Below are 72,089 nucleotides of genomic sequence, written 5' to 3'. Positions count from 1 at the left end.
ATCCATCTCCTGAATTGACATCACGTACTTCCGGGTTCGTCACAAGCAGAAGTGACCAACCACACGAGGTTTCTCGGCTTCAGAATGTTGGAGGTGCATTCTATTAAATAGGATTGGTCAGTTCCTTGAAGCACAGCCAGAGCTCAGCGTCCTGCACAGTAACATCAGACACCAGAGAGAGAGAGAGGGGGGGGGGGGGCTGACACCAGAGAAAGGGAGGGAGGGGGGGCCTGACACCAGAGAGAGGGAGGGAGGGAGGGAGGGGGGGAGGTATCTCTGTCATACACACACTCTCTCTCTCACAGTCAATGTCTTTCTCTCACTCTCACACACTGTCTCTCACACACTCTATGTCTCACACTGTATCACATTCACTCTCTATGTGTCACACAGTCACTCACACACTCTCTTGGTCTCATACACTCAGTCTCACAGAGAGTCTGTGTCTCACACACACTCTCTCTCTCACACTGTGTCTCACATACGCACTTGCACACACTCTCATTCTCACACACACACTCTCTCACAGACACACTCACACCCAGACTCACTCTCTCTCGCACACACACACACACTCGCACATTCACTCTCTCTCTCACACACAGTCACTCTCACATACACTCTCTCAAACATACACACTCCGAGAAAAACCTTGCTAACGCCCGTTTCATTTGTGTCAGAAACGGGCCTTTTTTACTAGTATATGTATAAGACCGACACAGCCATGTTTCGCCCTGTCAAAGGGCTGCGTCAGTGGCTTGAAACAACCCAATAGTGTTGGCAGAACGCTTCACCTACTGGTTTTAAACTACTGTCTTCTCAGAAGCAGCAGCAGCAATGGTGGTGAATAAGTTGAAAATTTTATACATCTTGGAGTTTTTTTTTTTTTTTAGATGTACTACTTCTTTTTTCCTAACATTGATACAGGCAAAGTTAAGATCTCGAGATCTGCACTAATATTTTATAAATACACACAGGCCCCCATATGTCTTTATGAAATAGGGCTAAAAATAGATGCCTTCCAGGCCTATTAACCAAGGTGCTTTTTTTATTAACTGGTACTCTGAGAGAATAGTTTTATAAACTTAAAATGTTGATTGATGTGACCATGTTCCCTTTTTATCAGAATTTATGCTCTACGAGCCTTCTGCTGTTGGTTCATTTCTGTGTGTTCTCATGAGGCCTAATTGTGGAGCATGCTCCCAGAGAAGATTTTTTTATTACATTTGTACCCCGTGCTTTCCTACTCATGGCAGGCTCAATGTGGCTTACATGGGGCAATGGAGGGTTAAGTGACTTGCCCAGAGTCACAAGGAGCTGCATGTGCCTGAAGTGGGAATTGAACTCAGTTCCTCAGGACCAAAGTCCACCACACTAACCACTAGGCCACTCCTCCACTGTTGCTTCTATTTGAGATTCTACATGGAATGTTGCTATTCCACTAACAACATTCCATGTAGAAGCAGATCACCAATGTGACCGTGCAGGCTTCTGCTTCTGTGAGTCTGACGTCCTGCACATACGTTATGTTAAATAGTACAGCGCTGCGTAACCCTAGTAGCGTTTTAGAAATGTCAAGCAGTAGTAGTAGTATGGCTATTCTTTTGTTCTTACGCTAAGTAAGTATGGACAATGAATGTGACTATGCTGCAACAAAAATTGTAAAACCACTCTTCCATGATTGTTTGACTGCCCTATTTGTGATGCTAGTATTTGATAATGACAAAGTATAACCTGCATGGAGTGGCCTAGTGGTTAGGGTGGTGGACTTTGGTCCTGAGCAACTGAGTTCCATTCCCACTTCAGGCACAGGCAGCTCCTTGTGACTCTGGGCAAGTCACTTAACCCTCCATTGCCCCATGTAAGCCACATTGAGCCTGCCATGAGTGGGAAAGCGTGGGGTACAAATGTAACAAAAAAAAAAATAGACTGGCAGATGTGGCTCTGGCCACCTTATTGAGTGGATTACACAGACCAGGTCTTTATTTGCTGTCATATGGTATGTTAGTATGATATTTTCCCAAGTCCACCTTAAGAATGGTCCAAATCTTTTTAAAACCATTCAAAGCTAATCACTTTGACCACATTACTTAGCAATGAATTCCAGAGCTTTAATTATATGCTGAGTGCATAAATATTTTCTCCAATTTCTTTTAAATGTACTACTTAGTAAATTTATTACATGCCTCCTAGTCTTTTTGCTTTTTGAAAGAGTAAACAAGCGATTCACATCTACTCATTCCACTCCACTCCACTCCACTCATCATCTCTCAGCTGTCTGTTCTCCAATCTGTTCCTATACTTTAATCCAACACTCAGTCCCCTTTCTCCATTTCTTAGCACCCGACTTTGTGATAATGTAAACAGCTGCCCAAAGCAGTGGAGGGTGTTGCGCAAACATCTGGCTTCCTCGGTCTCAGTGATTTTCCTGGATGGTTCCAGGCCATCACCAGCTGTCATTGTCAGTAAAATCAGAAGACACTAGCAGTTTTCTCTGAGTTATTTAGAGCTATAGTTGAACTTGTCTATTGAGTGGGCCCGTGCCACCAGAAAATGAATCCATAATATCAACTGACAAATATAAATAATGGAAAAATATTTTAGGACCAACAATCATCCTCTCAATACTACTACTACTAAGAATCATTTCTATAGCGCTACCAGTCGTACGCAGCGCTTCACAATTTAACATGAAGAAAAGACAGATCCCGCTCAAAAGAGCTTACAATCTAAATCAGGACAGACAGACAGGACAAATAAGGAATAAGGGTAGGACAGACAGAAGGACACATAGGAATGATTCTAAATGGAATGTTGCTACTATTGGAGATTCTGTTGCTACTATTTGAGATTCTACATGGAATGTTGCTATTCCACTAGCAACATTCCATGTAGAAGCCTGCCCTTGCAGATCAGCAATGCGGCCGCGCAGGCTTCTGTTTCTGTGAGTCTGACGTCCTGCACGTACATGCAGGACGTCAGACTCACAGAAACAGAAGCCTGCGCGGCCACGTTGCTGATCTGCAAGGGCAGGCTTCTACTACTACTACTATAAATCATTTCTATAGCGCTACCAGTCGTACGCAGCGCTTCACAATTTAACATGAAGAAAAGACAGACCCCACTCAAAAGAGCTTACAATCTAAATCAGGACAGACAGACAGGACAAATAAGGGATAAGGGTAGGACAGACAGAAGGACACATAGGAATGATTCTAAATGGAATGTTGCTACTATTGGAGATTCTGTTGCTACTATTTGAGATTCTACATGGAATGTTGCTATTCCACTAGCAACATTCCATGTAGAAGCCTGCCCTTGCAGATCAGCAATGTGGCCACGCAGGCTTCTGTTTCTGTGAGTCTGACGTCCTGCACGTACATGCAGGACGTCAGACTCACAGAAACAGAAGCCTGCGCGGCCACGTTGCTGATCTGCAAGGGCAGGCTTCTACTACTACTACTATAAATCATTTCTATAGCGCTACCAGTCGTACGCAGCGCTTCACAATTTAACATGAAGAAAAGACAGACCCCACTCAAAGAGCTTACAATCTAAATCAGGACAGACAGACAGGACAAATAAGGGATAAGGGTAGGACAGACAGAAGGACACATAGGAATGATTCTAAATGGAATGTTGCTACTATTGGAGATTCTGTTGCTACTATTTGAGATTCTACATGGAATGTTGCTATTCCACTAGCAACATTCCATGTAGAAGCCTGCCCTTGCAGATCAGCAATGCGGCCACGCAGGCTTCTGTTTCTGTGAGTCTGACGTCCTGCACGTACATGCAGGACGTCAGACTCACAGAAACAGAAGCCTGCGCGGCCACGTTGCTGATCTGCAAGGGCAGGCTTCTACTACTACTACTATAAATCATTTCTATAGCGCTACCAGTCGTACGCAGCGCTTCACAATTTAACATGAAGAAAAGACAGACCCCACTCAAAAGAACTTACAATCTAAATCAGGACAGACAGACAGGACAAATAAGGAATAAGGGTAGGACAGACAGAAGGACACATAGGAATGATTCTAAATGGAATGTTGCTACTATTGGAGATTCTGTTGCTACTATTTGAGATTCTACATGGAATGTTGCTATTCCACTAGCAACATTCCATGTAGAAGCCTGCCCTTGCAGATCAGCAATGCGGCCGCGCAGGCTTCTGTTTCTGTGAGTCTGACGTCCTGCACGTACGTGCAGGACGTCAGACTCACAGAAACAGAAGCCTGCGCGGCCACGTTGCTGATCTGCAAGGGCAGGCTTCTACTACTACTACTATAAATCATTTCTATAGCGCTACCAGTCGTACGCAGCGCTTCACAATTTAACATGAAGAAAAGACAGACCCCACTCAAAAGAGCTTACAATCTAAATCAGGACAGACAGACAGGACAAATAAGGGATAAGGGTAGGACAGACAGAAGGACACATAGGAATGATTCTAAATGGAATGTTGCTACTATTGGAGATTCTGTTGCTACTATTTGAGATTCTACATGGAATGTTAATGTTGCTATTCCACTAGCAACATTCCATGTAGAAGCCTGCCCTTGCAGATCAGCAACGCGGCCGCGCAGGCTTGTGCGGCCGCATTGCTGATCTGCAAGGGCAGGCTTCTACTACTACTACTATAAATCATTTCTATAGTGCTACCAGTCGTACGCAGCGTTTCACAATTTAACATGATGAAAAGACAGACCCCACTGAAAAGAGCTTACAATCTAAATTAGGACAGACAGACAGGACAAATAAGGGAAAATGGTAGGACAGACATAATGAACAAACACTACCTCTCTAATCCTTATGTCGAATCCAATCCTATATAATAAAACTCACCCTCAACGTTCTGAGGACACTGACGTCACTGTCAGTTCCTCCGGGCACTTCCTTCCGGTTCGAACGGTTCGTGGTGGTGAAGCCACTGAAAACACTGTGTTGGGGCCCCGCCCTCGCGTCAAACGTGATGACGCCGAGGGCGGAGCTATGGTGTCAGTGGCTTCACAACCAATGACTCAGCACATTGAAGGTGGCGTTCGCGTGCGTTGACGAGGCCCGCAACAATGGCGGTCAGTGCCTTCACAACGCCGAAGGGGTGAGCGGGGGGGGGGGGGGGGGGTTCGGGAGGAAAACCTTGCTAGCGCCCGTTTCATTTGCGCCAGAAATGGGCATGTTTTACTAGTCTTTCCATAATTGACAACCTAATGTATGTTAGAATCCAATTTATTACTCAGGAACCTTCATGCATTACCATAATGTATTCTTCCTTATCATGGATATATGCACATGATACATATTTATACCATGAACTGTTCCATGGATGTTATGATTCCAAGTATGTTACCATATATGTATGCACCTTAATGCAATACCACTTGTAATTCCATGACCCGGAAATGGCAACCGCCATTACGGCAAATGTAAGCCACATTGAGCCTGCAAATAGGTGGGGAAATGTGGGATACAAATGCTACAAATAAATAAATAAATAAATAAATATAGGACACATAGGAAAGGGACTATTGAAGAGAAGACAAGATAAAGGTTACGAGCAGGTGACAAGTTAGGAATTAAAAGCAGCATCAAACAGGTAGGCTTTTAGCCCGGATTTGAAGGCGGCCAGGGATGGAGCTTGCATTGCCCTAATTTGTCTTCCATTAAATGCCTTTAACAAGCTGGCCAAAAACAAATCACAGAAAGTATTTTTTCAAGTCACACGTAATTAAGGTATGGAATCTTTTGCTGGAGGACGTGGCGTTGCAAAAAAAGGTTTGGACAAGTTCCTGGAGGAAAAATCCGTAAAGCATATTAGTCAAATAGATTTCAGAGAGCCATTGCCAATCCCTGAAAATGAGCTATAAAAAATGGGCCTACTTGTTGGGACCATCCGGGTATTTTTGATCTGGACAGGCCTCTCTTGGAGACAGGATGCTGGGCTCAATAGATCTTGGTCTGGTTCAGCATTATTTTGTTTTTAAGTAACATTTAGAATGTATCCAAGTTTGAATGTAAGACAAAAGCAAGCTATTAATAACTTAGAGGCTCATTTTTTGAAACAGAAAAACATCCAAAAAGCGGCATTTGGATGTATTTGTTTCCCCCAAGAAAATCCAAATCGCTACTTTTGAAACACATTTTTTTAAGGACATTTTTCTATGCACTTCATCTACAATGTATCCAAATTACAAGGGGGCATATCGGGGGCATGTTGGAGGCGGGATTTGGGCATTCCTAACACTTGGAACAAAGCAAAACGTCCTGGGCTAAAACCTAGAAGTTTTGGGCTAGACCTGTTTTTAATAATGACTAAATGAATCTCTTAACACAGGCTCACACTCCCCGTGCAATTATAGTGTGGAACCCCCACTCAGTTAACAGCTTAATCCAATGTTTTTAAATAGTGGAGAAAAAAAAGCTTCAGAGTCGCCACCCAGCCAGTCCAACTAAGCAGACTGTAAGGCTTGAGCTCGGCGTGCCATCATATAGCTTAAAAAAAAAAACCTCCACTCCTACATGTGTGTTAAATTTCAAATCTCCAAATCCACTTTGTGCATAGCTGTCTACTTTGTGCGTCCACTATGACGTATATCAATGTACTGTATGCTATTAGTGGAATTCTTAAATCAATCAATAGTCTGTAGAATGCAAATAAATAACAAAGTCTATCGAGAAGGTGTCACCCGAAACCACTTAGCTCGGTACTATCGCTCTAGTGTTCCTCTCCAGGCGGCGCTCTCCACTTCGAAACCCGACAGGGAGCCCCCGTTTCGCTGGTGCTACGTCGGGGGTTGTTTCCAAAATCTTCCACTCCAAATTACATTCACAGTTGTTCCACTCCGATTCCTGCTCAAAGCTCCTACAGGTGTATTAATATTCGTTAGACGATTTAAGCAATTAGTCACATATATTGAGCTTGCATGTATTAATATTCGTTAATAATGACTAAATCACAAAAAGGTGCCCCAAATGACTAATGACCACTGGAAGGATTAAAGCATTGCTCCCCCAGTGGACCCCCTCCCACCCTCCTCCAAAGATGTAAAAGAAACAGTAGTACCAGGCCCTATGACAACTTCAGATACTTTGGCCAGCGCTATTAGAGAAGCAATCAGGTCCCTGGAGTAGCCTAGTGGTCAGTGAAGTGCACTGTAGAGAAGGGGGACCCAGGCCCATAACCCACTCTAACTGTTACACTTGTGGTAGAAAGTGTGAGCCCTCCAAAACCCACCAGAAACCTACTGTACCCACATATAGGTGACACCTGCAACCGTAAGGGCTATTGTCGTGGTGTATAGTTGGGAACAGTAAGTGTTTGGTAGCTTTTGGAGGGCTGACTATACAATATAAGGAGGTAACGGTGAGATATGTATCTGGAACCTTTTATGTGACATCCACTGCAGTGCCCTCCAGGGTGCCCCACTGCTCTGCTGGGATGTCTAGCAGGCTTATTTTGAAAGTGATCGCCGGCCATTTCCCGACATAAATCGGGAGATGGCCGGCGATCTCTCAAAAGCGGCGCAATCGGTATAATCGAAAGCGGCTTTTTTGACAGCATCACAATAGCCAGGCCCCCTGCAACCAGTCACTGAATCTATGGCAAGGCAGAATTGGTGTGTAGAGCCTAAGCTCTTTCATTAAAACTTGAGGTTCATGGGTCAATTTTAGAAGACAATGGAAAAGGTGCCAGTACTCAGTACCCCCAAGTACCCCCTCAAAAAAAGCCCTGATTTAAAAGCAGAGATGAAGTATGACATATCAACTCAGGAAGTCTATTCCAAGTGCATGGTACAGCAAGGTGAAAAGTGCGGAGTTGGGCTTTGGCAGTGGAGGTGTTGTGTTGTGTTGTGTTGACATTGCAAGTCATATACTATGCCATACTTTGTATTGTTCTTTGAATATTTTTACTGCTGTTCTCGCCTGTTGCTCATGTTTGATCTATTCTTACTGTACACCGCCTTGAGTGAATTCTTTCAAAAAGGCGGTAAATAAATCCTAATAAATAAATAAATAAATAATAGGAATGTTCCAGTAGGATCAGTTGGGTGGTTTCTCCAGGTGACCTGGATTGGCTTCTCTCGGAGACCGGATGGTGATCCTGCTGGACCATTGGTCTGTCATTTCTATGTTCTGATGTCATGCGCCCTCCCTGCCCATTTTCAAGTCCTTACTCAAAGCCCATCTCTTCTCCCTTGCTTTTGGCGCCTAACCACCTTCCCCATTCATGATACCTACACTGACTACATAGTTCGTAACCTTTAGATTGTAAGCTCTCCTGAGCAGGGACTGTCCTTCCCCTTGTTTAAACTTGTACAGCGCTGCGTAACCCTAGCAGCGCTATAGAAATGCTAAGTAGTAGTAGTAGTAATGTCATTTATTACAGGCAAATTAATATACTACAGTACCATAATAGTTGCTTGCCTCAGCTTGTGGTCAGGCTCCCTTCAGCTCACTCTTAAACTCTTTGCTTCTTATATTTTATCTCTGCAAATTGCTTCTCTTTGGAATAAATCAGGGCTCCTCTCTCTACCCGAAGGCATACTGTTTCACAGAGGTATTTCATTAGTCTGCTTGAAACTCACTGTCTCCTCTGGGACAATCCTACCCCCCCCCCCCCCCCCCCCCCACAACCCCACTGTTCCTACATCTGTTTCATTATTATAGCTGTTAGGCACATCTCATTTTACAAAAACCTCTGTTCTGTAAATTTCAAAGACGTGCCAAAAAACCCCCTAAAGATCTTCCATACCACCAACCCGGCGAGCTATTTTGCAGTATGAGAAAACAAAATACTGCAAATGTAGCCTAGAAATTGAACAGAATAGAGACCTTAAGGTTGTAAATTGTGGACTGAGAATCCCTCCCTTATTGTACCCCAATGGCTTCTACATTGTCAGTGCTGCATGAGATGAGCTTTTTAAAGACTGACGATCTTTGTTCAGAATGCTAAAAAAAAAAACCAGAAAAATTCTAACGCTGACATTTTACGCTTTTCATTTTTAGGATCAGAAGATTTCCAAAGGCCTGTCAGGGGATAATGTGCAAGATTTATTTCTGCTTTTTGCCTTAGGAACCTGTTCTTTCTGAGCTGGGAAATGCAGAAAATACTGCACATCTGTTTACTTCACCCAACAGACACTGGTAATAACAGAGGACGCCTCAACTGAATGATGGTCATGTACCGACTCTTAGGACCATGACGATTAGGGACTGATGCCCCTATCCAGCAGTGACCAGTGGATTAGTCACCCTTGTGATTATACTTCTATTTTTATAACGATGAGTTGTCTGTGTGTTACCCAAGTGCACTATGTAGAAGGGACCAATTTACACCTACCGTTTGTGTGCAATATTGTCTGAGTGGGCAGACAGGAGTGAAACAGGTAAACTGTTTTGCACAATGATCTGTCCCTTTGACACCCCCCCCCCCCCCCACAATTGTGATACATCCAGTTACAAAAGCTGCTAATACCTTTGTGTGTTTATCTGAGTGTTGATTGTATTTGTAAAAAGTCAGATGCTATCACTGTACTGTGTGAGTTGTATTTATTGATGAGTTACATTCCAGGTTTCATGCCATTTTGCAAAAGAACAAAACAAACAAACAAACAAACAGAAAAGATTGTTACATTTGTAAATGTTTATACTGTGGATGTGTATATGGTTCTTTTTTTTCCCTGTAGTTTGCACAAGCCAAAGGTGAGAATGAAGGGATTTGGTCATCTCACGTTGAGCTGGTACGTCCTGCTTAATTTACTTGAAAGAGAAAAGCAGAGAGAGAGCCCACATACTGGAGAAAGGATGTGTGGATGTTAGCTTGGCCTGGGAGCGACAACATTTTAGAATGACAAACGTAGAGATGTGGTAATGCAGATGACCTCTGTATTTTTTTCCCCCAAGAAAAGGGGCATGCATTATTTCCATCAGCTAAATGAGAGAAAATGGTACCAACCAACCAGGATTTCTATTTTAATATGATGTAATTCTTAGTTTGCATCAAAATTCTCAGTGTGCTGTATCAGCTCTCCTGGAAAATAATGTCTTATGTGTGGTCGGGGCTGTACCCGAGAGCTGTGCGGCTGCAAAGAAAGGTGGGGGCACCAAGATGGCTGCCCAGTTGCGTTCTCATCTTGGCTGTGGCACTGTGGTCAGGGCCAGGGTACGTGGGGTGTGTCATACAGGGTGCGTTTCCAGCTCAGTGTGTGCGGTCCTGTGTGTGGTAAATTGTCTTCTACACACTTTCACTGCGTGACGATGCATGTAGAGAATTATTTTCTAAGCCATTTCTGTGGGTAAAACCAGTGTTTCACTCATAGAAAACAGTTTTTAAGAAACTGCCCACCTTGTATGTGAATAAACTGAAGTGCGTAGTGCCACATCACAGGTACGTTTGCCAGCACTGATTCTGGAGGGGGTGGGGCTTGTGCTTATGCACGTATTTTTGAATTTTCAAAGTGTGTACATATGTTTCCTCAGAAAAACCAGCTGCAAGGATCAGTGTCAATGTGGGCAGTTTGAAAATTATCCCAGAAAGTTTCTTCTCATTGAAATCCATCGAGTAGATTTCAACTAGATGATGGACTTGCTCTACAGTGCGCATTTGACTGCGCTCCGTTGCCACCATCTTGCGTGCAAATGGGGTGGGGGGGGGGGGGGGACTGTGGATTTAGCCCCAGCCTTTTTCAGTTGTAACTCAAGGTGAGTTACATTCAGGTACCACAGGTAAATTTGATCTGCAGAGGGTTAAGCGTCTAAGTGCCTGATATTCAAAAACAGCTGAGTTCCCAAGTCAGGCTCCTGAATTTGTTGCCTATTTTCAGCTGAGACATCTTAATTTAGGAGTCTAACAGTTATATTTATAAAGTTAGACCTGTCATAATCTCCTTCTTTTCCCTATCCCAAATCTGCCCCTGTTGCCACCCACTTTGTAAGTTCCTAAATTTATGACTTTACACTTTAGTAACATTTTGAGTACAAATTTAGGCACTCAGCTCTAGTAGATTTTCAAAGAGGCTAATTTAAGAATATAACTGCTTTGAATATAGGGCCCTACCTTTATGCCTACTTTGCTCAAATTCACACGGAGCTGTAGGGGGATTTGAACCACAATCTCCTGAGTTCCTAACCCACAGCTCTAACCATTAGGCTGCTTTGTCATAAGACCTTTTTGTTGGACTAGCAGAACACATTTAGTTCTAGCTTTTGAGCCAGTGCAGCATGAGAGAAAGATGATGGCGCCTGAATAAGGGAAGACACGAACAAACTCACCAAATATTCAGATCTGATTGTGTTTGGCATATTTTGTATGGTCCTCATTGCGGAGGGAAGCTTAACTCTCAAAAGCCAGTCGAAAATATTTCAAGATAGCTCAGTGAAAAGGTCATGCCTGTAGCTTGTTGGTTTAACCGTTATTTTAATGTATCTGTATGCAAATAATGATAAATTTGAATCACTAGATTTTAGATCATTCCCTTATTCCGACCAAATAAAAAAGTGGTTCTTGTCTGCAGGGCGAACTGAGGGTACTCCGGGTCCCCGGGCACCGAGGGTGCTCCGGGCTCCCCCCGGCCACCGCCCATGCCCACTGCCGCTATTCCTCCGCCCCCCACCACTACCACCCTTGAGGGTTTAGATCACCAATAAACATTTCCAAAAAGACAGAGGGGCCGATGCTCAGAGCAGATGGGCCCACAATGCAACCGTAATGCAAAGAAACTAGCTCAGCGATGCTCAAAGTGAATTATATTTAAATTTTATGCATGGTTAAATTGCGCTATTAAACAGGAAGCGGAGGGAGGAACAGGCTTGACACATGCACACCAAGGTTTTGTGGTAAGTGTGGTTCTTGTGCGCGTACCCAGACAAAAGCAGGCGCGCCTGCACACATCAGAGCTTTTTCTTCAGCGTCTCTGAGCCTCACAAATATTACCAGCACGTGGAATTTTTGCAAGGCTGATATTTAGGCGCAAAAGAAGCGGTGCAGATGTGCGTAGTGGCGTAGCTAGGTGGGATGCCAGGGGAGCGAATGCTCCCCCAAACGGACTTCTGCTGGCGCCTATTTTGTATGCGGTCCCGCCGGTCCATCGCACATGCGCAGTCCGTTCTCCGCTCCCCCCGATGTGTGCTTTTTACTTTTGGTTTTGCTCCATCACGCACACGTTTGTCCCTTCCCGTCTATCGTTAAAACTATTAGGAGCCTCCTTTCGTTTGTTAAAGAAGATAAAACCGGCAGGCCAATGTGCAAATTGACAAGACATCGTCTCCTCAAAACCTTCTACGCTGCCCTTGACCTGGCGAAAACCTGTCGGTGTTATAGGCCATTGTTTCCTTCTGTAAATTCTAGCAGGCTCATCTGTGCATCGCAAAGGAATACTTACTGACCTCATTACCATATGTTTCTATACAATTTGCGGCCATCTTTACCGCATACGTTAACACCGGTGCTTGAGCCCCGTGAGCATTCAGTGCAAGCAAACCTGGCGTTAATCGCACGCTAACACTGGTGGTACATTTGAGGATCGGCCCTAGAATGGGTGAAAACCTATGGCTAACATGCCACAGATAGAGAAAAGGTTAATTCTTGCTGACTGCCACGTGGGAGGGCAAGGAGTTCCCCTAATCCGTGCCACCTTTAAAAGCCGATTTTTAACAATGTCAGTCAGGGGCTTCCAGTTCCTTGTCCATCTGAGCAGATCACTTCCTAGTATCTGCATGAGGTCTATGCCTGGAATAGACTTCCTGAGCCGGTACGTCAAGCTCCATCTCTGGCCATCTTCAAATCTAAGCTAAAAGCTCACCTTTTTGATGCTGCTTTTAACTCCTAACCCTTATTCACTTATTCAGAACCCTTATTTTATCATCCTCACCTTAATATTCCCTTATCTCTTGTTTGTCCTGTTTGTCTGTCCTAATTAGATTGTAAGCTCTGTCGAGCAGGGACTGTCTCTTCATGTTCAAGTGTACAGCGCTGCGTACGTCTAGTAGCACTTTAGAAATGATAAGTAGTAGTAGTAGTAGTAGTAGTCTTTGGGATTCCGGAATCTTGCTACTCTTTGGGATTCCAGAATCTTGCTAATTACTGGGATTCCGGAATCTTGCTGATCACTGGGATTCCGGAATCTTGCTACTCTTTGTCCTTATCCCTGTTTGTCCTGATTAGATTGTAGCTCTGTCGAGCAGGGACTGTCTCTTCATGTTCAAGTGTACAGCGCTGTGTACGTCTAGTAGCGCTACAGAAATGATAAGTAGTAGTAGAAAGTCATCCAGTTGTGTTCTGCTTTCTGTAAAATGTGTGTCTTGCACTATTACAGTGAAGCATTATTTCCCGTTGCCAAAGGTAAACAGGAATTGTGCATTAAGAGGTTTTCTTGCAGCTCTGTCCTTTACCTTTTGCATAGAAATATTGCCTGCAGAATCATGACCTAAGGTTACCTTCCTAGTCATCTTTAATTATATTCGGAATCCTCGCAATATTCCGGGAGTTAGTTATTATAAATGGAAAAAGATTGTCACAAGATGGAGAAAATAATAAGGGCATTGCCTAATACTGAGATGAGTCAGGCCATAAGTAATGTTCAGCTGTTCAATGATCTTGAATCCTGCTCCTGCATTCACCCTCTGCTTTCCAACGTCCAGTACACGGTACGTTGAATACAGAACTGGTGTAAGGGTGGTGGGCACCCTAGGTAAACCTTCATACTTACCCCCTCCCCTCACCATTAACTTTCATGCCCTTAGCCTGCAACCCCCTCACCAAGATTTTAGTAAACCCAAGTATCATCATAACAAAAAAATAATTTAAAAAATCATCAAAATGCTATTTAAAGTATGTGTCAGTAGTTCTTTGAGTGGCCCATTTAGAAAGTGGCAGTAGGGTGCGTCAAATCGACACGACCGCCTGGTTAGTGTGCCCACCTGGCGGTAATTTCGAAGTTGGCGCGCACTGTTTCCCGCTGTAGAAAATATTTGTCTACTTTCTACTGTGGGGGGTGGGGCGTTCCTGGTGGTAATCGGCAGCGTGGCCACATCGGTGTGCGCTGCATCAGTAACATGCGTGTAGCGTGTGAGCCTTCAATGAGTGGCAGTAAGGGCTCAGGCAGTAAATAACCACGCCTACTTGTAATTTTAACACACGGCCACTTACTGCCCCCTTTTTATTTTAAAAAAGCATTTTTTTCCCAGCCGCATTAAAAAAAATGGCCCAGCGCACGCCAAAAAAAGCAAACCAAGCTACCCCAGGCCACTTTTTTACTGTGGCTTAGTAAAAGGACCCCTGAGTTTGTGTAGCTGTCAGGACCTATTGTTTTGCATTAGCTGCTGCTACCTTAGGCAACTGCCTAGTCTTGCCTAGTGGTTGCACAAGCCCTGAATGAATACCGTCCTCATCCAGACACCTGGCATCTTGCTACATAAACAACCAGGGCCGGTCTTAGGCAGGGATGAGAGGAGCAGTCGCACGGGGCCCCGCGGCGCTCCCTCCTGCTCCCCACCACTGCCGCGATCTGACTCCCTGCCTCCCCTCCCCCGAGCCGCAGGGTGCCCTCCCGGCACATACCCGAGGCCGCCCTGGTGGTGTAGTGGAGTCTTTAGGGCAGGAAAGATCCCCAGTCTTTCCTGCCCACTGCCGGCGCTGATGCCTTGTTGCCGCATCGCTCTTTAAAAATGGCTGCCGAGACTGTTGGCTTAGGCAGCCATGTGAGTATTCAATTACTGTTTCACTATTGCTACCAAGTATTACATATTAAGAGGATTTGTTTTAATTAATTTATCTAGTCCTTACATGCACATGCTTTTGCTTTTTAAACTCAAAGGTTTCCTATGCTAGCATTGTGCATGCTTTAACTAGTTTTTCTGTACAAGTTTTGCTTGATTTGTCTTTATTTGAAATAAAAAAAAATGTTTAAAATGCATTTTGTCAACAAAGGGTGGGGCTAGGTGGAGCAGGGGGCCCCACCTAACCGGTCTGCACAGGGCCTCGCAATTGCTAAGACCGGCCTGTAAACAGGAGACATGATAGAAACGTTTAAATATCTCAAGGGCATTTATGTACAGGAAGAGAGCCTTTTTCAAATGAAGGAGAGCTCTGGAATGAGGGGGCATACGACAAAGTTAAGAGGGAATAGGCTTAGGAGTAACCTAAGGAAGTATTATTTCACAGAAAGGGTGGTGGAGGTGGTGGAGTCGAGGACTGTTCCAGAATTTAAAAAGGCATGGGATAAGCATGTGGGATCGCTTAGGAACAGGAAGAATTAGGGGTTAGAGGATGGGCAGACTGGATGGGTCATACTGCCTTTATCTGCCGTCATGTTTCTATGTTTCTATTCCACCAATGCCTAAGAGCCAACCTCATCAGTGATGTCACAATGGCTCAATTGTCCTATTATTGCCTTACTTTCCCCCCTTAGTGTGTTTCAGTCTCTGGTAACCAGAGCTGAGATTGTGATGTCATAATGCCTCATTCCACCAATGCCTAAGAGCCAACCTCATCAGTGATGTCACAATGGCTCAATTGGCTTACTTTCCCCCCTTAGTGTGAAGAGTTTCAGTGTCTGGTAACCAGAGCTCATATTGTGATGTCATAATGGGAATAGGCTTAGGAGTAACCTAAGGAAGTACTATTTCACAGAAAGGGTGGTGGAGGCGTGGAATGGCCTCCCGGTGGAGGTGGTGGAGTCGAGGACTGTTCCAGAATTTAAAAAGGCATGGGATAAGCATGTGGGGTCGCTTAGGAACAGGAAGAATTAGGGGTTACAGAGGATGGGCAGACTGGATGGGTCATGTGGCCTTTATCTGCCGACATGTTTCTGTGCCCTACTGAATGCTCACAAAACTGTCAGAGTCACTGGTCTAAGAGATGTGATGACGATTCGTGCATCTCTCTTCAACACCCAGATGCACAGTCTCTTTTTCTCGTCTCCCTTGCTGCCGCTGGATACTTTAACTCACTCCTGGTGCTGCGCTTCAGGTTTCTGTGTATACTAGTTTCTCCTCTTCTGTGTGTGCACGACTTGAAATTGAAATTATTTTTACAACTTTTGGTGCTTGACTTATGGTTCTATGCAGTAGAGAAGTTTGTGTATGAGTTTATCCCTCTGCAGCGCTTTCCTTTATGTCTTGCCAAAAATTAATGTAAATTCCGTAGTGTTATGTGCATTATAAGTGATCAGTCCAAGGTTTCAGTTTGTGGAAGTAGTTTAGATGGACTTTTGCAAAATCGCCTGCCCTAAATTTAGGTTCCTAAAAAGTAGGTGGGATACAGGGATGATGTTGAGGGGTACATTGCTCATTTCATTTTCTGAAATCAGGTGAAAGAAATAGACTTAAATCTCAGCGCCTTCCAGTTGTAGGAAGGTGTTGGTTTGCTGAATTTTCAGTCCGGCACTTTGATATCTTTAGGCTTCTAAATTTGAGGCGCTCGGCAGGTGCTCGGTGGCCTTTGAATATCGGCCCCCGTGTTGCCAATATAGCTTGCTTGTTTTCATGAACTGTGATCCAACCTTGCTTTATTAAATCATACCTTAATCCACTCTGACCATTTTGCCTTCCTATTATTAGGATGAAATATTACCACCCCCACCCCCACAGACCTGGACGGAGATTGCTTGGTGACAGGCAGCTGCATTCAAAGCAGTGTGGAAGGACGGGTCCATTTGTGGATATATTTAAGTTGTTCCCATCAGCTGTCAGAGCCTGGTCACGCAAAACAGAGAGGGGTGATATTTTTGAATAATTGTCCCTCTTAATAAAGCACAATTGTTCATTTTGAATTTTATGAAGTATTTGGTTTAAGGCCTTGACTGCTGATGTCTGATTCCAGATAATGCTTGAATCAGGCAATATGCATTTATCAGTTTTCTAGTTCTTATTTTGGATTTTTTTCATTGCTTCTCCAGTAGCATTTTATCTAACAACCCGTGCTGTGTTTTAAGTATTAATGTGTAGCGTAATGTCACACAGAATTAAGAATGGAGAACAGTCTTTTCCTTGAATTGCTAGATGGGCGTTTGTTCTGTGAAAGTTTGATGTCTGTATAGATGTTAGTTTATGGACGGGGGTCTTCTGAAACAGACTGATACCCTGCTTCTCACTCGCTCATTACTGCTTCCCAAATTTCCTGCTTGTAAAAACTCCTCATACCAAAACCTGTTTTCATCACCAGTTGCCAACATAGGGGCCTGATTTGCTAAACATTGGCCAATAAGGGTGTGCTGGTAAATTGTTAACAGGGGGCTCTCTCTCGCCAGCAAAGTAAAAGAGAATTCAGGAGGGGCCCAAGCCCACATTTTGGGATCCATTTGTTAAAGTAGCCATGGAGAACCGGCTCCCAAAATTCTTAAAAACTTAACAAACGGCTCTCGAGAGCCTGTGAGAGGCTGCTCCAGCACACCACTGCCAATAACACGTGTATGAATGGCCAATGTTAATGAGATGCAAGTGAGGCATGGGCAGGGCCGGTGTTAGACACAGGGGCCCAGGGCAGAAACTGGGGAGGGGGCTCCAAAGACGATCTGAAGGCTATGCCTCCTTCAGTTTGAGGGAATCATGGGGGCCCAGGGCAGGCACCCTGCTTGCCGTCCCCTAAAACAGTCCTGGGCATTTTATTTATTTATTTATTTATTGCATTTGTACCCCATATTTTTCCACCTCTTTGCAGGCTCAATGTGGCTTACAATACATGCATTTCTGCAGACAGTAAAGTACTTGCCTTACAGTGGACAGTGATGCAAAACCTTACCTACACCCCTCCCAGGTGTAGTTAGGTTTTTGGCATTAATATAGTTTTGTTACATTTTGAGCATTTCAACGTGCGGACTTTTTCAGGAGTTAATGAGCTAATTTTCCATATTTTTGCATCTTATTACCTCATTAGCATATATTTTCCATTACACATGTCAAAGGCCGCTGGAAGAATAAAACTCATATACCATATGGAGCAGAGAAACTCTTTTAGAAGTGAAAAATCGATTGTGCTACGAGTGAAAAGGTGGCCATAATAAGCTAACACCATTCAAACAACCGGCTCCGATTAACAGGAATTCACTCTAATCTGAGCATCTTTCCCAGAAAAATAAGAGGACATTTTCAGGAAAAAAAAAAAAAGAATTTTAGCATGAAATCCATTGCAATAGAACTCCATATCAGGCCTCAATATTTTTTTTTGTCAGAGAAGTCTAATTTAGGAAAAGGATTTTGTTACAAAAGCACAGTATGATTGAGAATGTTTGTCTGTAAACTGGCACCTTGAAATCCTCCTGAGATTAACGCAGATCCACCTGGCATTCATTACTTAAGCACAAACAGCCAGTCCCTGCATCCTCTGAGGATAGGAGTAACTCAGATAGCACAATAATCACATCAGACACAAGAAGGTGTTTAGGACAACAGAATGTAAAAACTATTGGGGGGGGGAGGGGCAATTCTACAAAGAACACTAAAAGTTAGACCCTCAAAATCTAGGCGCTAAGCTAGTATTTTATAATGGCAAATTTGTGTGCCTAATCCATTATAGATCACTAGCACAAGTCAGCAATTACGTTCCTAAATTTAGACACCATCACATTCGCCATCTCTATGGCAGGTGTACGTATGAGCAACTAAATGAAGCAGTTGAGCCTCTGACAGGATTCAATAAAGCCTTCGCTGAAATAGTGACAGTGCCCATGACCTGCCCGTGTCCCTCCCATGTGAACTCTCCTTTTTGCAGTTGCACAACAGAACACTATAGACCCCCCTCCCCCTAAGTTCTAGAAGAGCACCTAAATTCACCCCTGCTTTGGTGTTTAACTTCTGTTAGCTACAGTTTGAGCACCAAACGTTAGGTGCCTAATTGCATACAATCTAGAATTACCCAAACGTTTGCTTTGTTTCATTCCGGTGCCATTTACAGGAATTTTCATTTTGCTCAGGATTTTAAAAACAGGGTTTTTTTTTTTTTGTTTAATCAGGAACAATATTGTTAATCGTGCTAAGGCTTTCAGGTTTTTTTTCCTGTGCCATACATGCTCTTCTGAAAGACTGCCCATGCTTCTGAATAATGCTCTATTTCCCTCACTCTTTCACAAAAGTGTGCACATTTTATGGCACCAGGAAAATGAAGCTTTGGGGGGGGGGGGGGGGGGGGTTATTTCAGGCAAAACAAAAAAAGACATAAAATGAGATGGGAAATGCCATTTCAACATTGCTGATATTTCTCTTGGGGGGTATTTTTTTTCCATAGCCCAGCACAAACGCCATGTTGTGCTCAGTCTGGGAAGAGAGGGGGCAGTACAGGATGTCAGATTTACACAAGGACACTGATTTCTGAGCAGGAACCTGGAAGACTGTGAGTAAAAATGTGCAACTGATCGGGCAGCATTTGATTAGAAGTGTTGCTTTGTTCCTAAAGAGAGAGCTCCTGAGGTGTTTTCCATGCCAAGACCCCCCCCCCCCCACCTACTTGCAAAAGCCAAGCTGCCCCCACTTTCTTCCCATGGTCATTGTACTTTCTGGCAACCCCTCCCCCCTTCCTCATTCCACCACTGTGCCTCATACAAATGATCCTCAATAAACCAACCTTCAGATCTTTCAGAAACCTGGAATTAATGTGGCATATTATAGCTAAGGACGTCGGACATCTTGGATGTCCTGAATATATTGATAATCTGAATCACTCCTTCACTGTACAATTCATTTGGAAGTATCCCACTTGTGGTTTAGGATTTTAAATGTTTTAAAGTACTGTCTTTTTCCATTTTCTGTGTGTAAATGAAGTGAATTAATGCAATTAGAATCATTATTGCTAATTGACTATCTCGTAAAACAATGACAGTTTACACTGGGGTGTTCAGTCTCTTTGATCGCGTTCATTATTTCCATTTCTGGCACTGAATTATATGAAACTGTTATAGTCCAATATGAGTACTGAATAAATCTGTTACTGTCCTTTAATGTAACTGTAAATGATGTCTTAATATGAGTCGTGTCGTGTACAGGCAAGCACAAGTATATTTTGATTGTTTTTGTTTTTAAATTGTACCCAATGTTGAATTTATTTTTGTAATGTTTTTTGCATTAGAATTGAAAATGTCAAATGACTTTGTACACAGAATGTAATAAAACATTAAACCGCACCCAGCCTGCTGTATCATGCTTGTTGAAGATTTATAGGAAGGATGTGCATAGCTGGCCAATCACAAACTTTTATATTATCGCCACAGAACCGGCTTCAAATATTAATGGCATTTTAATCACTTCCTGAATAGGAAAGGGAAATGATATACCTGCCTTTCTGAGGTTTTTGCAACTACATTCAAAGCAGTTTACATATATTCAGATACTTATTTTGTACCAGGGGCAATGGAGGGTTAAGTGACTTGCCCAGAGTCACAAGGAGCTGTAGTAGGCATTGAACTCAGTTCCCCAGGATCAAAGTCCACTGCACTAACCACTAGGCTACTCCTCCACTAGCAACATTCCATGTAGAATCTCAAATAGGCTGGGATTCTGGAATCTTGCTATTCTTTGGGGATCTACATGGAATGTTGCTACTTTTTAAGGTTCTGCATGGAATCTTGTTAATGGGACTTGATATACCACCTTTCTATGGTTTTTGCAACTAGTGGAATAGCAACATTCCATGTAGAATCTCAAATAGTAGCAACAGAATCTCTATAGTAGCAACATTCCATCTAGAATCTCCAATAGTAGCAACATTCCATGTAGAATCTCAAATAGGAAAAGGGAACTGGGACTTGATATACCGGCTTTTATGAGATTTTTGCAACTACATTCAAAGCGGTTTACATATATTCAGGTACTCCCCCAGTGGTCACCAACACCCTCCCACCCTAAACAAAAAAAATTAAAAAAAAACCTCAGACATTCAGATTCTTTTTTTTTCTTTTTGCCTGTACTCTTTCTCATATATGTGCAGCCACCAAATGGATCACTCTCTGTAGCTTAGAGAACAAACTGCACCTCTGTAAAAGCTACTTCCGGTGTTACCTTTAACTGACCACAAGGTGTCAGTGTAAAGAGAAGTGCAGTACAAGTCCAAAACTCCGTATGCCAGAAATCCAGACCATCTTTTGAAACTGAGAAATCTAGACCACCTGAGAATCTGGACCACCCAAGAATCTGAACTCTTTGAAACCCAAAGCTTTTCAGGTAAACAAAGCTGTAAAAACGCAGGCGTGGGCCCATTTTCCCGTGCGCATCGCTCCTAGATCTGCCAGTCTCACTCCCTCTGATGCAGGAAGTTTACGTCATGGGGGGCAGGACCAGCAAACCTAGCAGCGCCACACACAGGAAAATCGTCGCGCGCCTGCATCTTTAGAGCTGTGTTTATGAAGCTGATTGAGGACAACAGCAAGAGGTTAAATGGAAGGGAGGAAATATACTGTAGAGAGGACATTGAAATTGGGATGCAGAAAAGTACAGTGAATCTGTGCTATTAAGGCCGGGAACGCTTGGAATCTTGAGTGGAGGTTGAACATACAGACTCTAGAGGGTTCATGAAATGGCTGTCGTATAGCGGACTCAGGAGCCATTGCCGCAGCGGACCGTTGCCTGGCTGTGAACGGACCTGATCTTTTCGGAAGTTGCTTCGTTGGCAGCCGCTGTGCTCCGATCTTCACCTGATTTAAAGGGGAATTAGTAGCTCCCAAATTTAAATTTAACAAGTCTGCTGGGGCGCCTGCTGGCAGTGGTGATGGGTTGGAGGATGCAAGGTTGATGGGGGTGGGGGGAGGGAGGCACAGGATTGATTGGCGGTGCAAGATTAATGGTTTGCTAGGCCCTGGCCATCGGGTGGGCTCCAAAGGAGGGAAGGTTTTAAAGCAGAAGCGGAGCCAGGTTGACGGCGCGGGGGGAGCGAGAGCGGACTTCTGCCGGCGCCAGTGCACATTTTCAGTGCAACACGAAGAAAAAAAAATAGGCACCGGCAGAACTCCGTTTGGGGGAGCGGCCCACCTAGCTATGCCACTGTTTTAAAGGTTTTTCAGTTATTCATTGGAAAGTTTTATCAGGATTTTCTAATTATAACTGAAAACCACAAGTCCTATATTATGTAATGCTTCTATTATTTATCTGTTGTAACGAACACATGTGAAAATAAATAAGTAAAGAAAAAAAAAACAACAACGGAGGACCATGTGTAAGATGGAGGAGAACCACAGGGTGGTGCTAGACCTGGCTGGGGTTACAGTAGTCAAATGACTCAGTCTGGAGGGGCCTCTGCTCTGTGGAAAGAGCTCTGCAGTTACACAAAAAGAACCGGCAACCTCAAGTAAGCCCTTACCTTTCTTATGACAAAACACATCAAAGGCAGCAATGACCTTCAGGCCGCAAATAGGTGCACGCTACTTTTCATTTCAGCGCACGGCCGTGGTAAAAAATGGCCCAGCATGCACCTAAAAGCCACAGGCCAGTTTTTACCACGGCTTAGTAAAAGGACCCCTCAGTCCTTTGTGTAAAGCACTGGTTGAAATGAGCTGGACTTTCTGGGAAGAGGGGGGGCTACAGGGAAAAGGAGACCTATGTGGCTGGGGGGGGGGGGTATGTGGAGACCTATGTGGCTGGGGGGTTGGAGACCCATGTGGCCGGGGGGAGGTGCAAAGACCCATGTGACCAGGGGGGGTGCAGAGACCCATGTGGCCGGAGGGGAGGTGCAAAGACCCATGTGACCAGGGGGGCTGTGGAGACCCATGTGGCCAGGGTGGGAGGTGCAGAGACCCATGTGGCTGGGGGGTTTGCCATGAAAAATTGCTCAGACACGGTGCTGTGAACTGAAAAAGGTTGGGAACTCCTGCAATAACTGGATAATATGGATTTAACACAGGAGCACGTGTCCCCAAATCCTGTAAAGGGCACCCAAAGATGGGCACCTATTTTTACTAAGGCATGCTAGCGTTTTTAGCATGCACTAAATGCTAGAGACGCCCATATATTCCTATATAACCGGCTATCCGCTAAGCGTTAACCGGCAATATTCAGCTCAAACTGAATGCTCCTGGTTAGCCAGTTAAGTGCCATTTAACTGGCCAGGATCCGTTCCCGGCTAGTTAAATGGTTTTAAAAATTGGCTGGATTAAGCCCAGACTTCTGCACACTTTAGTAAAAGGGCCTTTTAGTTTATAAGGGGCGATGAGCCAAGCTTGTAATGCTTAAAATGCTGCTGGAGAAAAGCAGACACACAGTTCTCTGAGATCCAGCCCACTTAACAACACTGAGCCAAGACCCAGGGGAGCAAGTTGGTTGTTAAGAGCTATTGACAAAAGCCAGCAAATTACTTTCTATGTTTCAAACATTTCTGCCTTAAAAATGATTTGTCACTGTTCCTCCACCGCTTTAAATAACAAACTACAACGGAGCATTTATTATTTCCGAATTTCAATCAATAAAATCAACATTGCATTTCTACCTACAAAAATCCCAACACTCCCCCACTACTAATGAAATAATTTGAGTTGAAGTGAAATTCTTCGCTGCACCCTGACCTGTGGAATCTGTTTGCCTCTGTGCCTCTGGAATTCGTTGCCAGAGAATGTGGTAAAGGTGGTTAGCTTAGCGGGGTTTAAAAAAAGGTCTGGATGGCTTCCTAAAGGAAAAGTCCATAGAACATTATTAAATTGACTTGGGGAAAATCCACTGGTTATTTCTGGGATAAGAAGCATAAAATGTATTGAACTTTTTCGGGATCTTGCCTGGTATTTGTGACCTTTTGGTCTGTCCCAGTGTGGCAATACTTATGTACTTATGCCTCTGTGCCAGAGAAGAATGGAAAGAATTCTCTATAGGGTCCTTTTACTAAGCTACGGAAAAAAGTGTGCCCTTGCACAGGTTTTTCTTGTGTGGGTACCGGATCAAAATAGCCCCGTCAAAACAGCCTCAACACAAAATAGCCCCAAGAACAACAGCAACAACAAAACTAACAAAAAAATCACCCGTCATAATAGTCTATGACAAAATGGCCCGCCCACATAATAGCCTAACATATGACCCCTCCCCTGACAAAATGGCCCACTTACCTATTTTTAATCTGTCCTTTCTGCTACTTTTCACGCATGCACTTTGTTTTGGTGTCGATGCTGGAGAAGGAAAACAAGTTTGAACGTAGGATGACGCAGGAGAGGCTGCGAGGTGGCTCAAGACAGGAACGCGGTCAGCTTAGCGTTAGGCAGCTGCAGACGTGTGTGCAACGGAGGTAGCTGCTGCATCTGCCGGACGTTGAGCGTGAGCGTGCTCGGAATAAGCTGGCGGGTTGAGCAGGGACTGTTTTTTTTTAAAAATAAGTGCACGTCCAGACTTTTCTCCATTCACCTGCTCTCGTCTGAGCGATGGAAGGGCAGAGCAATCATGAAATAGTAGGATATTAAACAGCCATGCTAAAGCAGCAACATGATTCTTGGATATCAATTTAGCTGTATTTTCATGTAATCTTCTTATCTAGTTCTGTTCCTAATTAGCCCTTCCTCTCATCTCCATCGTGCATGTGCTTTTTGTGAAAACAAGCACAATGTGTAATGCATCTGTTTGTCTCTCTTGGAATTATGACTACCACAGCAGTGCTATACAGGGCCACCGAGAGACTAGGCCGGGCCAGGGGCAAGGCCGCCCCACCTCGGCCCCCCCCCCCCCCCCCCCCGCCGCTGCAGTCCACGGTCTCACCTGCCTGCCTCCACGGCCCCCTTCATTCACAGATCGCGGCTCTTCTAGCCTTCCTTCCCTGTGCCCCGCCCTCGTCTGATGTAACTTTCGGTTTCCGCGAGGGCGGGACACAGGGAGGGAAGGCCAGAAGAGAGGCAATCTGCGACTGCCGCTTTGAATGCAGGGGGCCCAGAACTGAGGAGGCAGGCAGGTGAGACCGGGGACAGCAGCGCTGGCGGCCTGACCCTGGTGTCGGGCCCCCCTTGGAGGCCTGGGAAATTTTGCCCCCCCCCTGCCCCCCCTCTCGGCGGCCCTGGTGCTATAATTTGTGTTTTTTTTCTGGCCAGTTTGGTAAAAGGACCCTTTAATCAGTGGTATGCTGGAGCAGGCTCTCACAGGCTCGCAAGAGCCGGTTGTTAAGTTTTTAAGAATTTTGGGAGCCGGTTGTTAAAGTAGGGTCCTCCATGTCTACTTTAAGAACTGGCTCCCAAAATGTGGGCTTGGGCCCCCTGCTGAATTATCTTTTACTTTGCTGGTGAGGATGCTGAGCCCTGCCAGCCAAGTAAATAGACTACTGCTGCTCCCCGCTCCTTGTTTCCAGCTCTGGGCAGCAGGCTGGGACTTCTCGAGCATGTGAGAGAAGTTCCAGCATGCTGCTCAGAGCAAGACGTTGGGAGTGGTGGCAGTCCATTTATTGGCTGCCAGCAAAGGTATGCCTAGCATGCCCACACAAAGGGAGGGAGGAGAGAGAGGCAAGTGTTGCTCCCCCACCCCACCCCCCCACTCCTGGCCCTTCTGACTGCAGAGCTGGCTACGTCCAGAGAAACAGCCTGTTGTTAAAAATTTACCAGCACACCCCTGCCTTTAATTCACATATACCACCCAATGTTCCCTCTAAGCTGTTTGGCAGTCCTCCACCTCTATTCTTGCCAGTGGGGGGTGCTGTTTCGATATTATATTTTCAATAGCGAGGGACAGGCAAGTTCTGCAGATTGAAAACACAATATTGAAGCACCGCCCCCCACTGGCAGCAGTGCAGTTGGAGGAATCCTGCACAGCTTAGAGGAAGCATTGAGCATCTATATGGCTCATTCTGATCACTTGAAATGCTTCACAAGAACAGCAAAATTAAAGTATGAAAGAGCCATTTCCTTCCGTCCACGTGGATGTTCAGTACCAATAACTAGATTCTGAACAGTGCTATCTTGGTGGCGCAATGAGTGTCACTGCTATCCGAAAAGAGGTGACATTCAAACCACAATCAGGAAAACTTACTACTCTGCCCCTGCACCGCCCCAGTGTCGGAAGAGTAGGCGGTGAGATTATTCACATAGGGGTCATTTTACTCAGTCGTGGTAAAATATGGCCTGCGGTAGTGAGGGTGCGTGTTTTTGGCACGTGCTGGGCCATTTTTTTACCATGGCTTTTTAAAAATAGGGGACAGTAAATGATCGTGTGCTAAAATTAAAAGTAGCGTGGAGCTATTTACTGCTTGAACCCTTACTGCCACCCATGGACCTAGTGGTAAGGGCTCACGCCCTACCTGCCTGGTACTCATGCAGCGCATGCCAATGTGGCCGTGCTGCTGATTACCGCCGGGAACACTCCCCCCCCCCCCCCCCCCCCACGGTAGAAAATAGAAAAATATTTTCTACCACAGGAAACAGTGCACGCCAACTTCACAATTACCATCGGGTGGGCACGCTTCCCGGGCGGTAGTCCTGCCACCTTTTTGTAAAGAAGCATCATCACGCAGCTGAGTATCCCCAGATAACTTTGATCAGTGCAAAGAAATATCTACATCAGGGCAACCATTATTTGCTTTTGAATATATGACCTGGGATTTTTTGTCCTTCTTTCTGTTACCTTCATTTTCTTAACTTTTGCGAAAATGTTTGTTGTCAGAGATGGTCGCTGTTTCGAAAGTGGGTGAACAGATCTTCAAGAGTTTTGCAGAACAGCCACAGCAAGCACAGAGGTAACCAAAGAGCCACTTGGAATCATCTAGAATAAAAAAAAAAAAATTAAAAATCTCTATTATTGCGGTCATTCCATGTCAAGTGGTCTGGTGGTCCCTGTGCGAAGGCTGCAGTATGGGGGTCAAACAGATTACTATATCTCAGCAAGTATTGCATCGACGAACGTAAAACATTACCAATGTTCACTGGGGACATGAATGAATGTTCACAGAAAATTTCATCGAAATCTGTGATGGTCGTGCAGGGACCACCAGACCACTTGACATGGAATGACCCACAGTTGATGTAGAGACATCTGAAAATCAATTTCATAAAGGTCTGAAAGCAACTGAGCAATTACATCTGTCCATAAAACTTACTGTTTGAGCCAAAAGCAGATACTGCCACCTCTAGTGAGGGCAGTTATACAGATAAAAAAAAGTCTATATCCATGTTAATCCAGGGGCGTAGCTATGGGAGGGCCACGGGGGCCTGGGCCCCCGCAAATTTTATCCGGACCCCTGGTTTGGCTGGTGGGGGTATTTGCGAGGCAAGGCGAGGGGGGCGAGGAGGTGAGGCGTGGTGGTTGGGGGGCCGGCGGCGGGGTGGCACTCAAAATGTGCCCCCAACCTCGGGCTCTGGCCCCCTCCCACCGTAAGGTCTGGCTAGGCCCCTGTCAGTTAATCAACAATTGAAAATAGCTCTCTCTCAGGGGTCCTTTTACCAAGCTGCGGGAACAAGGGTCCTGCACTAGCGGTGGGGGCTGTTTTCTCACATGCCAGGGCCCTTTTTACCACAGTGGGTAAAAATACCCCAGGCACACATGGAAATTCGGTAAGAGAACTCTTACTGTATGGCCATGCGATGGGAGCCCTTACCGCCACCCATTGAGGGATGCTGGATTACAGCTGGATTACCACCGTGCAAGCCATTTCCGGGGGGGGGGGGGAGTTCCTCCGGAAATGAAGCGCGCTCAGGGCGGGACTACTGCTGGCGGCCATGTTGGGCCGGCAGTAGTCCCAGAAGAGCAAGCAGTAAGCCCATTTGGGGCTTAATGCCGCTCTGTAAAAGGACCCTTCAATGTAGCTAACAGTTGGCGTGTATACTGGAGAAGAACCAATCCTCCAAGATCCTTCAAATCACCTGTAACCAATGCAAAGAAAAATGAACAGGACTGATATGGATTTTTGGAAAGTTCTGGCTAATAATGATAGTTACTGTAAGTGAGTGACACTGCTTGATTATTAAATATCATTGGATCCACAAAAAGATATTTCATTGCAGATTGCTGTACTTGAGAATGACTCTTCCAGACAGGTATTCTGAAAATAAGCCACCTTGGTCATAGATGCCTGATGGCGAGATGGAAGATCGTTAGACTGAAGAAAGGATGTAGAAGGAACAGGATGATACACAAAGGGAGTAAACCTGGGAGGTGAAGAGAATGAATGTAAGCATTGACTGATTGCGAACAGCTGCAAGAGGTCCTCATTCTTACAAGCAGGCAGTGGTGTGCTGGAGCAGGCTCTCACAGGCTCGCGAGAGCCGGTTGTTAAGTTTTTAAGAATTTTGGGAGCCGGTTGTTAAAGTAGGGCCCTCCATGGCTACTTTAACAACTGGCTCCCAAAATGTGGGCTTGGGCCCCCTGCTGAATTCTCTTTTACTTTGCTGGTGGGGATGCTGAGCCCTGCCAGCCATGTAAATAGACTGCTGCTGCTCCCAGCTCCTTGTTTCTAGCTCTGAGCAGCAGGCTGGGACTTCTCCAGCATGTGTGAGAAGTTTCAGCATGCTGCTCAGAGCAAGACGTTGGGAGTGGTGGCAGTCCATTATTGGCTGCCAGCAAAGGTATGCCTAGTGTGCCCGTATGAAGGGAGGGAGGAGAGAAAGGCAAGTGTTGCTCCCCCCCCCCCCCCCGGCCACCCCTGGTCCTTCCAACTGCAGAGCTGGCTACGTCGGGAGAAAGAGCCTGTTGTTAAAAATTTACCAGCACACCCCTGCAAGCAGGTGTACATTGTGCTAGGTGTACACTGGAAGGCCTGGGCTCAGGTATTTGACAAACCAGTGGCGTAGCCAAGGGTGGGCCCAGGCCCACCCACTTTAGGCTCAGGCCCACTCAGTAGCAGTACACCAACTGTCTCTCCTGCATACCTTGTAAATACCTGCAGCGAGAAGCGACTGACACATACTGCTCACACCAGCCCCACAGCCTTCCCTCTGATGTAGTCCCGCCTATGCAAAAACAGGAAGTTGCATCAGAGGGAAGGCTGTGGGGCTAACATGAAAATCTGCTATTTAGAAGGTATATGAGGGAGGGGGGATGTTTGAGAGACCATATGGCATGCAGGTGGGAGAGGGAGAGATCAAATCACTTGTGGAACAAGGCAGAGTTCTTCTGCCCACTTACCTTGGGCCCAGGCCCACCCAAAATTGGGTGTCTGGCTACGCCCCTGTGACAAACCAAATCATCTTTTTGTTCTAGTTGTATAGTACATGACCAGTGGCGGCCCTACTCTTAGGTCAACTGAGGTGGGAGTCTCAGGCTGAACTCGCCAGGAAGCAGCACTCTCTCCTTCCCTCCTCAACCCTCTTCCCCATGTTTACCTTTTTTTTTTCATTTCCAAAAGGCGCAGTGGCTACAGCATCGATTCCCATAGGCTGCCCTGCTGCCGGCAGTGGCCTGTTCTCCCTACTGAGGCCCACTTCTTGACATAACTTCCTGTTTCCTCAGAGGCGGAGCACAGGAGATTGAAGAGGCCAGTGCTGGTGGCACAGTGGCAGGACAGCCTTTGGGAATCGCTGCTACTGCCGCCTTTTGGAAAAGAATAAAATAAGGTAAATGTGGGGAAGAAGGTTGAGGAGCATAGCCACCGAGGGGAGGGGGGGCAGGGGGGACAAAATTCCCCGGGCCCGGCGCTGCAGTCCCACCCGCCCTCCGTTGTCGACCGTCTGCCCCCTGCATTGAAATCGCAGTCTCACCTCCGTGAAAGCAGCGCTGCAGGAAGCAGAACGCCTCCCTTCGGCCCTCCTTCCCTCCCTGTGTCCCGCCCTCGTCTGATGTAACTTCCACGAGGGCGGGACACAAGGAGGGAAGGAGGGCCGAAGGGAGGCGTTCTGCTTCCTGCAGCGCTGCTTTCACGGAGGTGAGACTGCGATTTCAATGCAGGGGGCCCGGTGGCGGATGGAGGGGGGGAGTGGCGGCGACCTGGGGGGGGGGGTGGAGGGGGAGCGGTGGCTGCGGCAATCTCGGGTGGGAGGGGGGAGCGGTGGCGGCAACCTCGGGGCGGTGAAGGCGGCAGGGATGGCCAGCCCAGTCTCTCAGCGGCCCTGTTGAGGAGGGAAGGGGGGGGGGGATGCCAGACTGAGCACAGGTGGGCAGGGTGGCATCTCATCCCTGCCTTGGGCGGCAGATTGCCTTGGGCTGCCCCTGTACATCACAGTTGACCACTGTGGCCCATCCAGTATACTCAGCAGCGATTTGGCTACTTTGAGTAGATGTGCAATCAAACCCCCACTCTCGCTTCCCCTGTGTCACTTCACCTTTCAAAGCTAGACTACTGTCAAAGTTGCAGATTCTTGGCCCCAAACCCCCAAATCTTTTGAGGAGAGATGAGAATTATTTAAAACCTCATTTAAAGAGCTGACATAACCAGCAGCTGTATTTGCATGAGACTGAAAGAGTCCAGTAGGAGAGAAAAAACAGAAGCCCCCCCTGCTCATTAGGGGTCTATGAAAACAGAAATGCCAGGGGGAATACTCTGGATGAAGCAATTGACCTGGCACATCTGGAACACATTGACCTGGAACATCTGGAAGCGTTTCCCTTTTGAGGAGGCCAGTTTTCAAAGACATGTACTTAGGTTAAACTGGCTTGGTAGGAAACCGCACAGCTTCCCTTGCAAAATTCAGGCCAGAGTTCGCACCATGGGGTACAGTGATATCCACGTACCTGGTCCTGCATTGAAACAGGTGAAAAGTGTGTCCCTGTAAGCACCCCCATGAATTTCACAATGAAAGTCCTACCTGAGTTTCTCCATGACACCCCCAGTCCTGCTCATTTTCGATGTGGTTAAAGGTGTGTGAGTTTTCATTCAGCACATGAAGTTTGTCCACTGTTACATAGTCACATAGTAAATGACGGCAGAAAAAGACCTGCATGGTCCATGCAGTCTGCCCAACAAGATAAACTCATATGTGCTACTTTTTGTATATACCCTACTTTGATTTGTACCTGTCCTCTTCAGGGCACAGACTGTATAAGTCTGCCCAGCACTAGCCCCGCCTCCCAGCCACCAGCTCCGCCTCCCACCACTGGCTCTGGCACAGACTGTATAAGTCTGCCCAGCACTATCCCCGCCTACCGCCACCGGCTGTGCCACCCAATCTTGGCTAAGCTCCTGTCCACTGTTAGACTACTGTAATGGTTTGCTAATGGGGATTACCGGTAACATGCTGAAGGAGCTACGAGTAGTTCAGAACGCTATAGCCTGAGTGATTAAAAGAGGCTCTCGTTATGATCATGTTACTCCAATTTTGAAATCACTGCATTGGCTCCCTGTAAAATTTTGCATTGAATTTAACATTTTATTGCTAGTTTTCAAAATATTGAACGGTAATATTTCACCAACTCTTAGTGCCACCCTAAGATGTTATCAACCTGCTCGCTCTCTGAGATCATCTCAGAAACACCTACTTGACGTGCCTTCATTTCATCAGGCTTATTTAGAAGAATGCAGACCATCTATTTTCTACATGAAAGGTCTGAAATTATGGAATGCTCTTGCCCATTGAACGTTCAATACAAAATATGGACCAGTTTAAAAAAGCACTGAAAACTCGTTTATTTCTTCAGGCTTTTGGTTCCTCTGATGTATAAATCATTTTAATACCATGCTGTATGTTTGAATTGTAGAGCTTTCTGTATAGTTTGTTGTGTAAAGAAATAATTTTCATGGCTTTGTATTTTTAAAATATTTTGTATGTGATTTGTTCCCTGCTTAGACTTTTAAAGATGTAGCGGGTTATAATTAAAGTTTTATTATTTATTATTATAGGGAAAAGGGCATTTCTCAAAGCCTTATATTGACCTATGTAAAAAATGTTTGACTTTTGTGCCCTTTCTATCTATGGAAAACATACCCCCAAATCAATGTAATGACTTTCTCTGTGAGTGGCACTTTTGCATCAGTAAAGCCATGATAATCGGGGTTGATTAAGGACACTGCAGAGCATCACTGAAGGGAGTATTGTCTACCAGGTTCTTGCTATTTTGGGGAGGGCAAAAGGAAACATAACAAAGACGTTCTCAAGGTCATATGGAGTCGGAACCTTGGGGATAAGGAGTTTCCTAATTGCTACAACTTACTTCCGACCTGTACTTGAACACCTTCTCAGTTACCACAATCACGACGTTTGGCTTGTGAGCCTGCTTTCCTTACAGCAGTTTGGGGGTATCAAAATCATAACTCTAGCAGGGCATCCTCAGCAAGTAGCCCTGCTTGTGTATCTCATAAGATGCAAAGGTGTCACCGTCATTGCTTCTAACACAGCTTTGGGGACTAGAATAGGATTTCAGAGGCCATTACTTCATTAGAGGCTGAATTATTGCGAAAATCAATTATTTAAAAGGTCATTAAAGTTGCAAAAAGGTCATTGCATCATTTAATTTTGTCCTATGAATTCCAGGTGTTCAAAAGGGATTGATTACCAAAGCAGAAATAACAAAGGCCTGGAAAGAAGTGGAAGTGAAAGCTACATACAGAGCCATAGTAAGAAGATTCAGGCACATATTCCAAAGATTCGAGCTCCTAACTTTACTACTACTACTTATCATTTCTATAGCGCTACTAGACGTATGCAGCGCTGTACAATTGAACATGAAGAGACAGTCCCTGCTCGACAGAGCTTACAATCTAATTAGGACAGACAAACAGAACAAATAAGGGATAAGGACAAAGAGTAGCAAGATTCCGTGCAGAATCCTAAAGAGTAGCAAGATTCCGGAATCCCAAGACTACTACTACTACTACTTATCCTTTCTATAGCGCTACTAGACGTATGCAGCGCTGTACACTTGAACATGAAGAGACAGTCCCTGCTCGACAGAGCTTACAATCTAATTAGGACAGACAAACAGGACAAACAAGAGATAAGGGAATATTAAAGTGAGGATGATAAAATAAGGGTTCTGAAAAAGTGAATAAGGGTTAGGAGTTAAAAGCAGCATCGAAAAGGTGGGCTTTTAGCTTAGATTTGAAGACGGCCAGAGATGGAGCTTGATGTACCGGCTCAGGAAGTCTATTCCAGGCATATGGTGCAGCAAGATAAAAGGAACGGAGTCTGGAGTTAGCGGTGGAGGAGAAGGGTGCAGATAAGAGAGATTTACCCAGTGAACAGAGTTCCCGGGGAGGAATGTAGGGAGAGATGAGAGTGGAGAGGTACTGAGGAGCTGCAGAGTGAATGCACTTATAGGTCAATAAGAGGAGTTTGAACTGTATGCGGAAACGGATAGGAAGCCAGTGAAGTGACCTGAGGAGAGGGCTAATATGAGCATAACGACACTGGCGGAATATTAGTCGTGCAGCAGAATTTTGAACAGATTGAAGAGGAGAGAGATGGCTAAGTGGGAGACCTGTGAGAAGCAAGTTGCAATAGTCTAAGCGAGAGGTGATAAGAGTGTGGATGAGGGTTCTGGTAGTATGCTCAGAAAGGAAAGGGCAAATTTTGGTGATATTATAGAGAAAGAAACAACAGGTTTTAGCGGTCTGCTGAATATGTGCAGAGAAGGAGAGAGAGGAGTCGAAGATGACCCCAAGGTTACAAGCTGATGAGACAGGAAGGATGAGAGTGTTATTCTCAGAAATAGAGAATAGGGGAAGAGGAGAGGTCGGTTTAGGGGGAAAGATAAGAAGTTCAGTCTTTGGTCATGTTTAGTTTCAGATGGCGGTGAGACATCCAGACAGCAATGTCAGACAGGAAGGCTGATACTTTGGCCTGGATTCCTGCAGGCACCTAAATTGGCCTCTTTGAAAATGAACTAGAGCTGAGTTCCTGAATTTAAGCTCAAAATATAATTAAACCTCTACATTTAAGAGTCTAAAAAGTGAGTGACAACAGGGGAAGATTTAGGGTGAGGGTGGAGGAAAAATGTTAGGAGCTTAGCACTGATTTTCAGCAAAAGACACTTAGCCCCAGTGCTGGAAAAGTTGCTCTTAAATACCGAGTGCATCAATATCCACAGTTGAAGTTACTGATTTTGAAACAGTGATCGATGTTCAAAGGAAATCGTATGCAAATGAGATGCACGGATATTCTGCAAGTGGCTTGGAAGGGAAAGTGTCTAGCACCTGCGCAGAACAGTTTCATGGAAAGTGTTGATGTTCTGTTCATGCCCAGGAAAAAAAAAGGCCACAGCCGCTTCATTTGGGGTGTGTTCAGTGACATCACATGGAGTTTTCTTTTTTTTCCACAACAGCTTTTTAATACTACTGTTACCTATGGAACGCACGCACAATAAATGCACATGGCAGATTTCATACACACGTGCAGATACTATTCAAAAAATGCAAGCAGACTGCTCCACCGAGAAGTCACCCTTATCCAAGAACAGCTCCAGACCTGACGGAATTTTTTGAATGTTAAAGGTAGGCGTCTGAGCATCATTTGGAAACGTCTGTGCATCGCACAGAATGCTCATTTTAATACTGAGCTCATTGTAATATATTTTGAATTAATCTCAGTGTAAATGTTTAGGTCTTTTTACCACCTCTCCAAATCTTCATATACCAGTTACCCACAATTTGTAGAGATAAAAGACCAGGGCTGCCGCTTATGAGAAAAGTAATTTATTTACTTACCAAGTATAGATACAATTAATATTTTCTCATGGGAGGATAGAACTACTGCATACATATGCTCTCTGTATCCATCACTCCAACATACTGAACTGAAACAGCTATTTTTATACACTTGTATTTAACAATGATTTACAAGGCTTCAGCAAGTTATCTTACTCGGGATCATCTGGTCTTTTTCAAAACTATCTGGTTTCCCTCACCTGCTAGACCACATTCTCATGTTTGTTTATACTTCCTCCTTTCCCAGGCCTGTTTGACCATAAGGATATCAGATCAGATCATAAGTTCCTGGGCTTCACGATTTATGGCCTTTGCCCTTTGACTGTTCTCCAGGGTGCATAACTGTGTTTATTATCTACAATTTGCATAGGATTTTCAGTAGGTGCTACTGCCAACAGTAAAAGCAATATAGAACCCCTTTGTGCATTAGATACTGAATAATATGTGCGCTAGACCAGTGACAACCAGTGTAAATCAAATATTGCAAGCATGGTAAGCCTTGGGCATCAGGTCCTCAATCAGGGCTCGGCAGCTGACGGAATATGAAAATTGCTGCCGCTGTCTGCCACTCTCTACTGAAACGTGGTGGATGCACATCAAGGTATGGGGTGAGGTGGGGTTCTGACAGCTCTAAGCCTTCTTTTAAACCCTGATAAATTATGGCTTATGGTGGCGGGTGCGGTCGGTAGACTCAGGCGGGGGCAGGGGGCCCCACTGAACTGGTTTGCACAGGGCTCCATAATTGCTAAGACCGGCCCTAGTAGAGGATTAGAATATAATTTGAACTTGCATTTGCTCCAGTTCTGCTGTTCTTCATGGCAGCTAAAGATTCTTACCATCCCCCAGGGGAAAAGGCACATGAGTACTCCGCTAGCATTTCTGTTTTATTTCCTACTGAGATCAGCCACATGTAAGGCGAATGACGAATTACCCCTTTTCTGCTGAAAAGCACTTTTACATGAGCTCAAAATAAACTAAAAAAAAAAAAAACAGCTGAGAAAATAGAACAGCCAGCACTGAGATTTATTCGTTACAGTCTGCATCTTTTCTGTGCATTACTACAGCAATTAATTTTATCCAAAGTATAAAATTGATGGTTTGAGCTGTTTTATTTTGGGGGGGGGGGGGCTAATTTATGAACCACTTTCTGTATATAAAGCATGTTTTGCATGCGGAAAATGGCTAATTTAAAATGGCAGGCGTGGGTGTTTTTAAACTATCTAGGTATAAAGTTCCTGGGGGTGTGGTTGTGATGTTTGTGCACATTTGATATCTACATTTATTCTTAGGGGGTTTTGAATTGTGATGGAACCACTCAGCTGGTGGAAGTCATCGTTTTGTTAAGTGGCTATTCAGAGCTGGGACGTACCTGGGTACCAGCGCTGGACATTGAAGTATTTGGTGAATGGAGGTACTTATCCAGTTGCCAGTGCTATTCAGAGCAGTACCCGGTTAATTATTTATTTACTTATTTAGATTTTGCTCACACCTTTTTCAGTAGTAGCTCAATGTGAGTTACATTCAGGTACTCTGGATATTTCTCTGTCCCAGGAGGGCTCACAATCTAAGTTTGTACCTGAGGCAATGGAGGGTTAAGTGACTTGCCCAAGATCACAAGGAGCAGCAGTGGGATTTGAACTGGCCACCTCTGGATTGCAAAACTGGTGCTCTAACCAATAGGCTACTCCTCCACTATCAACATTCCATGTAGAAGCCTGCCCTTGCAGATCAGCAAAGCGGCCGCGCAGGCTTCTGTTTCTGTGAGTCTGACGTCCTGCACGTCAGACTCACAGAAACAGAAGCCTGCGCAGCTGTGCGCTGATCTGCATGGGCAGGCTTCTACATGGAATGTTGCTAGTGGAATAGCAACATTCATTCCATGTAGAATCTCAACTAGTAGCAACATTCCAGAATCTCCAATAGTAGCAACAGCAACATTCCATGTAGAATCTCAAATATTTATTTAGATTTTGCTCACACCTTTTTCAGTAGTAGCTCAAGGTGAGTTACATTCAGGTACACTAGATATTTCTCTGTCCCAGGAGGGCTCACAATCTAAGTTTGTACCTGAGTCAATGGAGGGTTAAGTGACTTGCCCAAGATCACAAGGAGCAGCAGTGGGATTTGAACTGGCCACCTCTGGATTGCAAGACTGGCGCTCTAACCACTAGGCCACTCCTCCACTAGCAACAGTCCATCTAGAATTTCAAATAGTAGCAACATTCCTGAATCTCAAAAAGTGGCAATATTCCATGTAGAATCTTCAATAGTAGCAACATTCCATACGTTTATTTGTTTAGATTTTGCTCACACCTTTTTCAGTAGTAGCTCAAGGTGAATTACATTCAGCTACTCTGGATATTTCTCTGTCCCAGGAGGACTCATGATCTAAGTTTGTACCTGAGGCAATGGAGGGTTAAGTGACTTGCCCAAGATCACAGGGAGCAGCTGTGGAATTTGAACCGGCCACTTCTGGATTGCAAGACCGGTGCTCTAACCACTAGGCCACTCCTCCACAAATGGTGATAAGGGCTTCTGTGGTAATGGCCACACGCTAATGGGGAAATCAGCACGTGGCCAGTACAAAAAAATATGGCATGGCGCCCTGCCATGCTATAAGTGGCCACAGTGCGTGGAAAACCCACGTACTAACAGCAGTGCCGGCCACTTTTTAGTGCGGCTTGGTAAAAGGATCCCTTAATGTGGGAACACTAAATAGGAGGTGATAATTGCTGCCACCATAATAGTTTTAAAAGTTCATGGAAACTGCAAAAAAGAAAAATTTAAAAATCTCTAAATAAATCAGAACAGAAAACAGCCACCTGAGCTTCAGGAAGAGGCTAAAAACCTTTCTCTTCCCAAAGACTGCTTCAGAACAATCCATCGTGACCCTAACTCCTAGTATCATCCATTATCCTTCCCTTTAATGTTTTTAGTCTCATACATTAATTCAGTGGTCTCTAATGTTTCTCAAACCTCACACTAACACTATCTGCTTTTGTCTCACCTAGAATGTAAACCGCACTGAACGCTGGAAAGGGGATATTAGCGGTATACAAGAATTGATTTGAATTGAATGTCTTAAATCTGGGTTCAGCATATGGGAAACTGCATTAAAACACATTAAGCCTGGATTCTAATGCTAGAGGAGTGGCCTAGTGGTTAGGGTGGTGGACTTTGGTCCTGAGGAACTGAGTTCGATTCCCACTTCAGGCACAGGCAGCTCCTTGTGACTCTGGGCAAGTCACTTAACCCTCCATTGCCCCATGTAAGCCGCATTGAGCCTGCCATGAGTGGGAAAGTGCAGGGTACAAGTGTAACAAAAATAAAATAGATACTATTGGAGATTCTACATGGAATGTTGCTATTTCACCAATGTGGCCGCGCAGGCTTCTGCTTCTGTGAGTCTGACGTGCAGGACGTCAGACTCACAGAAGCAGAAGCCTGCGCGGCCACATTGGTGACCTGCAAGGGCTTACTTCTACATGGAATGTTGCTAGTGGAATAGCAACATTCCATGTAGAGTCTCAAATAGTAGCAGGAGTGGCCTAGTGGTTAGGGTGGTGGGCTTTGGTCCTGAGGAACTGAGTTCAATTCCCACTTCAGGCACAGGCAGCTCCTTGTGACTCTGGGCAAGTCACTTAACCCTCCATTGCCCCATGTAAGCTGCATTGAGCCTGCCATGAGTGGGAAAGCGCAGGGTACAAATGTAACAAAACAAAAAAAAAAAATGCATTTTAGTAGAAGGATCCCGTAATTTTTTTGCTCCAGGGGTATTTTGTCAGGGTTCATTAGATAAAACCTACAAGCAGAGTCGGTGAGAATTTGTGCACTATTTGGGATTGATCTGAGAAAGGCACCTTGATGCCTCTGTTGCCTTTACAAAATAATCTTAAGTCTAAAGTGCTTTTTACCTGTGAATTATGCATAAATGTCCAAACTGCCTAAGGGAAACAGCCCCTTCTTTAGGCCTGCCAGGGATGGACTGACCGTACGGGCTTCACTCCCATTTTCCTGATGTACGAAGTCCTTCTCTGTCCTCTGAAACCAGGACTGGGATGTCCCTCTCTCCTCCCCTCCTCCGTTCCTGTCCCCCAAACCCTCCCCATTTGCAGGTGGGGGACGCTGGCAGCTAAATCAGCCATCTGCTGCTGACGCTGGAACTTCCCTCTGCCGCGGCCCTGCCCCCTTCTGATGCCACTTCCTTCTTCCACTAGCACTGGCCATGGCAGAGGGACCTTCAAGTGTCAACTCAGCAGCAGGTGGCCGATTTGGCTGCAAGACTAAAGAAAAAGGTCAGTGGCTGGGGGAGGGGGGGGGGCAGCAGCAAGACCAGGGAGGGCCCAAAGGTCCTCATTGCCTGGGTGCCCGGATGCCTCTTCAGTCCGCCTCTGAGGCATGCACACTTTTTTTGGACTAAAACCAATGAACGCACTTTTGAAAATGTAAAATTATTTCAATTGTTGCAGTCCCTGCCCTAACCCTTTCCTCTGGGAATGTCTCCATTCTGTGCAGGGTAAGAACCCTTAATTATACCCAACAGGTATATCAGTTTTCAAATGACCCACTTACCAGCTAAACGGATTTAAGAAATTGTACTTCCCAGTAACAAATACCTTGGAAACATTTTGAGTGACACTTTAGAAAGAATGTATAAAGTGGAATTTATGGAAAAAGCAATAAAGTGTCCATTCAACGAGTCAATTTGTTAAAGGTGAAGATGTAAAGTATAATTTAATTCCAATTTTTTTTGTAACTTAAAGTAGAATTGAGACATCCAGGTTGGAATGTGTCAGGTTCCACTCTTCCTACGGTTTTCATTATCACCTTTACGCTGATGACTCCCAGATCTACCTCTCCACACCAGAAATCTCAGCAGAAATCCAGTCCAAGGTATCTGCCTGCCTCTCTGACATTGCTACCTGGATGTCTCATCGCCACTTGAAGCTCAATATGTCCAAAACTGAGCTCCTTCTCTTCCCTCCTAAACCACCTTCTCCCCTTCCCCCATTCTCTATTTCTGTTGACAACACGCTCATTCTTCCTGTCTCATCTGCTCCTAACCTTGGGGTCATCTTTGACTCCTCCCTCTCCTTCTCTGCACATATTCAACAGATTGCTAAAACCTGTCGTTTCTTCCTTTATAATATCTCCAAAATTCGCCCTTTCCTTTCTGAACACGCTATCAGAACCCTCATCCACACTCTCATCACCTCTCGCTTAGATTACTGCAACTTGCTTCTCGCAGCCACCTCTCTCCTCTTCAATCTGTTCAAAATTCTGCTGCACGACTAATATTTCGCCAGTCATTATGCCCATATCAGTCCTCTCCTGAAGTCACTTCACTGGCTCCCTATCCATTTCCGTATAAAATTCAAGCTGCTCTTATTGACTTATAAGTGCATTCACTCTGCAGCCCCTCACTACCTCTCCACCCTCGTCTCTCCCTCCCAGGAACTCCGTTCACTAGGCAAATCTCTCCTAATTGCACCCTTCTCCTCCATCGCTAACTCCAGACTCCGTTCTTTTTGTCTCGCCACACCTTATGCCTGGAATGGGCTTCCTGAGCCGTTACGACTAGCTCCATCCCTGGCCGCCTTCAAATCCGGGCTAAAGGCCTACCTGTTTGATGCTGCTTTTGACTCCTAACTTGTCACTGGCTCGTAACCTTTATCTTGTCTTCCTCTCTCCTATGTGTCCTTCTGTCTGTCTTACCCTTATCCTTATTGGTCCTGTCTGTCTGTCCTGATTTAGATTGTAAGCTCTTTAGAGCAGGGACTGTCTTTTCTTTGTGTTCATTTGTGAAGCGCTGTGTACGACTGATAGCGCTATAGAAATGATTTATAGTAGTAGTAGAATTTTAGACAAGGATTTGCCAATGTTCAAAAATACATTTGGCCGGATTGTCCATTTCACAAGCATCAATGCCCGAAATATCAACAGGCACAACTCATGTGTCAGTATTTCAGAACATAAAGTAAATCATTGGCACTGAGCCACTTGGACTACTGTAATGGATTATATGCAGGTTGTAAGGTCCAGCTTCTGAAAAAACTCCAGACTGCCCAGAACACAGCGGCCAGATTGATATTCAACAAAACAAAATACGATAGAGCTACACCTCTTCGACTGAAACTGCACTGGCTCCCTATCATGGCCCGCATGACCTTCAAACTTTGTACTCTGGTCCACAAGATAATCTACGGTGAAGCCCCTGGTTATATGATTGCCCTGATTGACCTTCCAGCCAGGAATAGTATCAGATCATCTCGTACCTGTATGAATCTTCATTATCCTAATTGCATTGGTCTTAAATATAAAACGTCCTACGCATCCAATTTCACCTACTTAAGTACTCAAAGGTGGAATTCATTACCAAAAAGAGTGAAACCGATACATGACCATCTAGAATTCAGGCGAACTTTAAAGACCTATTTGTTTTGTAAGGCCTACCCTTCTGAATCTGCTTAGCCGCTTCAACCCTGCACTGATTTAAAAAAATGAGCTCCATAGAAGAAGTATGAGCCTCATACTTCTTCTATGGAGCTCATTTTTTTAACTCAGTGCAGTTAACTCATTTTTTTTAACTCATACTATGAGGCAGATAAAGGCCAAACGGCCCATCCAGTCTGTCCATTCACACCATCCAGTATCTCTTTCTCTCCTTTAAGAGACCCCACTTGCTCGTCTCATGCTTTTCTGAATTCAGCCACAGTCTTCGTCTCCACCACGTCCACCAGGAGGCCGTACCACTTATCCACCGCCCTTTCTGTAAAAAGTAGGGCCCAATATTTAAAGTGATTTAACCAGTCAGCAACGGCCATGCTTGTTGGTAGCAGTTACCATACACGAATTTGGGTGTTAGTAAAAGGTCCCCCTGGTATTCATTTACTTGAAGGGGTCTTTCCCGACCGTGACTCTGCCTTGGCTGCACCCGGCGGTAGATCCCCAATCTGTTCTGGATCCCTCCCACGTTCCCTGCCAGTCCTAGAGCCAAGCTCTAATGGGCCGATGCTCAGAACCGAACGCGGGCGCTAGAGGCGATTAGCGCCGGATGAGCGCCCGCATTAGTGAGTGCACAATGCTCAGAGGCTCTAGTGCAGGAGACGTGTGCGCCTAAGGTTAGCGCAAATAGCGTGCTAATGTAGTCAAACGGATTTTAATAAGGCCATTTCCTATTCCCTCCTACTGCTCAGAGAACAGGGCATGTTTGATATCTATGTTATTCTTTGGGGGTTTTGAATTGTGATGGACGTACTCAGCTGGTGGAAGTCATCGTTTTATTAAGTGGCTATTCAGAGCTGGGATGTACCTGGATACCAGCGCTGGACATCGAGGTATTTTGGTGAATGGCGGTACTTATCCAGTTGCCAGTGCTATTCAGAGCAGTACCCAGTTAATGGAGTGGAGGAGTGGCCTAGTGGTTAGTGCAGTGGAACATCGAACGTTGCTACTATTTGAGATTCCGTTGCTACTATTGGAGATTCTACATGGAATGTTGCTATTATTGGTGATTCTACATAGAATGTTGCTGAGTGGAGGAGTGGCCTAGTGTTAGAGCACTGGTCTTGCAATCCAGAGGTGGCTGGTTCAAATCCCACTGCTACTCCTTGTGATCCTGGGCAAGTCACCTAACCCTCCATTGCCTCAGGTACAAACTTAGATTGTGAGCCTTCCTGGGACAGAGAAATATCCAGAGTACCTGAATGGAACTCACCTTGAGCTACTACTGAAAAAGGTGTGAGCAAAATCTAAATAAATAAATAAATGACCTGCATAAGGACAGTTTATTTGCTATCCAGATAGTTTCCTGGTTAACAGACAGAAAATCTCTGCTAGCTGAAAACTCCCAGCTCCTTTCCCAGACTGCCCCCAGTGCTCCCCAGATAAGTGCTGCAACAATCTCTCCCTGGATTTTCAGTGGCGATCCGAGGATCAGTCCAGTCAGCTGAGCTGCCAAGAGACAGAGCTGGGGCAGGGCCACCGCTGCCCCACCACCTGGGCCACAGCTGCTGCCACTCCCCCCCACTCGGGCCACAGCCACCACCACAGTCCCCCCCCCCCACTCGGGCTGCAGCAACCTCCCCCCACCCCTTACCTCCCTTGGTCTGTCACTCTCCTGTTCCTATTCCCTCCCAATGCTCAGAGAACTGCGCACAAAAGAAAGCCACCCTTACTGCTGAAAAAATAACGCCAGCTCGGAGCAGGCGTTAGGGTGCCTGGAGAAAGGATTTCTCATGATTCTTTCTTTTAAAATCTGCCAGTTTTTATGTAATTTGGAAGCAGAAGGAAGCCTGTGCAAGCTCCTACTAAGCGCTGGTAGTGAGACAAATGTGTATGAGTCAGAGCAAACCCAAAAGTGAAAGCACAGATTGGCGCCTGTTTCTGTGTTTAAATATAAGCCTTCCAAGTAAAAAAAAAAAAAAAAAAAAATTGAAATGCTTATTTTTAAAGGCACAGAAAGCCAACACCAATGCATGCTTCATGTTAAGGTTTGCCTGGTGAATGCGCCCAGGAGCTGAGCTTACCGTGAAACTCTTCTGCACATGCACCAAGCACGTTCCCCCTTGCTTTCGCTTTTACAGCGCGCACGTAATTTGAATACCACTTCCTGTGAGCATCGGCAAGCTAGGTTTCTGTTCTGTTCCAGGAGTAAGGTTTCTGCGCTGTTGGCTTAGCGCAGGAGTTCTGAGCATCGCCCCCTAAGTGAATGGATGGGCATCTTAAAACACATGCTTCAATCCAAACATAGCGGGATCCTGTTTCCAAAGGGTGTGTGTGTCCTGGTGTTGAAGATCCCCTTTAAAAGGGGTTTTGGTTTGAGAGTAAGTATTACATAAGTACAAAAGTATTGCCATACTGGGACAGACCAAAGGTCCATCAAGCCCAGCATCCTGTTTCCAACAGTGGCCAATCCAGGTCACAAATACCTGGCAAGATCCCCAAAACGTACAAAACCTTTTATGCTGCTTATCTCAGAAATAAGCAGTGGGTTTTCCCCAAGTCCATTTTAATAATGGTCTATGGACTTTTCCTTTAGGAAGCCGTCCAAACCTTTTTAAAACCCCGCTAAGCTAACCGCCTTTACCACATTCTCTGGCAACGAATTCCAGAGTTTAATTACATGTTGAGTGAAGAAGAAAGTTGTCTGATTCGTTCTAAATTTACTACATTGTAGCTTCATCGCATGCCCCCTGGTCCTAGTATTTTTGGAAAGAGTAAACAAAATGCTTCACATCTACTCTTTCCACTCCATTCATTATTTTATAGACTTCTATCATATCTCCCCTCAGCTGTCTTTTCTCCGGGCTGAAGAGCCCTAGCCGCTTTAGCCTTTCCTCATAGGGAAGTCGTCCCATCCCCTTTATCATTTCATCGCCCTTTATCCTGATGCCTGGGGGTGGTGGTGGTGGGGTTAATCGTTATAAATAGTTTCTTCCTGAATGAAAAAAGGAAAATGACCATTTGCAGGAACGGGCATGAAGAACTAAAGTGTTGCCATGGCAATGTTGACATCCCGTAACAGCCTAGAAAAAGAAAATTGTAAATAAGCATGGGAATGTTAGATTGAAAAAGAAATGCCGTAAAGTTTCCGTAGCACTGAATCAGCAAAGTAAAGCAATGAGTGCAGCAGTCTGGTTTGTGTTGAGTGGATCTGATTCAAAAATCAATTAATAGCACAGAGGAGACGATGCAGTCTTTTCTCATGCCATATGGGACTTCCTTTTTTCAGTCTAATTCAGTCCAGTGATAATGGTTCTGCGTGCACATGTCTTGTGCATGCTGTGGGCATGATTGTTCACAAAGTTTCATCCAAAACAGAAGTTCCTTAAGGAACTTCCTTAAATCTAGACTGAAAGCCCACCTCTTTGACATTGCTTTTGACTGGTAACCACTTGTAACCACTCGCCTCCACCTACCCTCCTCTCTTCCTTCCCGTACACATTAATTGATTTGATTTGCTTACTTTATTTTTTGTCTATTAGATTGTAAGCTCTTTGAGCAGGGACTGTCTTTCTTCTATGTTTGTGCAGCGCTGCGTACGCCTTGTAGCGCTATAGAAATGCTAAATAGTAGTAGTAGAAGTATAACATGTCAAGTAGTAATGTATCTGATTTATGCGATGCCTCAGTCTATACTGCTCTCACTGAAATGAAAACAGAACTAGGAATTCAGTTGAAATATTGACTGAAATATGGGGATGGGTGGGGGTGGGGTGAGTAGTGAGGATTCCTAGTGGCAGGTTAACATAGACCTCTGTTTCATTTACTTCCCACTGACACCTAAGGGGCAGACATATGAAAGGGTTATATTCCCCCCCCCCCATTTTGGAGGGAATGTTACAAGACATTTCCCGCACATAAAACCCTGGATTTTATAAAGGACCCACAAATTTCCATGTGCAACATTGCACGCTATCCTGAAGTGTGCACACACCTAATTTGGCTAATGAGCCAATTAGCGCAAATCATTGGGTGCTAACAATTAATTATCAACATTAATTGACAACATTTTGGATTTGTGCATGCATTTTGTTAAGTGCTATTCTATAAAGATGTGCATGCAAATCTGATAATGCACAACTCAAAAGAGAGCATAGCCATGGGAGGGGCATGGGCGGGTCAAGGGTGGGGGCTTATGATTTATATTAATGTATTTTTTTTAAATCTGTTTGTTGACAGTTTGTTACAAGCCCCTGATGCAGCACTCGAGAGGGCTTTTAATTATTTATTATTTTAGCGTCGACTAAATTGGACTTGGTTTGTATATCATTTTCACGACGTGCTTTTTTGTCTCTGTGTATCAATCTTGTGGATCGATTGCCTATCTGCTCTCTTGGATATTCAATGTTGATACCCATGGATGTCTGCGGTTTTAAAACTGCTGAATGTTGGGGGGAGGGGAGGGGAAAATCTCACTAAACTCCTCAATTTAGGAGCATAAAAAGTGGTGTTGCACCGTTGCTACAGGGGTGGATTTAGGATGGGGAACAACATTTAGGAGGTGGCTTGGATCTCTTTCAGGGAGAGAAAACTAACAACTTATAGCAGCAGCTTCAGAGAGCATTTTCCATCTCACAGATAGGCTGCAGAGAATACCTTCTCCTGCTTTAGACTTAGCCTGGCCTCAGAATGACATCCTATAGTATATCTCCTATCAAACTGAGCTCTCTTTTTCATCAAGCACTGCCATTTCCTCCCCTCACCCTCCCCACTGACAGTTTGAACTTCGTGGGTGTGGCTTGGATCTCTTTCAGGGAGAGAAAACTAACAACTTATAGCAGCAGCTTCAGAGAGCATTTTCCATCTCACAGATAGGCTGCAGAGAATACCTTCTCCTGCTTTAGACTTAGCCTGGCCTCAGAATGACATCCTATAGTATATCTCCTATCAAACTGAGCTCTCTTTTTCATCAAGCACTGCCATTTCCTCCCCTCACCCTCCCCACTGACAGTTTGAACTTCGTGGGTGTGGCTTGGATCTCTTTCAGGGAGAGAAAACTAACAACTTATAGCAGCAGCTTCAGAGAGCATTTTCCATCTCACAGATAGGCTGCAGAGAATACCTTCTCCTGCTTTAGACTTAGCCTGGCCTCAGAATGACATCCTATAGTATATCTCCTATCACCTTCTCCCACTACTCCAACCAGAGTTACACCTAATCACACTGACCACCCTTCAACATCTTCTGTCCTTCTGTGACTGTTCTCTTGTGCTTGACTGCTTAAATATTTTAATTTAAATGCTTTACTTTTTGTCTATTAGATTGTAAGCTCTTTGAGCAGGGACTGTCTTTCTTCTGTGTTTGTACAGCGCTGCGTACACTTTGTAGCGCTCTAGAAATGTTAAATAGTAGTAGTAGGTTAGCACTTATTTGTAGCACTAGGCTCATACATTAGGCTTATAAAACTAGGCAAATGAATGGCAGGCTTAATCTAAGCCTAATTTTTAAGTTTATTTATTTATTTTATTGCATTTGTATCCCACATTTCCCCACCTATTTGCAGGCTTCAATGTGGCTTACATAGTATTGTTAACATAGTTGTTCCAGTATATTAGGTATAGTTAGTATTGTGTAGAGGTTGCTTAGGGGAAGAAAGGTTGATTAGGGGCAGCTCCTTGTGTCCTCTGGGCAAGTCACTTAACCCTCCATTGCCCCATGTAAGCCGCATTGAGCCTGCCATGAGTGGGAAAGCGCAGGGTACAAATGTAACAAAATAAAATAGATACTATTGGAGATTCTACATGGAATGTTGCTATTATTGGAGATTCTACATTGAATGTTGCTATTCCATGTAGAAGGTTGCGCAGGCTTCTGTTTCTGTGAGTCTGACGTCCTGCACATACGTGCAGGATGTCAGACTCATAGAAACAGAAGCCTGCGCGGCCACATTGGTGATCTGCAAGGGCCGACTTCTACATGGAATGTTGCTAGTGGAGGAGTGGCCTAGTGGTTAGGGTGGTGGACTTTGGTCCTGGGGAACTGAAGAACTGAGTTCGATTTCCACTTCAGGCACAGGCAGCTTCTTGCGACTCTGGGCAAAACTTAACCCTCCATTGCCCCATGTAAGCCGCATTGAGCCTGCCATGAGTGGGAAGGACAGGATTTATAAGGGTATTTATAGAAGGTGGGCTTTCATAACTGAATGGGTTGGTGAACTGGATCAGTGGGGCTGTAGGTTCTCATTGTAGGCCTTGTTGAAGAAATATGTTTTCAGAGATTTGCGGAAGATGAATTTTCAGCTGAAAATTTAGGTTCTTAATATTGGCTGAACACAGGACACAAATATAGAAACCGAAATTTAGGAGCATAGCTTTTTCTGAATATCGGGCCTGTTTAATTTTTCCAGTTAGGTTGGCTCTAGTCTATTTTTACCACTCTGTCTTGCTGGTTTTCTTCCAAACCCTCTTCCAGGATCTAATTTCCTCTTTCATCAGTCTTCCTATCTTCTTCGCTTCCACCTCACATCTCTCTGTGATGTTGATCCTTCTGTTCCATCTTTTTAATGCATTTCTTTCATCGTTTTTTAAATCTGGCTATAGCTATATTTCACTCCTCCTTTGCCCCTCCAATCCTCAGTCTCCCTCTTTTCACCTTTTCCATTTCCTACTTTTACTTCCCTAGTCTTCCCATTCCCAGCCTCTGTTTCATTCCATCCCCAGTTCCCCATTTCCCCCCTCTACAGTGGTGTAGCAGGGGGGAGCTGCCACCCGGGGCAGGGCGGTTCGCCGTTGCACCCCCCCACCCGCACCCTACCTTTAAAAAGAATATCGGGAGGCGAGGCGCACGTAAAAGAAATGTGGACCGTCGGGCCTTCTCTCGCTCTGTCTGTCCCGCCCTTGCGGAAATAGGAAGTTGCGTCAGCAGAGGGCGGGACAGATAGAGCGAGGGAAGACCCGACGGTCCACATTTCTTTTACATGCAGGGCAGGCGTGAGGTGCTGCGCCTCGCCTCCCGATATTCTTTTTAAAGGTAAGATGCAGGAGCTGGTCGGGGGGGGGGGGGGGGGGTGTCGATTCGCTGAGGGGGGGAGCTGGCAGGGAGCACCCCCCCTGAGCTGACACCCGGGGCGGACTGCCCCTCCCGCCCCCCCCTTGCTACGCCACTGCCCCCTCTATACTTATCTCCTCTCCAGTCTCATCTATCTTCTTCTATGTCTCATCCCTTAATCAGATACAAGTTCTTCCCTATCACTTAACCCCTGTATCTTCAGCCCCTTTCTTAATTTCCTTCTGCCTCTTTCCACCTATTAATTCCTTTTCCGATGTTCATTAAATCTGCCTTTCCTTCTCCTTATCTCAGCATCTATCACTATGCCCCTCCCACTCAACCTTTCTGTACTTATGCCCTTGCTTCTCCCCTGCCCCCTCCCAATATCTGTCCTTCGTTCCCTTCTTACCTCCCCCAAAATCTGCCACTGTCTCCTAAACTTAGGTTGTAAGCTCACCAGGTACAGAGAAAGTACCTGCATAGAATATGTAAACTACTTTGGTCGTAACAGAAAGGCAGTATATCTAACGAACTACCCTTACTCCGTCCCCAGCAACTGCCACCATCAGCACCCATGTCTCAGCCATAGCATCTCCCCCCTTTTCAGTTTCAGTCTCACACTTCCAGCTCCAGCATCAGTTCTCTTCCAGTCTCAGCTAGTTTCCAGTCCCAGCATCAGCACTTTTCCAGTCCCCTCCCCACCCAAGTATTAGTTCCTGCCAGTCACTCCTATCCCCTTGATTAATCACATTATTTATTTATTTAGATTTTTTTGCTCACACCTTTTTCAATAGTAGCTCAAGGTGAGTTACATTCAGGTACTCTGGATATTTCTCTGTCCCAGGAGGGCTCACAATCTAAGTTTGTACCTGAGGCAATGGACGGTTAGGTGACTTGCCCAAGATCACAAGGAGCAGCAGTGGGGTTTGAACTGGCCACCTCTGGATTGCAAGACCGGTGCTCTAACCACTAGGCCACTCCTCCACTGGCAACATTCCATCTAGAATCTCAAATAGTAGCAACATTTCAGAATCTCAAAAAGTGGCAACATTCCATGTAGAATCTTCAACAGTAGCAACATTCCAAGATTTTGCTCACACCTTTTTCAGTAGTAGCTCAAGGTGAGTTACATTCAGGTACTCTGGATATTTCTCTGTCCCAGGAGGGCTTACAACCTAAGAAGCAGCAGTGGGATTTGAACTGGCCACCTCTGGATTGCAAGAACGGTGCTCTAACCACTAGGCCACTCCTCCACGCCACTTAGTTCAAGGGGAGGGGAGGGAGGGAGGGGGGGGGGGGGGGGGGGGAAAGAAATTACAGAAACAAGTTTGCACAGTGTTCATTCTCACTTTCATTCTGCCGGTCCTACAAAACACACAGCTCATTTTGGCTGTACTGTCAGGGTCTTTCTCTGAAGTGTTAACCCATTTGTAGATTCTTGATATCTTTGATGACCTTGTGAAACCACTGGAGGGTCATTTTTCATATCTTCTACCTCCTACGGTGATTGATATGTTTAGAAAAACAAAAAGTATGAGACCAAAGCATAATTAATCTTTCGCACTGTCCGATGTCGATGCCTACCGAGCCCTCATCAGCACAAGCCCTGCTCCTTTGCACCTTCAGCAATCACTTCCAGCCCTGAAGATGACAAATGGCCTGTTTCCACACACACAAAACCCATCACGCAGAAAGTATACTGTTTGGAACTGTGTGTTAGAGATGGGGAAGTCTGGCATAATTTTATGGCAGAATTATTTATTATTTACAAAACCATAAAGAAAAGTCTTGCAACTAAAGAGAAAATCAATGCAACTAAAAGGAAAGATGTATATGAGTGGGAAAGCGCGGGGTACAAATGTAACAAAAATATATATATATTCAGAATATCATGCTGGATACTCATGCAGAAAGTGACAAAAAAAGGTTTTGACAGGAAGTAAATGTACAAATGCAAAATATTTCTCACTTTGGAGAGCTTGCCTTGGAGAAAGTGTGAGAAAGTCCCTAGCAGGAAATCTGTAATGCGTTTGCAGTCTCTGTCTCTAATCGATATCAGAGCAGATGGAAGAATGAAGCTCAGGCTGGGGGATCCTTCCTTCTTTTCACACATAATTTTGGTGAGAATTGGGCAGTTTTTTGTCTTTTTGTGGAACAGTTTCGCATAGGATTTATGGGGTAGTCAATGCTGGCTTTCCAGGGGCCGATATTCAGACTACAGGAGTTAGCCCGGCTAACTCTGGCGGTCAGCAGTCAGTCTGAAAATTAATGCCAGGCCGTTTTATTTCTTTTATTTGTTACACTTGTATCCCGCATTTTCCCACCTATTTGTAGGCTCAATGTGGCTTACATAGTACCGGAGAGGCCTTTGCAGGCTCCGGTGTGAACAAATACAGGGTGATGTTGTGGTAAGATCAAGTTCATGTGGCACAGCCACGTTAGGGAATCGGAGAACGGAAGAGTTGTGTTATGTCCATTACGTGCTTTAGTTTGGTTGTGTTGCAGAGATTAGGCATTCAAGTTGGATCGGTAGGGTATGCCTTTTTAAACAGGTTGGTGTTTAGTGATTTCCAGAAGTTTAGGTGGTCGTACGTCGTTTTCAAGGCTTTTGGTAATGCGTTCCACAGTTGTGTACTTATGTAGGAAAAACTAGATGCGTAAGTTGTTTTGTATTTAAGTCCTTTGCAGCTTGGGTAGTGCAGGTTTAGATAAGATCGTGTTGATTCGGATGTATTTCTAATTGGGCAAGTCTACTACTACTATAAATCAATTCTATAGCGCTACCAGTTGTACGCAGCGCTTTACAATTGAACATGAAGAAGACAGTCCCTGCTCAAAAGAGTTTACAATTTAAATCAGGACAAACAGACAGGACCAAAAAGGATAAGGGAAGGACAGACAGACGGACACATAAGGATAAGATAAAAGTTACAAGTCAGGAGTCGAAAGCAGCATCAAACAGGTAGGCCTTTAGCCCGGACTTGAAGGCTGCCAGGGATGGAGCTAGACGTAATGGCTCAGGAAGCCTATTCCAGGCATAAGGTGCGGCGAAATAGAAGGAGCGGAATCTGGAGTTAGCGATGGAGGAGAAGAAGTCTCTCAAGTCTGGTCATGTAACTCGGGGCTTCTCCATAGATGATTTTGTGAACCAGGGTGCAGAGTTTGAAGGCGATGTTTCCGGTGACCGGCATTGAATATCCGGTTTATTTTTAGCTGTTTCATACTTAACCGGCTAAGTTAACATTCGGAGACTGCCAGTTAAGTTTGAATCGGCCAAAGATATTTAAGTGGCCCGATGTGGCCACTTACAATAACCGGCTATGCGCTGAATATTCGGAGATAGCCGGCTATATTGCATGGTCTAGCCAGTTATCTCTTAGGTGCAATATTCAGTGGAGGATAAGCAGCTAGTCCTAGCTGAATGTCACCAGATAGCCAGTTAAGTGACATTTAACAGGCCAGGTGCCATTCTTGGACAGTTAAATGGTTTTGAATATTGGTGGTGGAAGGGGGGGGGGGGGCTAGTCTTTATCCCCCAGATTCTATATAGGTCATCCAAATTTTGTCACAGAGGGGGAGATGCATGTGCAATTTAATTAGTTAATAAGCCATTAACAGTCAATTATTGGTGTTAATTGGCAGTCATTTGGACTTGCACATCTGCCTATGCGCTATTATATAACGCTGCACGCCCACGGTGTCTCACATGCAACCCAAAAAGGGGGTGTGGCCATGGGTGGGACATGGACAGGTCAGGGTCATTCCAAGACATAAGTCCATAAGTATTGCCATACTGGGAAAGACCAAAGGTCCATCGAGCCCAGCATCCTGTTTCCAACAGTGGCCAATCCAGGTCACAAATACCTGGCAAGATCCCAAAAATGTACAAAACATTTTATACTGCTTATCTCAGAAATAGTGGATTTTCCCCAAGTCCATTTAACAACGGTCTATGGACTTTTCCTTTAGGAAGCTGTCCAAACCTTTTTTAAACTCCGCTAAGCTAACCGCCTTTACCACATTCTCTGGCAACGAATTCCAGAGTTTAATTACACGTTGAGTGAAGAAACGATTTCTCCTATTCGTTTTAAATGTACTACATTGTAGCTTCATCGCATGCCCCCTAGTCCTAGTATTTTTGGAAAGCGTGAACAGACGCTTCACATCTACCCGTTCAACTCCACTCATTATTTTATAGACCTCTATCATATCTCCCCTCAGCCGCCTTTTCTCCAAGCTGAAGAGCCCTAGCCGCTTTAGCCTTTCCTCATAGGGAAGTCGTCCCATCCCCTTTATCATTTTCGTCGCCCTTCTCTGCATCTTTTCTAATTCCACTTTATCTTTTTTGAGATGCGGCGACCAGAATTGAACACAATATTCGAGGTGCGGTCGCACCATGGAGCGATACAAAGGCATTATAACATCCTCATTTTTGTTTTCCATTCCTTTCCTAATAATAACTAACATTCTATTTGCTTTCTTAGCCGCAGCAGCACACTCAGCTTGAGCATCTGGATCAGGGGACATGAACCTACTAAGTAGTAAATGTAAAACAAACTGGAGAAAACAAGCTACAGAATGTGTTTAATAAAGCACTTATTTCATGTCTACAACCTTGTCTGGCTGTGTTCCTGTGAAGGCCAACCTCAACCCTCGCTCACAGTATCACATGCCTATTCTATAAAAGAATGCAGCTGCTTACTTTCCTTTAGGTTTGAGCAATTACGCCAGCCATTGAGTTAGTGGAAGTGCTTTTTTTTAACCTAATTGCAGAACTATGTCCATGACTATGTACTTCACCCATGCTGCATCCAAGCACCATAACCCCGTGTACACCCACTTTTCAGCTATGAGCTATTAAAGGATAGTGCACAGCTGGAATCTGGCATTTGCATACGTGTATATGTGCTAGAATTGTAATCACTTGTGCACATATTCAGCACATAAATGTTTTAGCATCTTCTTAATTGGGTCAGTGCCAAATGGGTGGCCTGCTTCTGAACTTTTGGAGTGGAGGAGTGGCCTAGTGGTTAGGGTGGTGGACTTTGGTCCTGAGGAACTGAGTTCAATTCCCACTTCAGGCACAGAGGCAGCTCCTTGTGACTCTGGGCAAGTCACTTAACCCTCCATTGTCCCATGTAAGCTGCATTGAGCCTGCCATGAGTGGGAAAGCGCAGGGTACAAATGTAACAAAAAAAAAAACAAACTCATCCTCTCAGTCTGGTACATGACCAAATATTTTATCAGGCCTGGAGGTGGTTATCTTCATCAGGCCCTTCCTACTGGGACTCATACACTCCAAGGAGAGAGAGCAGTGGCGTAGCAAGGGCGGCTGCCACCTGGGGCGGTTCGCTGCTCACACCCCCCCCCCCCGCCAGGGTGCAGCATGACACCCCCCCTCGGTGCATCACCCAGGCCCCCACCCCCAAGTGCATTCTTGCCTGCCGTGTAACCTGTTCTGGGGCAGAGGGAGCAGGGAACCAGTGGAGCCGACACCCCTCCAGCGGCGTGCACCCAGAGCGGACCGCCCCCACCGCCCCACCCCTCCTACGCCACTGAGAGAGAGAGACAATTTGGGTCCTTCCTTTGTCTCACAGCTAGCCAGATCCACAAGGCACAGGTAGACTGGCACTGCTACCATCCGACAGCCTACAGGAGCTGAGAGACATCACCTCTGACTTCCTCACTCCCTTTTCTATGTAGAGGAGACAGGATACATAACTTGCTCTATCCTTCCTGAGACTCTCATGAATTTCTTGAAGCTCATAGCAGACTATTTCTCCTCCAACATCCGGCAGTCAACTCTACTGAACTTCCTTAAACTCCCTAGAGCTAACATTGATGCCATTCAGACCAGTGATCAGACTCTGACATGTACAGTCGCCAAGAGTGGCCTGTGGGGGATGTGGAGCCATGTGTAGAGACTCATTGTAGAGCTTCATTTGCATAAGTCATTAGGGGCTGGAAAGCAAGGCCATGTGTGAAAAACACTGTTGTTCAATGGTATGGTTGGCACTGGTGGAGGGGCATAATCGAACGGGGTGCCCAAGTTTTCCTGAGGGCGTCCTCGCAGGACGTCCCCATGAAGGGGCGGGGAAACCCATATTATCGAAACAAGATGGGTGGCCATCTTTCATTTCAATAATACGGTCGGGGGACACCCAAATCTCAACATTTAGGTTGACGTTAGAGATCGTTGTCCCTGATTCTCGGCGATAATGAAAACCGAGGCTGCCCATCTCAGAAATGACCAAATCCAAGCCATTTGGTCGTCGGAGGAGCCAGCATTTGTAGTGCACTGGTCCCCCTCACATGCCAGGACACCAACCAGGCACCCTAGGGGGCACTGCAGTGGACTTCAGAAAAAGCTCCCAGGTGCATAGCTCCCTTACCTTGTGTGCTCAGCCCCCCAACCCCCCCAAACCCAATCCCCACAACTTTACACTACTACCATAGCCCTTAGGGATGAAGGGGGGCACCTAGATGTGGGTACAGTGGGTTTGTGGTGGGTTTTGCAGGGCTCACATTTACCACCACAAGTTTAACAGGTGGGGGGGATGGGCCTGGGTCCGCCTGCCTGAAGTGCACTGCAGTACCCACTAAAACTTCTCCAGGGACCTGCATACTGCTGTCATGGAGCTGGGTATGATATTTGAAGCTGGCATAGAGGCTGGAAAAAATATTTTTAAATTTTTTTTGAGGGTGGGAGGGGGTTAGTGACCACTGGGGGAGTAGGGGGAGGTCATCCCCGATTCCCTCCAGTGGTCATCTGGTCATTTAGGACACATTTTTGTGGCTTGGTCATAAAAAAAAGGACCAAGTAAAGTCGGCCAAGTGTTCATCAGGGACACCCTTCTTTTTTCCATTATCGGCCGAGGACGCCCATGTGTTAAGCACGCCCCAGTCCCGCCTTCGCTATGCTTCTGACATGCCCTGTGAACTTTGGTCATCCCCGCGACGGAAAGCAGTTGAGGACGTCCAAAATTGGCTTTCGATTATGCCGATTTGGGCGACCCTGGGAGAAGGATGCCCATTTCCCGATTTGTGTCAAAAGATGGGTGCCCTTCTCTTTCAAAAATAAGCCTGATTGTCACCCCTGTGAAGGTGCCCCTTAGGAAATGGTTCAGTCCCTCCTGTCCTCACTCTACTGTGGTACAGTCCATATTCTTCCCAGTGGAGATGCAGAGATACCTAGTAAGAGAAATAAGGATGTCCTTATAGGCTTTCTTAAATTTTGTCACCGTTGTAGCCTCCATACCAAGCCATGGAGGCTCTTTCACTGATCCATGACCCTTTCCAGGAAGAAATATGTTGTAATGGTACTGCTGAATGCACCCTGCTCTGAGCCTGTATTGCAGACTCTCTGGGCCACCTAGAACTTGCTTCTATAAAAAAATAAAAGAAAACTTTAGGTTTATGAAAAATGTTCAAATGCACAAAATCTCCACTTTTTGTGGTAAAATTTTAAACACAGTTTTGCAATGACCAATAATGTCATTAAAAAAGTGGAAAATCACATAAACACGAGAGGGCGGTTTCATTTATGAGGCATAAACAGAGCAGAATGAAAATGACTAATTATCTGATGGGTACAGATTCTGTTTTGCTCTGTTCACTTCCTCAGGTGGGTTCTAGAAAAATCGTACTCATTCACGAGTTATGGAAATGTCTTGTCCAGGCGACGAATCTATATGTTACCTGGCCAGTAATCATGCATTTTCTACGTACTGTATTTGTAGTGATATGTGAGACTCTTCAGGTTTAATTTTTAATTTGGAGAATGGAGATAGTTCATGGAGCGATGTCTCCGAAGCTGCTTCTCTGTGTCTTGTCGATACACTCATTATTTCTTGGAAGAGTTGATCGTTCTATTGGAAAGGGCATTTCACGTTCCCTTTACTGTGGAACACAATCCATATCTTTCCTGTTGGCAGAAGTTTCTACCTCCACTAATGTGCTGTTAAGAGTAAGTGTCTGATTTATTTCTAGGCTATATAATTCACTAGAGGTCTAAAGTCCAATATGTATAAGCCGTGGGCCATAGAAGCTTTAATCTGAACAGACATTAGACTATGGAGAATCCACTTAAAGGGTATCAAGCTGGATCCTTAAGCATACTTGCCAAATGCTAGGGATGTGTACAAACGATTTTGCATTTCATCTATCTGAAATGAAATAAAAAACAAAAAGATTTAAAAAAAAGTCCCCTTCTGAGTCCTCTCCCTTTCCCCAGCATCTTAACCTGTTCACCGATGTCATCATGGAGCAGAAGGTAACACAGTTGCTCCTGCCCTTTTGCTGCAGAAACAGGAAATGGTACTGTGGGCCCAAAACCAACAGTGTTATGGGTAGTTGCGATAGAAGAACGGTTCATTTATTTGATTGTACCAGGGCCGCCGAGAGGGGATCAAAAATCCCCGGGCATGGGTCTCCAAGGGGAGTCCGGCACTGGGGTCTCTCTCTCTCTCTCTCCTGCTCCTGCTGGGACCCGAGTGATCATGTCCCGACAGGAGCAGGAGAGCGAAAACTCTGGTGCCGCAGCCGGGTCCCCCTTGGAGGCTGGGGAGGACCCAGAGGAGCAACTCCACCGCTGCTCTTCTGCCCAGCTGAGCAGCATGAGGTATGTTTAGATAATATTTTAGGGGAAATGAGGGTTGGGGATAGTGAGTTGGTTAATTCCGTTCCCTTCACTATTTGTTTTGTTTGCAGTCAACGCCCCCGAGGACGCATGGAGGGGCATAATCGAACGGGGACGACCATCTCTAAGGGCGCCCATCTCTAAGGACGTCCCGGCAAAGGGGCAGGGAAACCCGTATTATCGAAACAAGATGGGCGTCCATCTTTCGTTTCGATAATACGGTCGGGGACGCCCAATTCTCAACATTTAGGTCGACCTTAGAGATGGTCGTCCCCGGTTTTCGGCCATAATGGAAACCGAGGACGCCCATCTCAGAAACCACCAAATCCAAGCCATTTGGTCGTGGGAAGAGCCAGCATTCGTAGTGCACTGGTCCCCCTGACATGCCAGGACACCAACCGGGCACCCTAGGGGGCAATACAGTGGACTTCAGAAATTGCTCCCAGGTGCATAGCTCCTTTACCTTGTGTGCTGAGCCTCCCACCCCCCCCCCCCAAAAAAAAACCCACTCCCTACAACTGTAGAGTAGAACTGGGACTACAAATACCACACTGCTTTGTGATGAAGGCTCAAAACCAGGGCTGGTCAAAAAGCCTCCCTTGTGGAGCTGGGTATCTTGGCAGCTCTGTTCCTGCTTTCCATTATGATCATGGGGTAAGAATCTGAAATAGGATGTTGCCAATGCCTGAGATCAGACTATAAACTGATCCCTTAGTAAAAACTTTCTATTTCATTCACAGAGGTGCCAAATTACCCAGTTCCAGGCTAGAGATTTTGGGACAGTCCTGGATTTTGGATTTCTGAACATCCCATCCTGGTATATTATGGGACTTGCACTGTACCCACATGTAGGTGCCCCCCTTCACCCCTTAGGGCTATGGTAGTGGTGTACAGTTGTAGGGAGTGGGCTTTTGGGGGTTTGGGGGGCTCAGCACACAAGGTAAGGGAGCTATGCACCTGGGAACATTTTCTGAAGTCCACTGCAGTGCCCCCTAGGGTGCCCGGTTGGTGTCCTGGCATGTGAGGGGGACCAGTGCACTACAAATGCTGGCTCCTCCCACTACCAAATGCCATGGATTTGGTTGTTTTTGAGATGGGCGTCCTCGGTTTCCATTATGGCCGAAAACCGGGGACGACCATCTCTAAGGACGACCTAAGGAGATTTGGGCATCCCCGACCGTATTATCGAAACAAAAGATGGATGCCCATCTTGTTTCGATAATAGCGGTTTCCAGGCTCCTTCGCCGGGACGTCCTTAGAGATGGTCGTCCCCGTTCGATTATGGCTCTCTATGTGCCTTTATAAAATGGGCTCTCAGAACTATCCCTGTAGCGTATAAATTCTGGAGCAGTGCTAAATATTAGCACATAAAATATGTGCAGACTGATGTATTTTATAAAATACATGCCTACATTATGACTCCACCCATTTTCTTCCCAAGCTCCTCCCTTGACTACACCAAGTCAACAAGTACTTACACACCACATTTATCTGCAGTGAAGTGTGCTAGTTAGCAGGTTACAGTAATTAAACAAAAAGAGCTACCCTCCTAAAATGTATACATCTCAAGGAAGGGTACTACATGACAATTAAAGCCTGGTGTTGCTTAAAGCTGACATGAGGTTCCAGTGCCAGAAAGTTAAAACATGGTGGCCAATGTGAAATGAGTGGGAGACCTCAGTGCAGTTTCCAATGGAGAGGTGTCCATAGCAACCAAATCCAGTATCCCAACATGCTGCCACCGACACCAATGTTGGCAGCCTCCGTAAGGAGGTCAGTGATTGCACAGACGCAGAAAATGAATTATCCACTTGATTCTTCCAAAGCAAGGTTGAGAGAAGGGCTGTCAGAAGGGTCAGATGAAACGGGCGACTGCCTAGGGTTCCAATGCACCTCATCAGAGGGTGGGGTGCCGATGCTCCATGTTGGAAGGGAACAGGGTGGCCAGCCAGTGAAGATGATTCTAGGAGGATGTGGTGGCAGGGGACAGCATTCGGGATCAGTGGCTGCTGTGTAGAGGGAACTGCTGCTGGGAACGAGCCACGTTCTTCCCACTGACAGCGAGCGCCTGAGAGCTCTCCTTGGCTCATAGGCATTCGCTCCATCCAAGGACTCCCCTGCCAACTAGGACTTTGGAGGAGGGACCCACCCTGGCTGAGTCATATTGGCAAGATGATCTGTGAGAGAAGGTTACATTGCAACCACGTATGGTGAACCCTTTTCTGTGGCAAAAAGGGGATTCTCCAGTTTCCAAAGCCATCAGTCCAACACGTTACATGACAGCTAAATTCACTACAGTGAAAACGACCTGCTTCTTTTATCAGTTATGTTTAACCATGTAATGACACAAAACAATTTATTGGTGTTTTGCAGGCTCAGCTGTCAAATGTTTGGGCAAGATTGATCTGTTAAGAGGGTTCTTGGTGGGAGAGTTACCATCATTTCTGCAGCCCAGATAATCCTTAGTGCATAACGCTGCTGACCAAAACCTCCCGAATAATGCTTGGGAAGTGCCTGCTAATCACAAAATTAGCTGTGAGATGCCTTAGCATGCCCTGCGGTAAGGCCTTTTTGCTGCAGAAATCATGCGTTAGTGCTGACCGAAGCTTAGTAAAAGGACCTCATTGTTTGTCCCTTAATGCACATTAAACAGCAATAATGCATTAGATTACTGCAGAAAACATAATAATGAGATGCAAAGCATGCAAAAGGTTAGGGTGGCGGACTCTGGTCCTGGGGAACTGTGGAACTGAGTTCGATTCCCACTTCAGGCACAGGCAGCTCCTTGTGACTCTGGGCAAGTCACTTAACCCTCCATTGCCCCATGTAAGCCGCATTGAGCCTGCCATGAGTGGGAAAGCGCGGGGTACAAATGTAACAAAAATAAAATAGATACTATTGGAGATTCTACATGGAATGTTGCTACTATTGGAGATTCTACATGGAATGTTGCTATTCCTTAGTAGCAACATTCCATGTAGAAGGCTGCGCAGGCTTCTGTGAGTCTGACGTCCTGCACGTATGTGCAGGACGTCAGACTCACAGAAGCAGAAGCCTGCGCGGCCACATTGGTGATCTGCAAGGGCTGACTTCTACATGGAATGTTGCTAGTGGAATAGCAACATTCCATGTAGAATCTCAATTAGTAGCAACAGTGGAATAGTGGCCTAGTGGTTAGGGTGGTGGACTTTGGTCCTGGGGAACTAAGTTCAATTCCCACTTCAGGCATAGGCAGCTCCTTGTGACTCTGGCCAAGTCACTTAACCTTCCATTGCCCCATGTAAGCTGCATTGAGCCTGCCATGAGTGGGAAAGCGCAGGGTACAAATGTAACAAAAATAAAATTATTATGTAACTCCAATAATGCATTTTATAAAAGAAGATTGCAGCTCTGTTCGTGCTCCATGCAACAGCCACCCCCAAACAAGCCTACAGCCACCCTAACATATTGGGGGGGGGGGGGGGGGGAGGGTAATTTCATAAGTGGTATTTTACATATATATATTGTGTCATATATGTGCGAAAATGTACCCTCTTGCAGCCAAGTTCAATACCCTGTATCTGATAATCTTACTAACATTCCATTTTTTTTTCTCAGGGCTTTTTAAAAACGCTTTTCACAGGTTTTAAATAACGCGTGGGCTGTTGTGTTTTGCATTTTATGTGGCATGTTTTTCCTCAAATACTCCCTCCCCAAAATATATTCTCCAGTTGCAAATACTAAATGCTTTCCTATTTTATCACAAAAGATCTGTATTTAGTGCTGAAAAAGCACGGGGTGGGGAGAAGGAGGAGGAGGAGGCTTCATTTGAAAGTTTTCCAGGGCTGTAAATCCTGGGCTCGTGGCTGCCATGCCCTCTTTGCTGGCTCCAGCAGTGTCTCCTTTAAGCTGGCTCTCCCAGGGTAAGGAGCGAAGCCCCCGCGCGCTTCTTCGGCGCAGGGGCATCTTTATGTATGCATGGCATGCCCGACTGCAGAACCAATTGCGAACCTCAGCCTCATCACCCTTCAGCAAGACATTTACCACTAGCTGGGGGACCAAAACAAAAATGGAGGCTTCATATTCCGAATAGGGTAAACTGAGATTGGCAATATTCTATGCATACATTATTATTATTTTTTTTTTTCTGCTTGCATGGTCTTAAGGGTGCCAACGCAAATCACGCTGCAGGATGGCTGGCAGAAAAGCTTGCTTCTTTAGCATGCCACTGAAACGGATTGCATGAATAAAATCCACAGGCTGAGAGTGCATGAAATCTTGAAATAGCATGTTACAGGAGGAGAGACAGGTGGAGAAGAGAACGTTTAAGATTTGGGTTTGTTTTTTTTTTAAAGCTAGGGCACAGCTGATACAAGTCACCCTTTAACCACCTTTTCTATCCGTCTTAAACTAAACAAAGCCCGTGCAAATGTTTCCCCAGCATGTTATCAGAAACCTGCTGGTCTGTAACTAGTGCTATAAAAATAATATTTTAAAGAGGGATGTTGCTTATTCAGCTGCAAGTGCGGGTGATAATTTATGTGACGGAATGTGGGTTTTCTTTTCTTTTTTTCTCTCTCTCTCTCCAGTAATGTGTATATACCATAGTTGTAATATCAAGGGTACATTTATTTATTCGGGAGAGCAGGTTTTTACCAAATCCTTTTGAAGGAAGAGAGAAGCAGATAACCGTCCAATTTGCAGCTCGTTACAAAGGGTTAAATCAAATGTAGCATTTCTGTTCTGCAAACGTCCCTGGGATTGTACTATTCTTTCAACTTGTAGCGTGTAGACGGGGGGGAGGAGTAGAAACCGGCTGATATTCTGGATTTGAAAGCAGAGGTAAATCTACACTCAGCCTTTAGCGGGGGGTGATGGAGAATGAAAACGTTTTTTAAACGTCCAAGGTGCAGGCAGAAATGCCGATCTTTTATTAGAAGAACTTTACGGTAATATTTAATGTACCTCCTGCCGGAAAGCACCATGTACTGTACTTGTGCAGTCTTTGCAGAGAGCAGGGGAGAGGGGGGGGGGGGGGGATTCTGCTTGCAATCCAGCACTGCTGGTGGGGGGAGGTCAGGGACATTCCTTGTAGAAGGGGCTGAGATGTGAACATCCCCTGCCTGATCTAACGAAGGTGGAAACATTAAAAGTCAGAGGGGTGCAATGAGGCTTCTAGTCTTGGCCTTTTTTCACTTTGTATAAAGAAACTGACATTTTGTGCAATAGTGGGTTTCTTTTATAGGGGGGGGGGAGGGGTAGAAGGGCAAGAGAGAAAGGAGGAGGGGTGAATAGTTTATTTCTGCTACATTGAGCTTCTAGGTAAATTGGTCTAACACCGGGAAGTGTGTGTGTATCTGGGGGGGGGGGGGGGGGGGGGGGGGTGGTCTCCTCCTGTTTTTTATATCCTCCTCCTAACTCTGCTGTTCAGCCATTGCAGAAGGTTCTTGGAGCAGGGGATTACGAACTGCAGCTCCTTCTGGAACCCTGCAACGATTGGCTGTAAACCTGACCTGTAGGTGTCACTGTTGCGCAATGACACCCTCCCCCACCCCCACTCCCACTCCCCTCTCGGGCTCTGAAGGCTCCCTCGGCAGCGAGCAAAGCATTCATTCCCAACCCCAGCCAGCCCAAGGAATACAAAACCTGATCTGGGGGAGCCCCTTAGCCACCTACCTCGGAGTTTTTGTTCCGATTTCTTTCACTGGCAGCCTGCTGCTCGCTGGATCCCCTAGACAGCTCATTTGTTATGCGGAATCAGCTAGAACATGCGTTCCCCTTTTCGTCTCCTGTGCCCTGGTGTGTGACCCCCCTGAGGATTTCTGCCAGACTGAGCTGCGTGTTTTTTGTTCTGGAGGAGGAAAGGCACCAGCCTCATTTTTACAGTACATCAGGCAGGGGGTGCTTTCGTTCTGCAGTGGTGTGTGTGTGTGTGTGTGAGAGAGAGAGAGATGCTTTTAGCTGGTCTGCAGAGGCTTGTGCAGTGAAGTGGTCTTGCGGTGCAGAGGACGGCGAGGACTTCTGAAAGAAAGCCACACATGCAATCGAAAAAAACCCAAGCACACGGGGGGTGCTGCTGGCCCTGCTGCTGCTAAGCTTTTGCAGATGCTGCTCTAGGTACCACGTCTACCTTGCTGCTGTGTTTTTTTCCCCCTCCCCAGGTAGTAGCGTCACACACCTTCCCGAGGACACTGGGGACGACGGGTTCTGCTGAGCTCAGCATCTTCCAAACAGATGCTCACCGTCCCTTCAAGTGAAGAAGCTGCGGGGACCAAGCCAAGGCTTTTCCCTTTCCAGATCTGCACTGACCCCCCACCTTCTCATCTCCTCGAACTGCGGTCTCCCTTCCTCTTAAAGATGACTCACCATTATGTTGTAACTTTGTGAAGATAGGAAGTTATGGGATGCCTGACAGCTTACTTTAATGTCTAGGATTCCCTGCAATCATGAACCTGGGTGTTGGCAATTACTAAGAAACGCCTCATACAAGGTAATGCATGTCCTTATTCTTGATCAGAATTGTGGCTGATAGCCTAGGATCTGCCTCTCCTCCCTACCCCCCCCCCCCCCCAAACACCTCTGCAATTTTTACTTCCCTCCCATTTAGTCCTGCCATGATAGCAGCAAGCCTGTGACTTACAAGCAGGGACTGCGGCTCCCTCTGCAAGTGGGCACAAATGCACCCTTGTGCCCAATCTGCTGTACCATGGTGGCTGGGGCTTGCTTCCTTCTCTCGACGTTCCCGGTCTCGGCAGACCAAGGAGCTGGGCTCGGGATTCATAGCCTGTCTGCTGGATGACAGCACACAGTTGGCATACTGTCAGGCCAGCCCTGGCAATGCTTCTGAATACAGCTAGCTAGATACCCGGGCACACCAAGAAGCTGGCTGCTACAACGCTCTATTATTATAAAAACAATTTTGCATAGTCACATGTGACTGTAGTGGCAAGTGGTTTCTGAAGAAAGCCCACGCATGACAAACAGTCCTGTAGTCAGTTGCTCCATGGAGCTTCAGTTTGTTCAAACCAGGACTTGTTAGGAACGGTGGGTGATAAAAGCAAGGCCATCCTACTTCCCTTAGCCCTGTCCATGGTATCTATCAGTACTGCAGAGCTCCTGTGATCAGTTAGCCCTTGTTAACACTAGACTAGCCGAAGGATCTTGAGGTATTTCCTGTTAAAGCAACTACATTGTTTTTATATTGCCAATGTTTAGACATTGTTTCCAATGAAGAGAATTGTTGTATGTAACTTTAATGCTTCCTTGATAGTAAAGTAGTCAGTAGACTAAAAAGCTTTCAGTACGTTGAAGGAACAATTCTTTTTCTGTCTTCAAAGACGTTCATCATTGCCTGTTCCTGTGCACCCTAAATCCACCCCCTTCACAAAACTATACAGGTTTAGGAAGAGAAAGCATATTTGTCGAAGGAGTCTAATACAAGCATTTTCTGTGTTTCTTTCTTTTCAGTAAAGGACATTTTGCAGACTTTTAAGAAAGCCACCCAAGACTTGGGTGTTTTTTCCAAGCAACCCAAGTGAAACTCTCATCGAGCAAGATCACTGGATCTTTGGGAGGTTTGCATTTCTATCCTAGCTATGACAGTTGCAACTGGAGAGCCCACAGACGATACATCAGCTTTTCCGGGACACCCTCAGGATACCTATGACCCCGAGACAGACCATGAGTGCTGTGAGAGAGTAGTCATCAACATTTCAGGGCTGCGTTTTGAGACACAGCTCAAAACTTTGGCACAGTTTCCAGAAACCTTACTGGGAGATCCTAAAAAGAGGATGAGGTACTTTGATCCTTTGAGAAATGAGTATTTTTTTGACAGAAATCGACCCAGCTTTGATGCTATTCTATACTACTACCAGTCTGGTGGGCGACTGAGGAGGCCTGTCAATGTAACTTTAGATATTTTCTCAGAAGAAATCAGGTTTTATGAACTTGGGGAAGAAGCTATGGAAATGTTTAGGGATGATGAAGGCTTTATTAAAGAAGAGGAGCGACCTTTGCCCGACAACGAGTTTCAGAGACAAGTGTGGCTTCTCTTTGAGTATCCTGAGAGCAGTGGGCCAGCCAGGATTATAGCTATCATCTCCGTCATGGTGATTCTGATATCCATCGTAAGCTTTTGCCTTGAAACATTACCCGTATTTCGGAATGAGAATGAAAATGCCCTTGTAAGTAGTGTTAACTTCCAGCCATACGCCAACAGCACTATGAGATACCAGTCTTCAACTTTTACAGACCCTTTCTTCATAGTGGAGACCCTGTGCATCATTTGGTTCTCTTTTGAGTTCCTGGTTAGGTTTTTTGCCTGTCCCAGCAAAGCTGGCTTCTTTACCAACTTAATGAACATTATTGACATTGTGGCTATTATTCCATACTTCATCACACTAGGGACTGAACTAGCTGAGAAGCCTGAGGATGGTCAACAAGGTCAACAGGCAATGTCTCTGGCCATCCTCAGAGTTATCCGGTTGGTAAGGGTCTTTAGAATTTTCAAGCTCTCCAGGCACTCCAAAGGGCTTCAGATCTTAGGCCAGACACTGAAAGCCAGCATGAGAGAACTGGGGCTCCTGATTTTTTTTCTGTTCATTGGCGTTATCCTGTTTTCGAGTGCTGTCTATTTTGCAGAAGCAGATGAGAAATTCTCTCAGTTTCCCAGCATCCCAGATGCCTTTTGGTGGGCAGTGGTTTCTATGACAACAGTTGGCTATGGGGACATGGTTCCCACAACCATAGGTGGAAAGATAGTGGGCTCCCTTTGTGCTATTGCAGGTGTATTAACAATTGCCTTACCAGTGCCGGTCATAGTCTCCAATTTTAACTATTTCTATCACCGGGAGACAGAGGGAGAGGAGCAAGCCCAGTACTTGCAAGTGACTAGCTGTCCAAAGATCCCCTCTTCCCCCGATCTCAAGAAAAGCCGAAGTGCCTCCACACTGAGCAAATCAGATTACATGGAGATTCAGGAAGGAGTCAATAATAGCAACGATGACTTCAGAGAGGAGAACCTGAAGACGGTCAACTGCACCCTTGCCAACACAAACTATGTTAATATCACCAAAATGTTAACTGATGTCTGAGTGGAACCTATAAGCAAATCGTAAGCTCGAACGGAGCAACCACAGATGTACGCCTGTCATCACAATCTGCAATCTTGTTTCTGCCTCGCAGTGTGTTGGTTTCTGCATGGAAAGCAATAGAGGTGGGACCAACTGCCCCCTCCTGCCCAACCTTCTTGCTATTTACAAATAATCTGATACCGAGATCAGAAATACCTATCTACTACTTCCAGGAAAACATCTGCTGCAGGCTTTTTTGTGTGTTTTTGAGATTCCAAAAATGATGCAGTGTAGAGAGATCTGTCAAGGAAAGCCATGCTACCACACAAATCAACCCAGGAACTAATGATTGGATATTGGAGAAATCTTAAGAGTACCATGGACAGCAGCATCTGTACTACAGCAAGTCGAGCTGTTCAAATCTATACAACACATGGAGGAAACGAACATCCTGCTTTTAAAGCTTAACTAAAGGAGTTGTGTATATTTTAATCCCCCCACAAAATGATGCATTTTTGCATGGAAATTATTTTTGGTTCCAAACTCAAGGTTCAGATATTGGTTTGAAAGGGAATTTGAGGCGAACGTCGTTATCAAATGTTGTGGTTTCATAACTCAGAATGCCGTAAAGCTTTCTCTTCCTGCAGAATGCCAGCAGGGGATCCAGGTGATGAGGGGAAATGGACATTCAGGGTGAGGCCCTTCAATTTTGCAGGCTATAGGGGAATTTGCTTTGGGCTAGGGAGAGATGAAGGTGCTCATTTTCAAAGCACATAGACTTACAAAGTTACATGGTTGCCTATGAGACTTAAAAATGAGCCTCTTAGTCATCTATCCTGGCTAGATTCAGAGTCACCAAAGACATGTCACTGCCACCACATCAATGACTTGAAAGCACCATCTATCTTGAAACAGCAATAGTGCTGGGGGGGGGGGGTGTTATAAGCTTTATATTGCATTGACATTTATCTGCAGAATATAATGCTGCATGGATACCTGTTGCATGAGTCTTAATGCTTAATGCATACAACATATATATATATATATATAAATACATATAGACACATATATTTTCTTAGTGTCCATGTATATAGTGTCTGTATTCATTTATGGGGATCAAGTAGATGATTTCCTTATAGGAATGAGTAGCTTGGATCAGGGAGAGACACACACTGATTGTAAACTCCAGCTTCTAGTGATGTCACGGTGGCAGACAGGTTATCTGCCAGTCGTACCCAGTACCTTTGCGTATATCACGTGTTTACTAAAAGTTGCTAGTTAATCTGTCTGATCAAAAGTACTTATTGCTAACCAGAGAAGCATAAAAAACCAGAGTCGAAATGAAGAATTTCTTTCTCTTATTTGGAATCAAATGTGACTCTGGTTAGATTTCAGTCCAACAGTCAGACTTTGAAATGTGTATATGCGTGTGAAGAAATGCATTCCCGTCAAGGTATTATGTACATGTGTGTGTTCAGTGGGCTTGTACATGTGGCAGAAAACTCACAAGGGAGCGGTTTCCCTTCCAAAAAGGGACGCAAGGAAGGGGAAACCCCGCAGATGCAGGACGTTTTCTGACATTTTCCCCCCTGGCTCTGTTAATAGTGGCCCTTGACCTTATCAGGCTGAGTTCATTTGCTAAAGGGTTTGACTTTATCTTACACCTTTGTTCAGTAGTAGTTCAAGGTGAGTTACGTTCAGGTACACGAGGTATTTCTCTGTCCCCGGAAGGCCTAAAGTGTAACGGGCAAGTTTTCTAAAGCACCTTTGGACTGATATTTAAAACCATTTAACCGGCCAGGAACGGCTCCTGACCAGTTAAATGGCACTTAGCTGGCCGTCTGTCAGTATTCAGTGTGAGATAGCTGGCTATCTGCCGCTGAATATTGCCAGTTAATGCCTAGCGGATAACCGGCTACCCACTGATATTCAGCGCATGACCGGCTAAGTTTGGAGGCCAAATTAGGCCACTGAAATACAAGGAATTCGTTGCCAGAGAATATGGTAAAGGTGGTTAGCTTAGCAGAGTTTAAAAAAGGTTTGGGCGGCTTCCTAAAGAAAAAGTCCATAGACCATTATTAAATGGACGGGGGAAAATCCATTATTTCTGGGATAAGCAGTATAGAATGTTTTGTACTTTTTTGGGATCTTGCCAGGTATTTGTGACCTGGATTGGCCACTGTTGGAAACAGGATGCTGGGCTTGATGGACCTTTGGTCTTTCCCAGTATGGCAATACTTATGTACTTATAAGGCCTGTCTTTGACTGGTTTAAACTTAGCCAGCTAGAACTGAGTATCAGCTTGGCCAGTTAAATTTAAATCGGCCAAAAAACACCTGGATATTCAATGCTGGTCACCAGAAATGGCTCGGCATTGAACATTCAGGCTGGTTACTGACCACGAGAGGCAGCCCAGCTACTCCTGCGGTCTGAATATTGGGCCTATTAAGTTTTTGCATTTCCAGCACCTCAGCACAAATTGATGCATGGTAAGTGCAAAGCAGACTTTGGCAGGAGGGGGGTCCAGAGCCCGAGGTGAGGGGGCAACATTTTAGCCCCCCCCGGCGCCCGCCGACCCCCACGCCATTGCCGACCCCCCCTCCCACCTGCCACCACCACCAGCAACTTTGACCCCCCCCGCCGATGACCCTCTCAACCCCCTCTCCCGCCGCCAATCTTCACCGGCGTCACCTACCTTTGCTGGTGGGGGACCCCAATCCCCACCAGCCGAGGTCCTCTTCTTCCGGCGCAAGGCTTCGTTCTGTTTCTGAGTCTGATGTCCTGCGGGACAGACTCAGAAACAGCACGAAGCCTTGCGCCAGAAGAAGAGGACCTCGGCTGGCTGGGGTAGGGGTCCCCCGCCAGCAAAGGTAGCCCACGGTGACGGCGGGGGAGGGTTGGCGGCAGGAGGGGGGGTCGAGAAGGTCATCGGCAGGGGGGTCCAGGGCCAAATCTATGGGGGCCCAGGCCCCCGTGGCCCCATGTAGCTACGCCACTGGTGCAAAGGCTTCATGATAATATGTTGGGGGACGTGCTCAAGATGTCATCTGTATCGAAATGTTTATAGCGCACTGTAAACCTGGTTGGTATTAGTGCAGAAGCACTGAGGAGGAGATTCTATACATGGCACCTAAGAAATCGGCATGGAAATTAATGCCGACTAAGCGTATTCTATATGTGGTGCCTAGATTTTTGCGCGGTATATAGAATACACTTAGTTATTATCTCAGGGCCTCCATTTACACCAACAAAAATGTGGTGTAAATCCCGGCAGACAAATTTAGGCGCACTGGGCCTTGTTCTATAACTACCAGGGGCGTAGCCAGACCTCGGCAGGAGGGGGGCAGAGCCCGAGGTGGGGGGCACTGTTTAGCCGCCTACCCCCCCTGCCACCGCAACCGCAAACCCAACCCTCCCCCCCCGCCACCACTTTGGACCGCAACCCCCCCCCCCCGCCGCCACCACCACCACCGCCAGTGCATCAGGTACCTGGTTTGCTGGCGGGGGTCCCCAATCCCCACCAGCCGAAGAGTCTTCTTCAGCGCCGGTCGACTCTGGCGCCTTTGTTGTGGGATCATCTGTTTCTGACGCCTTACGTCCTGCATGGGGCTACATGCAGGGTGCAAGACATAAGGCGTCAGAAACAGATGATCCCACAATGAAGACGCCGGAGTCGACCAGCGCTGAAGAAAACTCTTCGGCTGGCGGGGTTTGGGGACCCCCGCCAGCAAACAAGGTATCTGATGCGGCGGCTGGGCAGGGTGGGGTGGGGTCAGATGTAGAGGAGGCCAGGGCGTAATCGGTGGGGGCCCACGCCTCCATGGCCCCACGTAGCTTCTCCCCTGATAACTACACACATAAACTTTGGAACGCCCGTGAAATGCCTATAACCACGCCCCTTTTTGCCTTTCATGTGTTAGAAGTTAGGCGCGTTGCATTACAGAATGCGCTTAGTGAGTGGTGCGCTATATAGAATCCGGGGATTAGTGCCTCCTCTTTAGGAGGTGGTAAGTGAACCCTACTACTACTACTACTACTATTTAGCATTTCTATAGCGCTACAAGGCATACGCAGCGCTGCAAGACATAAGGCCCCCGCGTTAACTGCACAAATGCAGGTTAGAGCGTTCTAAGCAGTGGCGTAGCTAGGGGGGGGCGCCAGGGGAGCGGCTGCTCCCCCAAACGGAGTTCTGCCGGCGCCTATTTTTTTCTCAATGTGTTGCATTGAACATGTGCATCGGCACCGGTGGAAGTCCGCTCTCGCGCCGGTTTCACTCCCCCTGCTCCGTCAACCTGGCTCCGCTTCTGGTTCTAAGTACCGCCCACTAGCCACAGTATGCGGTTAACATGGGTTCACTTTAGTTCTCTGCCCCTGACCCACCCCCAACACAACATGCAGTTGACACATGAATTAGCATGCTCTGTCGGGCCACTGTGGCAGCAGTTACCATGCTTGTCCGGTAACAGTTACTGTGAATTAATTCGTGCATTAGCTGCTTAACGCTTTTTAGCAAAAAGGGGCCTTAAGTTTGAATCTGAGAGGGTTGAGTGACTTGCCCAAGATCACAAGGAGCAGTAGCGGGGTTTGGCCCGGGCTTCGCTCATTGTCTTTCACCCAAAGTTTGATCTGCTAGGTTTACCCTGAGAAAAGTGATCCCAACTCTGGATGGATAAGTAGGTGGGCTCAAGTCACTGCATAAATAGTTTTCTGACTTGAGTTAAAAGGTGGTAATGAAATCATGTACCTGATGCTTTGATGCAGTGTTTTTTTTTTCTGCTGGTTGTTTGGCTGACATAAGAGGGCAGAGCCTGCTGACACAACTCCATCCCATCCCGACCCTCCCTCCCACAAATTTATGTGAACGTAATATCAAAACTCAGAGCTGGCATTACGGGGGGTGCAAACAGGGCAGTTGCCCTGGGCCCCCATGTATACAAGGGGCCCCAAGCCTGCCTAAATCTGAAGGAGATACAGGCCTGTTCGTAGGCTTTGGGGCCTGTATCTCCTTTACGTTTCTGCCCTGGATCACAATATGTTTAACACCAGCCCTGTCAAAAATATAGGGTATATCTCCTCTATATTATTCATGTAACTTTTCAATATGTCTACACTATGCATTCAGCACTTTAGAAACGGGTCTATCCTTTGATCTGAGAAAAACCCTCTATCATGCTCCATAGGTGTATTAGCCATAGGCAGCCATATCCATTCAGCAGGTAGAAAGCAGTGTGAAAAACTCTCCATGATATGCTTGTTCATTTTACTTTTAAGTTTTGCCTTTATACAACTTTCATATTGAATTTACCTTGCTGCCACAATATCAGATTGTGGAACGGTTCCTCTATCCTTCTCTATAAATTACCTGGTGCTTGACACCGAGTCTGATTTACCTCAGAGGAGCAGCTTATACCAACGAAAGGCAAAGTCCAAAGTGGTGCATAGTGGCGGCCTGGGAGTGTGGCATCAACTGCAGTAAATCACGGCCTGTGAATGCCGATTTTGCTAAGCCAATTAAGCATTGAATGTATTCATCATCTGGACAGCCCTTCTGTTCCCCTCCAGCTAACGGTAGCCTTGACTTTAATGCAGGTGCATAGCCAGACCTCACGGTGGGAGGGGGCCAGAGCCCGAGGTTGGGGGCACATTTTGAGTGCCGCCCCCCCACCACCTCGCCTCGCCTCCTTGCCGTTTCCCCTCACCTCCTTGCCGCTTCCCCTCACCGCCTCATCGCCTCATCGCCCCCCCCCTGCAAAAACAAATACATTTGCTGGCAGGGGTCCCCAACCCCCACCAGCCGAAGCCTTCTTCAGCGCCGGTCTCCGGCGCAGCCGCGTTCGCTGCCCTGCTCTTCTTCCTCCTTGCTCCTCCTCTGCACGCTGACGCTCCTTTACGAAGAAAGGGGACCCCCCGCCAGCCAATCCAGGGGCCTGGATTAAATTTGTGGGGGCCCAGGCCCCCTTGGCCCCTCGTAGCTACATCCCTGCTTTAATGGAGAGATACTGAACCACCGTAATTGTAGAAAACTGTGGTGATCCCCCAAAATAGCCCCCTAGGTATCATCGCAGGTGCTGCCGAATTCTGTTTTGTCAACTTGGCCAAATGTGGCTTCAAGCGGAAAAAGGACCCTTTCTGGTGTATGTTTGCAGAGATAGCATCAACTGTTATTTAGATGAACAACCATCCATGTTTATTGAATATTTTATTTTTTTATTTATTTAATTTCTTATATACCACCCGCAAGCCTGAAAGTTCTTCAAACAGTGTAAATTCACGTAGGGTAGGTATTTTGTTGTCCCTGGAGCACTCACAATCGTAGGGCCCTGTTTACTAAGCAGTGTTATAGGCCAGGGGCGTAGCCAGACTTCGACGGGAGGAGGGTCCAGAGCCCGAGGTGAGGGGGGCACATTTTAGCCCTCCCCCCTGGCGGCGCCGCCCTCCCGCCTGCCGTCGCAGCCCCTCTCGACCCCCCT

The 72,089-nt window shown here is 45.8% G+C and overlaps 1 protein-coding gene and 1 long non-coding RNA gene across 2 annotated transcripts; one reads left to right on the top strand and one right to left on the bottom strand.

Moving 5' to 3' along the window:
• Nucleotides 1-38,572: 38,572 nt before the first annotated feature.
• On the bottom strand, nucleotides 38,573-56,731 carry LOC115482302. Its single transcript, XR_003944062.1, has 3 exons — nucleotides 56,718-56,731; nucleotides 40,583-40,585; nucleotides 38,573-38,660 (listed from the first exon to the last, which is right to left on the bottom strand). It is a non-coding gene; the product is annotated as an uncharacterized LOC115482302 (long non-coding RNA).
• Nucleotides 56,732-64,143: 7,412 nt separating this feature from the next.
• On the top strand, nucleotides 64,144-65,640 carry LOC115481764 (potassium voltage-gated channel subfamily A member 2). Its single transcript, XM_030221143.1, has one exon. It carries the CDS (start codon nucleotides 64,144-64,146, stop codon nucleotides 65,638-65,640), a length of 1,497 nt encoding a protein of 498 aa, XP_030077003.1.
• Nucleotides 65,641-72,089: the final 6,449 nt, after the last annotated feature.

Source organism: Microcaecilia unicolor, chromosome 12 (genome assembly GCF_901765095.1).
Source record: "Microcaecilia unicolor chromosome 12, aMicUni1.1, whole genome shotgun sequence".
Lineage (NCBI taxonomy): Eukaryota > Metazoa > Chordata > Amphibia > Gymnophiona > Siphonopidae > Microcaecilia > Microcaecilia unicolor.
This window is presented reverse-complemented; position numbering and strand designations above follow the sequence as displayed.

Excerpts from the sequence above, each read along its gene's own strand:
- LOC115481764 (XM_030221143.1), top strand. The coding sequence starts at position 64,144 with ATGACAGTTGCAACTGGAGAGCCCACAGACGATACATCAGCTTTTCCG.